Source organism: Pseudopipra pipra, chromosome 4, assembly GCF_036250125.1.
Source record: "Pseudopipra pipra isolate bDixPip1 chromosome 4, bDixPip1.hap1, whole genome shotgun sequence".
Taxonomy (NCBI): Eukaryota; Metazoa; Chordata; class Aves; order Passeriformes; family Pipridae; genus Pseudopipra; species Pseudopipra pipra.
In genome coordinates, this window is record NC_087552.1 from 68,459,786 (window position 1) to 68,529,802 (window position 70,017).

Sequence of the window (70,017 nt, forward strand, 5' to 3'; positions counted from 1 at the left end):
TCACCCAGCAGAAAAGTCTGACAGCAAAAGAGGGCTCAAAAAAAGCTTCTTGTTTCCATACCAGTGGCTTCAATAAGGAGATTAGGGAGTAAATCAAATTGCTGCTTTGTTTCTCCCTCTCACTCAGCAAGTTTGTGTCTGAGAGAGCCTCTAAGAACTCATTCAAGAAGCTTGAACATTCCAAGTGAAAGTAAAATTCATTTTCAAGAATTTCTTGGTCTCAGGAAGCATCTGAATTCCCACCTGTAACAGAAAGAAGGAGCTGAGATGTTTACTTTCTGTGCTAGAACACCTTCCCCACCTTTACTCCACCCTGGCTCAGCAGGTCCAGCTGCACCAGGGCTTGTGTTACCTGCGGGCAGCAGACACACCAGCCTGCCTGGGCTGGGAGCCTCCTGCCAGAAACTGCCTTTGCCCATGGATAAAACTGGGCTTTGGGCAGACACAGGGACATGGAGACATGGGTTGGAAACCACAGCACCCAGATCCTTACTGCTGCAATTCAGCTTCCTCCACTCCTGGAGACAAAGATACCACAGCACCCGCAGTGTCTCTGCAAGGGACATGCCCCAGGACACATGTTCTGTGCCTCATAAAGATGCTGTTGTCTTATTCTAGCAAGAGGGGTTTAATTCTGCTTATTTCTGTGCAAGGAGGTGTTGGCTCTGTTGATTTTGTCAGGATGGGTGTGACTTGGAATAGGATAGAAGGAAAGAATTAAGACTTTGTCCCATTGAGCTCGTGGCTTATGTGTCAGACCCTCAGTCAGGTAAGACCATTTAGAGTGAAAAATCCTGGCTGTTTTCTGCAGACCTCTAACATGGCCCCAACCTGCTAGTCTTTAAAAGCTGCAGTCCTTAAAACTTCCCAATTCCTTCCTGCAGTTCATTCTCTGCTCCTGCGGTGACCCATCAGTGGGTTTAATCCAGGAGGATTTGCTCTATCACCTCCCTAGTTCTCTTTGTAAACGAGAGATCATCTCTCCACTGCTCTAAAAAGCAAGCTGAGAGTTGGAAGTGGTCTATTGATCCATTTCCAGAACTGTGATGAGGGAAATAAAAAGGAAAGGCAGTTTTCTATGACACACTAGAGAAGTGCATTTTGTGCTGGGGGAAAGGCTGGGATGCAGGTTAGCTCTCAGCCAGAGAAAACATTTGATTTCAGTGGAGTGACACCAGCTTGCTTCAGCTATATATTTTTAAGGATATCTTTAGAATCATAAGTTATATTAAAACATATTTCAGCAAACAGGAATTGCAGCAGAGTGCAGCTTGGTGGCAGAGGGCCATCTCAATTCTGCCATCTCAGCACAGTGTGTAAAGGAGGAATAAGGCTCAGGTCTTCATCACAAGTAGGTGCCTCATTCCAATCAAAATCCACAAGAATAAAATGTTTAAACTCCTTTGAGGATCTGACCATACAGCACCAGGATATTTCCAGCTTCCCATGCATGAGTCATGCTGAAACATGCCTTGGTTCTAGTTATCATTATTATTGAGAACATGTTGGTTTATATTGGTGCTAACCCAGTCCTCCTAAGTTTTGTGGTGGGAATAAAGCAAGTTGAGAGCACACAGTTTTATGCTCAAGGCTAACTCTACCTCCTAACTCTATCTCTAAACCCTGACTCCTTCCCACACCTGGCTCAAGGTGGTGTGGAAATGCTCTCTGGTAGTTTGATCTGTCTCATCTTGATTGTCTCAAGGGAGGAGGAAGAAGCAATCTTGGTTTCACCTTTTCTTATTTGCAGACCTCCACCAGCACACCAAAGAAGGTGTGAACTAGTATTTGGAGGATTCAAACCCACTTACAGCATGTACTTACCTTTCATGGAGCCCCAACCTTTTGCAAACCACAGGTTGAAACTCAGCCTGGCTCATTCTACCCTGTGTCCAAGAGCCAGCATGCTGCCAGTGGCATTCCCTGAGCTCTGGGGTCTGTCACCATCGGCTACCATGAATTCACAGCTCAGATCCCTCTCAGCACACTTGTATGGACCTGGAGACACTTCTGCTGCTAACCCAGGGACCCACAGCTGTGTCTGAGCCACATCAGAATACCTGGAACTCAAATTGGCCCATCCAGTTAATTTCTCCTGTGATCTCTGGGTTACAGCCCTTTCCTTTCTATTTTACTGATTGTTAATCAAACACAAACACAAGCCGCAGTTTGTTTTACTTGCAAGAATGTAATTGAAAATCCCTTCTATCCATTTCTTTAACATCCTCTGGATTTCACAGCCACAAATCACAGCAAAATGCAATTGAAAATTGCAGTCTGAAGTAATTATTTTGTTGGTAGCCAGGAGGATAATATTCCTACAAATAATATTCTTTACGATGCTGATTAAGTGAATATTACTGTAAGCAAAGCAAGTAATTAAGCAAGTGCACAGCAGTGTCACACCTGGACAGGCAGTACAGCCAGCCTAGTTCCTTGTCTACAGCAATCAACCCGCTTTGCTCCCTGTCCATCCATGCAAATCAGCTGAAAAACACCTGGCAGCCATTCAAAGTGCTTTCCTGTTGGTGGATCAGGACTCCTGTTCTGCTGTGTGTTTCAGTTTTGGTTGGGATAGAGTTAGTTTTTTTCATGGAATCTGCTATCAGGCTGTGTTTTGTGCTGGAACCAGTGCTGATAACCCAGATGTTTTTGTTATTGCTGAGCAGATTGCACAGAGTCAAGGCCTTTTCTGCTCCTTACCCCACCCCACCAACAAGGAGGCTGAGGATGCACAGGGAGTTGGGAGGGGACACAGCCAGGACAGCTGACCTGAACTGACCCAAAGGATACTCCATATCATATGGTGTCATGCTTAGCATGTAAAGCTGAGGGAAGAAGGAGGAAGAGGAAGGGGAATGATGGTGTTTGTCTTCCCAAGTCACCATTACCTGTGATGGAGCCCTGCTGTGCTGGGGATGGCTGAACACCTGCCTGCACATGGAAAGGGGTGGAAGAATTCCTTCTTCTGCTTTGCTTGTATGTGAGGCTTTTGCTTAACCCATTGAACTGTCTTTATCTCAGCCCATGAGTTTTCTCACTTTTACTCTTCTGATTCTCTCCCCCATCCCACCAAGGAGGAGGTAAGTGAGCAGCTGTGCGGGCCTGAGTTGCCAGATGGGGTTAAACCATGAGACTACAGAAGGATTTCTCTGAGCTGGTGAGCCCCAGGGGGGCTGTAAGGGGCACTCCACGACCCTGGCAGTGTAGGGGATGGGTAGCTGAGACCACTGCTGTTTTGTAATAGGACCCCTGAGATAAACTTATCATTGCTTGCCTGTGAACAACTCTCCTCTTCACAGCACAAGGCTAGTGGCTTTCAACACACAAAGATTTTGGGATATCACTTGTAGAGTCAAAAACCTTGGCCATCTGTTCTCGGGAGACAGGTAGACCCCGACTAATTGCAAAGCACTAAAAGTTGCACAACTATTTCTCACATAGGGCTTTGAAAATCTCTTCTTGAGTGATTCAAGCTTCTTGTGTAAGGGGGAATAGTCAATTCTCTGTAGCCAGACTCATCCTCAGAGACCCTCAGACGAAGGCACCAGAGACCAGCAGCTCCAGCTCTGCATAACTCTTGCCACAACAAGCGACAGCTTCCCCAGCCAGTGCTGGGGTAAGAAGGAATAGATGGATATTAAAACAACCCTTAGCTGTGCTTCCCAACAGACAGATGCACATATCTGCTGCTGATGTCCTAGGAAGCTTTGATCACACAGCAAGGAGTGAAACTTGTAGATGTGTGTCTACATACAGACACGTATATCTAGCTATATACATCATATACACAAGTGAACAGAAAAAAACAAATAAGCTGCCAACATTTCCAATTGCAGTTCTTTTCCTGATCATGGAGCATAGATGAGCAGATTAGATCTAATCCTGGAAATTAAGATTAGGTATTCCTAAATCCAAAGGACACTGACATTTCTTTCCAGACGGGACTCTTCCTCTCTCAGGAGCCAGCCAAACACAACCAAAGTTTATTCTCAAGTGTACACAGATACTTCCTAATTTGTCTGTGTGTGTGGTCTGAATTGACATAATATTCTCAGACCATACCAAGGCTATTTCATGGTACATTCACACCAGGTCCAGCTATTTATCAGTTGCACATATTTCTCAGTCATCTTGTTCCACATCAGCAGCTGGTGTCACCATCAGCATCCTGCTTCAGCCTCTGAGCTCTGTCATTTTCCAGGTGCTTTGCCAGGCCTCCTCAGATGGGCTTTATGGTAAAACATGAGAGCAGTGCTTGGGGGAATGAATTACAGATCCCTGCCAGATAAACAATCTCCAGGCTCCACTTTGCACAATTGTCACTGCAAGGACCTCAGGCTCCAAAATGGGGTTAATGACACTCACTGCTTGTGTTGAGTCACTCCAAGCACTGAAATGTCACAGGTTGGAAAAATGGATTTGTCAGTGCCAGCTAAATAGTGTGCAATGACACTCCAGCTGCTGTGGGCTCTGCAAAGGCTGGTCCTCCAGGATGCCCCTGAGGTACTTCTGCCTCACTCAGGGTCCTAACAACAGCCACCACTGACAGCCTCCTTAAAAGCCCTCATTTTACAGAGAACTGTTTCCATTTTTATTTAAAAACATCACATTTTTCTCATTATAAATATGTGTTGTTTACCAAATGCACTACCTGGGTTAGAGGTACCACTGCACTACAAACAGAGCCAGCTCCCACACTGCATGTCACAGGTAATGCAAAAAGCACCCAACCAATTTAAATTGGGTTTCTATTTCGAAGAGGGAGTTCTTGTATATCACCTACATGGAAGAGTTAAATCCACAGCAAATCCACCAGTCCTGATATCCCAGTGAAACTAGATGTAGCTGGAGACTTCAGATTTGGGACCCAGATATAGCTCTATTGTTTGGAAACTACTGCTGATCAAGACACTGTTTTGGAAAGGATTTTATTTATTTACAGAAATCTCCATAGAAACTACGGCAGAGATTCTTCAACCAGATGTGATGCTTCATTGTTAATTAGTTCATCTACTGGAACAACAGCTTTCCTATCATGAGATCTGGGCAGCTAAAATTTGAAGTGCACAGTCCAGGTTGCCCATCAGATGGAAAATATTAGCAACACACAGAGCTTTTGGAACTGAAAACCTCCAAATGTGTGGCGTAAAAGCAGCAGACATTGTTAATCTCCAGCCACCACTGTGGAAAAAGGTGCAGGGCTCTTCTTCAGGAGCATGTTACTACTCAGAACTCAGATCCCTGCAATCACATTCAGCTCCCATCACCTAGATCATGACACCCTGCAGTGAACTAGACCTCATCCTTACTGCAACATCCAATAAACAACATTATTAATTGGCATCATGGATTATATCCAATGACTTCCTGCATCTAGGCTCTGGGGGCCATGCTGGGCAGCAGCAGATGATGCTGGGATTGGGAAAATAAAGCAGTTGTCGCATCCCTGTCTCCTCAGCTTTGTTGAGTGCAGTTTAGGAGATAGGCTGGATCTATTTTTAGACTGACACTTACCTCTCTTCCAACCCAAACATAGTTCTCCCTTGTAATACCAATGATGTTTTCAAATGGAACAGTGAATCGTTGTGCCAGGATCAGAAATAAAATTACCAGCTGTCAGGCACAGGCTCTCACACAACTCCTTGGTGCAAGCCAGGGTAACACTTGTCACTTGCCTCCCAAACACAGCCAGTTGGCTTTGCTGATGGAAAGAAAGGAAGAGGATGGTGTTTTAAATGCCAAGAGACAGACAACTGGTGGAACGTTCTGTGTGATGAAACACTGCAAAACTAAGTTTCCCAAAAATGTTCAGTTCCTGGGCCTACCACACATTGCTGGGTTTTGGGGTTTTTTTTGATTGTGGTTTTTGTCGTTGTTGTCATTGGTGTTGGTTTTGTTTGGGTTTGTTGCTTGTTAGGGGTGTTTTTGTGTTTGGTCTTTTATTTTATTTCTTTTTCTTTAATGGTACCTGCCCATCAAACTGGGAACAAATCCCATACATGAAGTTCATAGGAAATATTTGGATTTCCTCACTACCTGAGCCTGACTGGCACCCTCCCACACACCAGGAAGCATAGCCCATTCACACTGAGTAATATGTGCTGCTTGGTCCCCAAAGCCAGTATTACCTTTTGTTTAGCTTTGTTCTCTTTTTGGCTGGTGCATTTCACAGAGGAGATAATGGAGAACTGGCTTGAAGAACTTGTACAATAGGAAATGGGTTCATTGAATTCGACACTCAAAAACATTCACTTGTGCTGGGAGGGAGTGATATAGGCCCTTGATTTGGGGGAAAAAAAAAATTACATGGCTGAGAATGAAGTTAAATTGGACAATATAAAGCAAGCTTATTTTTAAGGTATTAGAAATGACAAAGTAAAAAGTAAAGTAGTTAACTGGGCCCCAGGACACAATATTGCTCAGCAAGCTTGGAAAACAGAGAGAAAGGAAAGAGTTTAAATGACCCCTTAGCCAGTTCAGAGCCATCCTGCTCCATTTCCTCCAGAAGAGTCTGAAGTCAACCCCAACACTATACGAAGGACACCAAGTTTGGGACTAAGGAGATACAGAAGTTAGTAGGTTTGAAGATCTTCAACTCATAGTCTTGATCTTCAACTCCTAGAGTTGCTGCAAGTCTAAGTGCATTTAAAAAGATGGAGGGAGGAATATTCACCACATTTGTGTCCCCAGTGGCTCTTTCCTCCAGCCAACAAGCCATATGACACCAGTGAGCACACAACATGTGTCAGCCCCATTAAATGGCCACAGCTGCTTCTGGGCCACTGAGACCTATCACACAAACACAGTCAGGCAAGATGGTCCCCAGCTCCATCAGCTCCTGTAGTGCTCTGACAGGTGACACTGGCCAAGGGACTGTCCTCTCACACTGAGAGCCAGGAGAGACTCCATGGAGATGGATAAAGTTACAACACAAACCTCTTACGCACAGCAGAACTTCACCACTGGGAAACTCTCTCCCAAGAGGGAGGAAAAAAATCAGGGTCTGATGCAGGTTCTGTCTGCAAACAGCAAGACAATATTGGCAAAAACCTGGCAGCAAGCACTGAAAAGCAAATAGCTGATGTAAACTGCCATTAATTTTACTGGCACTGTCATCAAAAATAGGAAAAAACTCACAGGGAATTTCCTTCCCCTTCACTCCCACAGAGGATTTAGTTTGTCTGCAGGTGAGGCAGAGAGGAAAAGAAATCTGTAAGAAAGTAGATGCTGTGACTAATCCATTTCTCAGAGTCAAACCACACAGATCTTTCAAAACCAGAAAAAGATTAGTCATGTCAAGATCTGGTGACTTCTGAAAAGACAGAGAGCTCCTCATACAGCCAAAGACAGCATGCTGAAATTAAATGCTTTCTAAGTTTGTTTTTTAATGGAAAAATAGTATGTATTTCCCTTTTCTGCTTTAAAATATTCTGTTGTTTTCTCATTTAGGTAATAAATCCATCCTCCAAACGAGGAAAAGTAGGAGATGGTTAATTATTTCTCTCAGTTTCTTCTGTGCAATTTTAATTTTTACAACAGAGAAGGGGAAAATACCTGCTTTGGAGGCATAACTTGCAGCCTTAGAAGTGAAACTGTGTGTTTGGAAGTCCAGCTGAAGTCAGAGAGTTTGATTCAGCCTTTGCCTGGTTCCAGTTTCACACTGAGGTGACTGCTGAAATCCCCTCATGTCAAATTAGGACATTTCTTCACTTACTCTGTGCTGTCAGAGCTGCACAAAAAGACTGGAAGGTTGGTCAGAGTACAACCCACTGACTCTAGGATCAATGTGGAGATATTTCCTGACTCCAGCAAGGTTTATACCACAGTTTCTGAACCAAAGGCTTTAACTATGCCAGAGTCTAAAGTCTATGCTTGGAACATGATGAATGTTCTGCTGAAAGTTGGAAACAGGAGTGGAAATGGCTGGAAAGAAGGTGACTTTGGGCCATGCAGGCCAGGCTACAGTTAGGTTTGTTCTGGAAGCCTAAGAGAATTAAAAAACCCCTCACAAAAGAGATTGACCAACATCAGTGTAGGTATATGGCACAGTTTGCCTGCATGGTAGTACAGTTCAAGGTCAGATGTGTATCCTCAAGAGTTCCTGAAGAACACCAGAAATACCATGAAAAAGTGTTAAAGGCACAGATTTGTGGAAGCCCTTTATATAAACACACCAACGATGTTAGATCATGCAAGCAGGCTCAGCACCTTTGATCCACCTTAGTCAGCTCTGAAATAAAATACACCCTCCCATACGCTTGAACCAAGAACAGGCTGTCTGGGGTGTGAACTGTCATCCTGTTTGTACAGCACTGAGCAATTTTTCATATAAATAATAAATAAAACTCAGAGAGTAGAGGCACCGAGCAGTATCACTTTTCCCTCCTAGTACCTGCTTGCAGAGAGGCGAATTCACAACAGATGAGGCTCAGTAAGTAAATGAAAATAAGGCAAAAAATTCCCAGACAGATTGATTCTTTTCTCGGTAAGCAAACACTAATCTCACTGAAACACACATGTACTTTCCACACAACAGCTCACACAAGTTCATTAAATGTGCATTTAGGTACCTCCATTGTATGCTGTAAGGCTGAATTCTTCTGAAGAGGACTGTTCAGCATAAGAAAGTAACCAGAACAGTTCTTTAAAATAAGGAAGGTAATATTTAAACATACTTTTCAGGTAGGAATTACAAAATACTAAAATCTTACAGGTGGTGTGAGTGTTAAGTCAGAGGTACATATTGCACCTGCGAAGAAAAAGAAACCATCCCTTCTGAGCTGTTTAAAATGCAGAGGCCCCTTCAGGCCCACAACCTTTGGTGAGGGAAATAGTTATCCAAGCTCAAGGATAGGCAATGTCTTGAAGTTAAGCCTTAGGGACTCACAGATAGAAAACCTGTTCACTCATCCTCTTCAGGAAGGTAAGGAAGACCCCAGTGTTCCCTGATATAGCAGTTTCCTAAAGGTGCAGAGTGGTGTAGCACAAAAACTCCAGATAGCATTGTCACTGTTTACAGTAAATCATTCACTGCTGTGCAGCTCTTCATCCTTTCCAAGAGAAAACCATGAAAACAATTATTTCGTTAGCATTAAGCACAACTAGAGAAGAGCGACAACCTCCAGCTCCACCCAGCCGAGTCCCTGTTTCAAAGAGCAGCAGCTACATCTTGTGGAAAGACTTAGGATTGCAGGCTTATCCCTAATAAAGCCCCCAGACCTGGCAGTCGGGCTCATCAGACCACAGAGATGATCCAACACCAGGAAAGGAAAGCACAAGTCTAACTTCTGTGGCTCTGTGCTCAACCTGTGCTAAGTGTGGCCTAACATGAGCTTGAGAAAGGCTCCAACTGCAGTTAAGAGCACACTCAGCAGCAACAGCCCTTCTGAGCAAGATGCATCCATGAGCCAGGCAAGTGAGAGAATAACCTCCCAAGTAATATTAGAAGTAAAAAGCTGTAAGCTTGCAATGAGTCAATCCTGTTAATGTCTGTTAGGTAATAACATCTCCTCTGAGATGTCTGCTATTGCCTAGAGCTGACTTCATCACAACCTGTGACCTGCAGCCTACAGCTCTCAAGGCTTTCCTCTACAAGCAGGATGAGGGAGCTCTTGACTAGGGACTTTAAAATCAATAGCATCAGACAGACTAATGACATGGAAAAACCCCACAGAGAGTAGCAGGCAATCAGTCCTGCTATTCAACCCTCTGCTTAGCTTGTCTGCAAAAACAAAATCACTCCAGCTCCTCTTAAAGCACAAAATCAAACTGAAGTTCCAATTTTTTTTTTTTACATCAGTAAACACTTTATAGCACTTGTGACAGGTCCAGTTTTATTAGTCTTGTAACTCTGGAGTTCTTTAATTGAGAGCAGAAAGTGCAGAATAGAGACATAGGGCCCATGAGGAGCCCCCACAGCAAAGCCAGATCAGGACTACAGAGGGAACAGACTGAAAGTATGACAATTAAAATTTTTCCTTTGAGCTACATGTAAAAATGTTATGCAAGACATTGTTACTTAAGTTTACAGATGTTTCCACAAAAGATGCAGCCAATAATATGCCAGACAAGTGTGAATCAAAAATTTTATTTTTTTCCCACATACATAAAAAAGTGAGTAAACACACAAGACAGCAAGGCAGAGAAACTAAACATATTTACAAGACAGTAGAGATATCAATTTTTTTCTATCTTCGAGATCAAGTCATCACAGATTTTCGTTAGTTCATCATTTTCTTTAGTCTGTGGAAGAGAGAAAAGAGTGAGTTTCAGGTATGTCCAAACTATGCTACCACCTTGTATTGAGTTCCAAGAAGACATGTTTGTCAGCAAATAGAACAGAAAGTGCATTTACATGATAGTGAGTGACTTATGCAAATTTAAGGACAGTCTACTATGTCAAAGGGCACATGGCATCCTTGAGAGCCTCAGGAAATGAGCCAGAATCCACTAAACTGTTTCTACTTCTTCCAGACTTTCCCATAATACATGGAGAACAACTGATCCAGGGAAATGAGACTTTTCAGACTCAAAGTCTTCGTTTAGGTACATGGAAATGCAAGACAACAACAGTTTAGATTTTAATCTTCATAAGACACTTCAAAATAATGCTTTTATACTTTCACTGAAAAAAATTACAATTTCCAGTTTGTAGAATTCCTTATATGGTCAAACCCTCTTAATAAGAATTAACATAAAGCATTACTGTATTTATGACAAGACCAAAACCAGTTCTGTGTTAAATGGCTTGTCTCATCTCTCCAGTTACAGGCCTACTGTTTCCTCAGCTATGCAAACCTTAGCCGTAAGCCTGAAGATGAAAAAAAATATGGGATTTTTCCATAATAGGAGTGTGTCAGCATTATCCATTTTTGAGTCTTCAGTGCTGGCAGAGACAACCATGACACAGTAAAACTGCATGCATTTCCAGCTGTGACTTTTAACCCTCAAAAAGCTTCTTCCTTTGAAGGGTTCCAACAAAGGAAACTGATGGCCCTTTACAAGACATTGTAAGACTTTACCTATGCAAAATGGAACAAAGTACAAGAATTAATGGCCTGAACAATATTGAAGACTTCAGTCATATACAGTCAATCCGTATCAGTGCTAACAGCTTACAAGCCATGTTCATGAACAAGCTGAACCAGAGTTATTCAAGATTTATTTCCAAATTCTGCTCTGTTTCATGTTTACTTGTTAGATCACCACCTCTTTCAGTAGTTCAGGTAACCTCCTGACACCTCCTCACTTCTACAATCCACCTATGGGAACAAACTTTGTGCTCCAAAAAAATCTACAGATACAGACAAGTCCTGACATAATACAGTTGTGTCTTTGTTTTTAATGCCTATTTCCCTCACCCTGCTAGGACAGCAGCCACCAAAACCAGCACAGTTAGCACAATTACTCCTAGCACTGGTACAGGGGAGTTCTTGACCTAGTCTAAGGCAATAGCTTGAAGAGGCTCACCCATGGCATTTTGACTAACCTTTTGTTCAAGGCTCCTCTCCAGAGACTGGTTCCTCATCTGTTCCTTGCGCAGAGTCGCCTGTAGCGCCGCAGCCTCTGACTCAGCCTTGTTTCGAATGTGGGCAATTTCTTCGTTTGCTCTGAAATGGTTGCAAGGTGGTGTTAATGCCCCCTTCAGCCAGCACAGCAAATCACACATGATGCTTGTACTTTTGATTAATCTCAAAATTAAACATATTTAAGATAAGTTCTGGTATTATTGAAACACATTCTGCAGCAACTGTGAGAAGTATATACCTCACTCCTAGTACTTGCCTTCTTGACACGGTACTTACCGCTGCAGCTTTTCCTCTGCATGTGCCTTTAGTGCCTGATACCGCTGCTCTTCTTTTTTAATTCTAGCCAAGTAGTCCTCAGCACATTTTTTCAAAAGTTCTTCATTCTGTCCCAAAAACCAAGAACCTTAGTTAGCTTTTTACGTGCCAGTAGATGAAGAGTCTCTCCACCTGACAAATGGGCTGTTTGAATACACCCAAGTGGCAGTATTTGCTCACCAGGGTAGCAGGAACAGCTGTGAAGTCCCACAGACCTACACAGACTAAAATGGCTCCTTTCAACTACCTGAACTTTGCAAACTAAGATTTATTCACCCTGTGTCCCTCCCAATACATTATTTAGTAGCAAAACTGTAGTAAAGGCGAAGGTCACTAAAACTACAGTCACTGGTTGGCTTCGTTGTTTTCTTTTTTTTTTAAATCATCTTTGTCTTAAGCTGCAATTGTCCAAAGAATAGCTACAAATCCAACTTCTTCAGAGAACCCATGGAAAGATTCAGGCTTTGGACCCCAATGTAAATTAATACAATATTAACAGCAAAAAAGTTACATTGCTAGGCACACTATGAAGATATTTTATTAGCTATTATAGAAAGTTGGAACTGTTTGAAACAAGTGCTAAGACTCCCTACTAATTGCAGCTCTTGAATTTAGCAACTCTGTTTCTAGGTGTGTTTCTGTGCCAAGGAAAGGGCTTCTGAATTTAGGGTAGAAATGGAAGGGACACAAGATGAAGGAAGTCTAAGAAGAAACTAAAGTTTTAACACAGCCATCCTGCCTGTTTCTCAAACCTAGACTATGATGAAACTTGTAATAGGCTAGTTTTAAGCTTGAGTTTAAGGATAACTGAATGAAAAAATCTGAAGGCGCTTTTTTTAAATGTCAACTGAATCAATTCTCATGCATTTTATGCAGTAAGAAGCCATAGCTTATGTTCCTCATTAGCTTCCTTCCTCCAGCCTCTGAAGAAGCTGCAGAATGAAGGCCTGATTTTAGCTTCAACAAAAAACACAACTTAGTAAAGAGCATCCAATGAACTACTATCAATCTGACTTGTAATAGCAAACCTTCTTCAACATCCATTCAATAGGATGTAAGGGAAACAAGCTGCTCCTGTGCAGTAGTTGCTACATGAGAGTGACTCTATGATAAACAAAAATGACATGTGTGCAGCAAGAACCAGCTCACTTCTGTTTGAAGAAACTTTGGCTTCTAACAGAAGTCATTATTATACTTTAAAAGTCATTACTAAATACAACAAGCTAGTAATTTTTTATCATCTTTAAAGAAACAACTTAGCACCCGGTTTTCCAGGTAGTGCCTATACTCGCTAATAAATGGCTGCTTCCAAAATTCCACTATTTCCTCTCCACTGAATCTCATTTATCTTGAAGGATATTATTTGCATTATAGCATCCTTACTCTGTGGTAACCCTCTAGTGCCTCTTTCTGCTTTTCAAGTCGTTTGAAGAGTTCAGAGAAAGACTTTTCCATGGAGTTGAGATCTGATAAAGCTTGCTGCTTCTCCTCCATCAGCTTCTGCATTTCTTTCCTTGAGATTTCCTTCTGCTTCTGAGAATCCTCTAGAGAAAGTGGAGTTAACCCGTTACAGTTGTTGCATTAGCATAAAACTAGTTCCATAGAATAGACAGATAGCAGCCCCCATGCCTTCAATTCTTGCTCTTAAAGCACAAGAGGGTTTCACAATGTAGCCTCTCATCTGGAAAGATCCATGTGTGCTTTTAAGAAAGAAGTCCTTGTCTATTTGCTACATGCTACCTCACACCGAAATTAAGGCCATTAAACCCTGATGACAAGGTGCTGGCCTAAAGCACTGTCTCTCCTCCAATGTAGTCAAAACACTTCACCTGAGTTTACCATAACAGGCACCTCAAACGTTGTGATAGAAGCAAAGAATTCAAAAATATTTGTTTTCATTAAACATACACAATAGCTGGAAGATCTGAAGAAGACTGGGTTAACAAGTCAAACTAGCATAGCAAACCTTAGCAGACCTGAGCTACATTTCCCACAGGCTTAAAGAAGCACAAAAAAGCTAGCACAATATTCAGTCTTCTTAAAGAACTAAATTTAAGCAAGGCATAGATGTGCCTATTCAGCTTTGAACTAAGAAAATGCACCTATACGAGAGTTTCACTATGTCTTTCCTAGTTTTGAAGCCACAAACTTGACTGAAGCAAAGGCCAGGTCTGTCCAGCAAGTACTCCTAGTTATATCTTGCCACTTAAATGATGTCAGATAATAAGCAGTTAACACAAAGTGCTGACAACCAGATCTGCCAGCTTTAACGAAGCAACAACTCACACTCCACTGAAGAATAAGAAAAAGTCAGATGTGTTCATGCCTGATTCAGGAACTCATTGCTACCTACCAAGTGATATCATGTCTGTATGAATGTGCATAAAATTGTTAGTCTAACTATCTTGTCAGAAACCTTACACTAACCCTGGAAGCACTTGAAATATTAATGTCATCAGAGGTGAAAGAGTACTAACCTCACTTAGTCAGCCTAGGCTAAGCAGGCCCCAGCCCCTCAAGGCATTCAAAGTGTAAATTAGAAACTTACCCATAACTTGTGTTATTGTCTGTTCAAACTCAGCAACTATTTTTCTAAAAACCATGAAAATAAAAAATGTTGAACATATGTTAGAAAAAGCATCTGGAGTAAATAAGTAGATATAAAAGTCAGGACAGGTTCATACCCCATTTCCTGGTATTCCATATAAAGCTTATTATACTTGTTTTTCCATTTCTCAGTCTCCATCTCTTTCTCTTGAACCTGTGAGGGTGAAAAAGTAAACCTTCATTTCTTGCACAGGAAGAGATAAAAATATTTGATACTAAAAACAGTCTGAAGGGCAGCTTAGGTATACTTATAACCCAACATGGAGAGAGATAAGTTCTAATTGATTAGCAGAATCAAAATTGTTTCATTACAAACTTGACTCAAATAAGCTTTAGATTGATACATATTATTTTGCATACATGATAACCACCATGTCTTCATCATACCTAATAGGTCTTCAAAAGGCAAGATTAACCTCTTGGCTACTCTTACTCACTGTATATGCAGATCATTAAAATTTCTGAGAGAACAAAACTGGCTAAGGAACATTCTCTCAAATAAGAGACATATTTCTCTCCTCTTTACAAGGTAGGCAAAAAAAAAAAAAAGCATGACACAAACCTGCTAATCTTAACACATGAGAGAAAAAAATACCAGAAGCCTATTCAAGATCAAGTTGCTATTTGGAGTAATTTATGTTCAACACCAAATTTGGAAACATGGTAGGGGGAGGATTAAAAGATTCCTCAACTCATTTAAGAATAATCATACCCATTTCACATCAGCTGAATTAAAGCAGAGCTCACAGTAAAAATATTAAGCAGCATAAGCACTCTTTGCCAAATGCCAAGACTGCTAATTTTGCCCCAAAACTGCACAGTACACTGTAGTACACTCATTTCCAGTATTTATTTTGGAGCAAACTAATTTTAAATTTATTGCAATATTTCAGATGACAGGAAGAGGGGCACAAGTGAAAATAGAATGTACAAAAAATAAAGAGGAAGGAGTAGTGATAGTTATGCTAGAAACAAATGTTACTAAAGCAAAAATATGTGAAGATGGAAACATGCTAGAAACTTTCACTTGTAAGCTCAGAAATGGTTCAGTAGACCCCAAGAAAGCACTTTCCTAAGTGCTGTATTTGCTTGGAAGGAAAATAGATTTTCCCTTTTCTCCTACTCTCGACTTGTTTCAGACAAAAAAAAAAAATCTTAAAATTTATTTTATCTTCCTTTAAAGTTAATATAGTAAATTCCAAGCCTTTTTACTTGTTTAAGTTACACAGCTGGAGCCATCCAGTTGCACCTACAATTATGTTTGCATGTGTAAAACAGTTCTTTCAAACAAGAAATTAGAGCAGCAATTTTAAGATATTACAAGCTTTCCCCCTTCCTACCGTATATAAATTCTTTATTTTAGATCAATGTCCCCTGCTGCCTGCAGTACAGCAAGCAGGAATTTTGATGCTCCATTTTTTGCTCAAGTTAATTTTGAAGTGACATGATTAGCTTTAAGGGCATTTATGCTTAGATACTCCTCTTACATTATTTAGTGTTTGTAAAGTTACATAACCCAGAAGCCATAATGAATCAAGCACTCAATTTTTTTAAGTGAGTGGGCACACATCTTCTTGCATCAGTAAGCAAATGAGGGTTTAAAGACAACTTCTGTAGTTCCAGAATATGCTTGAAATCCTATCAACTTCTTATTTCCCTTCCCCATTAATATCTTTCTCCTCCAGAGTGAGCTCCAGATCTCACCTTCATTTTGTTAGCTGGACATACTGTTGTGCCTTCAGGTCCCACAAAAAAAAGACTCGATCACAGCACTGAACAGAAAATATTCAGATCACTGATGTTAAGCCTGACCATCCCATCTGATAACATGTGCTGACCAGTTCTAAGGCAGAACCTAACTAGAAATGAAGTTTAACCTATTTCATTAGGTATTAGCTCTCAGGAGTTTTATTCCTACAGCTCCCATCAAGTGCACAGCTTTTCAGAGTGAGATGCCTATGTCAAGTATGATGAGAAGACCTACAAAGTAGAGATTTATCCCAGATAATCTAAACAAAAGGAATTTCCAAGCTATGCCAAGTTCAGCTTTGCAAGGGCCACCATACCATTGCATCCATGTCTTTTTGGCTGTATTTCAGCACATCTATAATAGCATCCACAGCAGTGTCTGTAGAAGCAGCAAAAGGGACTGGAGGAACATCACCACTCAGGGAGTCTGGAATTAGGGGACCTGTGTCCTGTAAGGAGAAAAAAAAAAGGAAAGTTTCAAGAGTCCTACAGTCCTACTGTCATGCCATTGATTAGATCTATGTACATAATTCAATGCTAAGTCAACACAGATTACTTTAACACACAAAATACTTCCGTAACTTTCTTACTTTAAAGGTAACTACATGGTTCTAAAAGACATCTACACGGTGCAACCAGAACTTCTATCCACCAATTACAGCTATCAAAAGATGCTACAAAGCAGATGACACCACACTGTTCTCCACAAGCAAAAAAAAGACCATTTCAGGATGAACTGCTGTGCGCAGATCTGTCCGTAAAAGGCTGTTCAAGCTATAAACCATAGACTATAAAGCACTGAGTTTAATCAAAGTGCAACTAAAAAGCAAGTTTCTCTTTTGTGGCTTCACTTGCATTAAAAAAAAAAAAATATTGCCTTACTAAAGCATTCTTAAAAACAGCTCAAGTTCTCCTAGACCATATGCAATGGCACCAGTTTTCACAAAAAAAAATTTAATACTTAAGAAAATGAAGTCCATCAAAAAGTTCAACTTTGATATAAGTGAGTATCCAACCTGGTTTAAGACAAGAGTTTAAATAAACATTTATCACATTCTGTGATCTTTAAAGTATCTGCATAAGTCTCGAGAACCTAGGCTATCCCTTTCCCAAAACACCAACATGAAACCTGATAGCACTGTAGGCACCCTTACAGAAGTTGTAAATGTCCCCAGAAGATCTAGTCCTTTTGGTTTTTCTTCATTTTGAAGACTCACTAGAGGCTTTTCAGGTTCCTCAAGCAATTTACTTAAATCAGGAACAGGACTAAAAATAAACAAACATACACCATTAAATTCAAGTGCTGCCTTTCCTTGTAAAGCTCCTGTATCAGCAACAGTGTGCCCAGCAGGACCAGGGCAGTGATTGTTCCCCTGTACTGGGCACTGAAGAGGCCACACAAATCCTGTGTTCAGTTTTGGGCCCCTCACTACAAGACACTGAGGTACTGGAGCAAGTCCAGAGAAGGGCACAGAGCTGGAGAAGGGTCTGAAACAAAAGTCTGATGAGGAGAGGCTGAGGGAGTTGGGGGTGTTCAGCCTGAAGACGAGGAGGCTCAGGGGAGACCATCTCACTCTTTACAACAACCTGAAAGGAGGTTGTAGCCAGGGGGGTGTTGGTCTCTTCCCCCAAGGAACAAGACTAGATGAAACAGCCCCAAGTTGCACCAGGGGAGGTTTAGATTGGACATTAGGTGAAATTTCTTCACTGAAAAGGTGATCAAGCATTGGAACAGGCTGCCCAGGGAAGTGAGTCACTATCCCTGGAGAAATTTAAAAGACATGTAGATGTGACACTTGGAGACACATTTTAGTGGTAGACTCACGAATGCTGGATTAACTGTTGGACTTGATCTGGAAGTTCTTTTCCAATCTAAACAACTCTGATCTCATGTACTACAGCCTAGACTAAGTCAATACCTACCTCTGCTGAGGTGGAGCTGTGATGACACTTTCATTTGTTTCAATCAATTTCTGGTACTGTTTTCTCGGACTGTCTCTCAGTAGAGGGTCAAACTTCAAATACAGTGACTGTTTTCGTAAGGCTGACTCTTTGAACTGAAGGGAAAGAGGCATAAACTGGCTGATATGCTGTTTCAAAGCATAACACACACATCCCACCCACACACAAACAATCCTCTGAAGAGTGGGTGAGCCTGTTCTTCAGTGGCCAGAGCATTGTTCTCAGGAGAAAAATTACATAAGAGAACTCTGTGCCCACATGCTGAAGTCCTTATGTAATATCAAGTGAACTCGATCTGCTCACAGACAGACTCAAAAGGGCAAAGATTTATGAACTACTCAAAACCAGCAGAAGACACTGAAAGGGGAGGATAGTATTGCAAGCTGAAGGAACAGTGTATGTCATTCACAGAAAATAATAAGGACAAACACAGCACGACCAAAACCAACTCCAATTCAGTGTATTCACTGTACATTCAGAGCTACTCTTACTCTGGACCCAAGCAGGAGAAAGAATAATAAAGTTGAACTGATTAAAACATGACATGCCCAATTTAGAGACAAATTTCCTGAAACTGGCCATAAAGCAAAAGAGTTTAAAAATATTTTTGAAAAAATGATCTTGCACTTTCAATGCATGATGTTGTTCTTGCAACCACCAGAAGTGAAACATCATCCACACTGGTTTCACTGCTATTAAAGGAAAAACAGCACCTTTGCAAATTGAAAGCAAGAGATCTCTAATTTTCAGTTCAATTGCTTATAAATACATTTCCTTTCCACCACCACCCCCTGCCCAGCCTTGTCACCACAATTCCCTTGGAACAGAACCTGTATTTCTGCAGACAATTCAAAGTGAAGTTATTTCACAAAAACATTTAAGGTTTCACAGTTTCACCTTTGCTTTCCCTCCCCACCCTGCCAGGGAAGCAAACAAAACATTTCAATGTCATACTTACTGATGAAGTCCCAAATTGTTCCAGATAGTCTATTTCTATGCCTGTTCCTAGGACTAGAAAAAAACAGAAAAGGTACAATGAAGATATCATATGGTCTTACCACAGACAGAAACAAATAGATATGTGTATAAAGCAAATACTGCTTTCATTCTCATGAGTTCTAGTTCTTCACTTCTGTAAGTATATGCAGAATTTAACACAGCTGAAGAACTTCTGTTGTTCTGTGGTTAAAGTGACAAGCACACTCAGATATTCTACTATTTTTCATAATGCCCCATGAAAGACTACAGCTGTCAGTCTCACTATTAAAACTGGCACACAGCTCAGACTTGAACAATGAAGTTATAGCCATTTCCCAACATACTGATTCCACTCCACTCTGAAGGTCAATGACAGACTGCACTGCAGTGAAATAATTTCCTCATCCTTCCACACAATGCTTCTACAAGGAATAACCCCACCAAGTGGTCAAGTCACAGCTGTGTAGGAAGCATTCAAGACAAGCATGCCAGTGCAGAAAGACCATCTACATAGTAATATGAAACCAGTATTCAAGTAGTGCTAAGACTGCAGTAATCTACAAGACTCACAACTACAGACAGTTACATTGCTTTCAGTTTACAAAGGCTTTAATACTAGAAATTATTTTAAAGGAGTGCTTTTTCAGTGCAGAAAACTGCCACAGAAACTCTAAACAGATTGTTTCTGTACCAGCTTAAATTTTATCCTCCCTGATACACTCAGCTGAACACATCCTCCTTCAGCTGAACACTAATACCCAGCGTTGTGAACTTAGCTTAAAGCAGAGAAAGTTAGAAATAGGCTTAGGTACTTTTCCCAGCACTGCTAGTTACTGTAGGCTTTGCAGTCCTTTCAGAAGTGTAGAATAAGAGACAAAACTAAAATCCATGCCAAAACTGAGCTAGAAAAATATATACACACAGGTTATTGTAACATTATATTTTCAGTCTGTTTTAAAGAAATGCCCTTACCCTCAGATGATGGTCTGAAGAATTCTTCAGGTTCAGCATCAGGTGTCTCCTCAACTGCTGTTATTTCAGTTCTGTGGGAAAGAGGCTTAACTTCTGCAGACACTGACTTTTTTCCACTGTCAGAGGAAACCAAATTGTCTTGAGAGGGGACATTATGAGCTGAAGACAGTTTAGATGTGTCCATTTGCTCCTCCTGATGAGAAAAAGCACAATCTTTTACTGTTAAAATAATTACTTAAATGTAATGAAAATCATTATAATGATCAAATTGGTTTGTCATAAATTAGCTGGGTAGCCAACATAATGAAACAAGGGTTCACAGGCATAGAAATTAAACTCCCAACACTGAGCTCATATTATACAGGAGTCACTTTTTTTTTATAGTCCACACCCTTATGTTTGTCCTTATATGTGACTGCTGATCAAAAAAGATACTAAATATCAAGGTACCAATTTGGCTGTCTCTGATGTTACCTTCAAAAGACAAGTCCACACAGTTGATATTCCTTTTAGAGTTGCTAAAGATGCATAAACCCACTAATTCTTAGACAAAATATCAAAAATAGGTTTCATAAGATTAAGTCACTAAGTCGACTCTTCAATGAAACAACCTGGTAAGAACTGGCTATCTTTGTTATACCTTACCATGTCTCTCTCTCCTGGAAATTTAGCTTCTGCTTGAACTCCTGGCTTCTCTTCTGGAGCTCTTGGCATGTCTTCTACCACACTCTGCTTAACAATTTCCCTAAAGAAAGAAAAAAAAGAAAATCAAAATTTAAGTCACACAGGTCTGAATTCTATATTACCAAATACACTGAACAAAATTACCCTCTTTGAGAGTTTTCACAACCCAGGAAGCTTTAGAGAGGTCAGGAATGTAAATTCACTGTCTTGCCTGCTGACAACTTCAGTGACAGAAAGCTCTCCCTCCATCAGAAGCAGTGTTATGTAGGAAGCAGAAAGTCAAAGTGCTATCACTTATTTCTGTTCACTTAGCACTGTTCTCAAGAACAGAATTATAAGAGCCTGCTCCTCTTCCCAAAGCAATGCTATGCTGTATTAGCGTAAAGCACAGAACTTCACTAGGGAAATCCAACACTTCAGTTTGTGCTGTCAGCAGTAAGTAAAACTTCTCACCTTGATAAACAGTAACTGATCACATCACACAGGGAGCAAGAGAGCAAACATTTCTGTCAAATGACCAACTTGTGCCAGTTCTGACTGTCTATAGCAACACTGACACTTTAATAACTAGATTTTCTAGGAAAGGCAACACATAACATATTCCATTCCCAAATAAAAAGTTTGTGGTGCCAAAAAAAAAAACCCCGCAGGTTCAGAGACAGGGCTTTCTATTGGAGATAGCATTTAGATACCACGAACACACAGGGCAGAAACAGCACCTCAGACCAGCAGAAAACAGAACTGCCTACTCCCTGGGCATTTGATTTAAAGACAGTAGCAGTCACCTGGTTCTCCACATTTTACTCTAATCTTGGAGGAGTGGGGAAAGAACCTTATGACCCAATGATCCGTCCACCTAAGCCTGTTCCCTCCCATTCTTCTAGATTTAACAACAACTTTTCCCTAGAGCTAGTCATCTCAGGATAGTCTCCCCAGTGAGATCTTTGCTGTTGCAACATAATTATGTCAAAGATTACAACAACAGACTCAGTCAATGTTGGAGGGGAAAAGTCAAAGTAGGAATCAACTACCTAGATACTTATCTACCTTTCCTCACATGGGTTTGAGGTGCTTCTGCATTTAGCTACACATTTACTTACAGATTTTTGGGTTCTGATTTTTCAGGAGTTTCAAAGGTACTTGAACAGTTATCTTGTTCCACTGGAAGAGGGTCCCTTCTTGAAGTGGTACTATCCTGTTCCTCTTGCAGGTGAACTTTCTGAGGGCTGGGCTTAGAATGAGGCGAGGTGGAAATTTTGGAGCCTCCTCCAAATGGATTGAAGTTTGGATCATCAAGTTTGTCCCAGTCAAACTTATAAGATGCTTTAGGAAGAGGGATTTCATCTTCCACATTACTTTTATTTTGCACTTCAATATTCTCTGGTTTTGTTTTGGTAACAGGAATTCTTTTGGAAGGTGGCTTAATTCCAGGTCTTTTACCTAGTTTCCTAGGAGGTGGTTTTTTAGCAGTGGCATTGTCAAAGTCAAATTCCAGTTTTACTGGTCCAGCCCTGGGGACATCAGGCTTTTCTGCAGGCTTCCCTTTGGAGATGGCCAGACCTTCATCAGGCTTTGATTCTTCTGTGGAAGCTTTTTCTGCTACCAAAACATCCTGACGCTTCGATTCCCCAGTTTTAAGAGAACCAGTTACATCAGAACTACTGGGACCTAAACTGCCAGGTAACTGTCCAGGAGGTGTAGGTGCCTCTACTAATCCCACTGAAATATCAGTTTGGCTCACGTCTGTGGAAGCAGGCTTCACACCCTGCTCAGAGTCACTGAGAGCTTGCTTAGGGGACAGTGTGGATTTATTAGACTCCAGTTCACTCAGTGCTGGTTTTCTTGCAGAGGATAAAGGCTTCTCTTCACTTAAACACTCTGTATTCACTGTGGTTGAAGCAGAAGGACCTGTATCTTCTGTCAGAAGAGAATCATTACTTTTTTCAGTAGTTTTCTTGGGGCTGCTAGTTACTTTTACAGGAGACTTCTGCAGATTTCCAGGAGAATAAGGCAACTGTGCTGAACTTTGAAAAGGATTGATGTCATCTAAGTTATCAAAGTCAATACTGTAGGATCCTCGGCTCTTCACTGGCATCTCATCATCTGGGTAAGAAGCCACACTGACCTTCTCTGGCATTTGTGTACTGTCTGCTTCAGGCTCAATCTTTTGTTGACATGTGCTGCATTAAAAAAAAAGACCACACATACCATAGTTATTTTTCAGGCATCTCTTGAAGTTATCTTTAGAAAGATATTTGCACAAATAGCTTTGCACTCTCAGAATAATTTGATTTTTTTTTGCAATAAGTCAGCTGACAGCAAAATTATATTGTAACAGCAAGAATTCAGTTGCCACCTGAACAGTCAGAAGTTACAAGCTCAGGTATACAAGAACTACAGGGAGATCTATCCTAGAAGTTATCCAGTGTTCTTAAGCTACCTGTTCTACACAGCTTTGTTATCTTATGACAGCCATTCCTGGAGACTGCTCTGCTCACCAGAGCATACAGACATTGCTCTTTTACTGGACAGAGAAACACGCATTGCTTAGGAGAAGTTACTGACAGTAAGCAGCTCAAACACAAGCACAGCTCCTGGTTCATCTTCATGCAGATTCATCTCTGAGTCATGACAGACTCAAGTCTGGGACCAAACCAAGTCATGATTCAGGTTTTCCCATTCTAGTCATTCCTTTGTCTGGTCATTCTGGCAAGCATTTTCCTCCCAAAAGTATGCACCAGCATTTCATCTACGAGAGCCTACATACCAAAAGAGAACCTGGACTTCAAAAACTCCAAGCTCCCTAAAACAGTAGATCTGAAGAGCAGTGATATACAAGAAAATACTTCTTCAGCAAGAAAGTAAGACTCTCTAACAAAAGAAACAGGTTAAAGAGTTTATGTACTCACTATTGCTAATAATTCTACAAGTTATTGCTCTCCACTTTATTTCTCTAAACTCTACACAACTTCTGAAGTTTAGCCTCAGACTACAGAGAGTTAATCCATTACTTCCTGAAACAGGATTTCCTCCCATTGTTTTGTCCCTTCGTAAAGTTCTTATTTCTATGTGCCATCCTTATCTGCTGCAGAACAGAACACGATTAAAAGCCACTCACTAAAAACTCCACTTTGATAAACTCGAAAGCAAAGGCGGGAGATAAGAGCTGAAGTTGTTCTCACCCGGTTTGAGCGCCTCTTCCCTGCAATAGCTCAGCCCCAGGCTGCTCTGACTACTCAGGTCCCTCCCACTCTACTCTCCTTCAGTGTTTAACCTAATAAATGCCAGTCAAGAGCGAGACACCTGAAATGCCCATCACTTGTCAAAAGTGACACCCTTCAGCAACACAGAGCCCTGCAGATTATCTGCTACAAACAAATCCTCACATTTTAAAATTAGAAAGGACAGTACAAGCAATGTGTTGACACATAATTATGCTCTAACTGAAACCAATTCAGTGCTGACCCTTTTAACTCACTTGAACTTTATAAGTACTAAATCTTTGTTTATTTGTGCAAGCAATGAGTTTGGGGCATAAATGACTAAGTCATTTAATTGTGGTGGTTAGCTCAGAAGTACTTTTCTAAACTAGACTACACATGGAAACAAACAGTTGAAGCAAATTTTTACATTTAAAGAACATTTAAGCGTTCCCACCCTTCTCCTTTCCCTCCCTTACAAACAACAAAAATAGGGGTCAAATGAAAGTACTTTGTCGTTAAAAACAAACAAAAGGGTCTATTTGCTTGCCATCAGAAATTACAAGCCTCACATGTTTATACAAGTTTAAAGGAGGGGCAAAAAAAGTCAGTAACAAAAATATGCATTGAGGTGTCTTAAACATTGTCATGATACCCTCAAACTGAAACATGGTAGATTTTATGCTCCTCTCTAGACACCTTTCATGAGCCACTTTGAGACTCAGGCTGCTAGACTATAAAGGCACATAAACTTGTTTATACTCGTGATTGATGTTATATTCACTTTGTGTTGCTAGGGTTTCTTTAATCTTAATATTCACTGAGTATTCAATTCAAGCTAATCCTTCAGAAGATTTATCTCTTCAGATTTTTCTCCTTAAGACACAACAGTACTTAACATACAACAGAAGATATTTTAAGGCTGAGTTTTAAAAATTAGCTTCAGAATAGTTGCATTCTCACATGAAAACTTTAAGAAACGGTTTTGTATTCTCTACCTAATGTATCTTTTCTCTTAAGCTATTTATCCATACCTTAAGTCATCTCTATGAAATCAGTTATAGAGGAATTAGAGTTCAGTATTCAACATTATAACTGAGATGAACTTTTCTTAAAAGTATTGACAGTTACCTTTGTAAAAGTTCATGCATCAGTCAGCATTAATTTTGGTCCTTTCATGTAGTTTACATCTTGTCATAAAACACAAAATTACATTTTAACTATACAGTTCTGTAATGCAGAAAAGTTCGCTTGAGCACATCCCACGTGGCTAATACAACTAGCAATTAATTCATTACTCACTCAGCATCAGAGAGTGCATAAAAAACATGATCCACCGAGTCTTCACAGCAATCATCAAGTGTAAAAGCAGTCTCAAGTTTGTCTGTCATAGTAGGACTTAGGATTTTTCGAGTCTGGGGATCTCTTTGAGGAGTCTGAAAGGTTACCTTGAAGAAAGGGGGGGCAGGAGGAAGAAAAAGGAAAAACATGAGCACAATATTTTTCAAGCTCCAAATAGCTTATGCATTCGGTAGCAAAGACTACAGAAGGAGAAAGAATATAAGCAATACAAAAGCAAAAGTTTACCTTCATTGCTTTTGCCACACTTCTTGGTGGCAAGTTTTCTTTCTGGGACAGGCGTAGAATGGAAGGTCTCCCTGTAGGTTCTGGCGGCACCAAGAAAAAGCCACAGTCGTCTGCTGTTAGATCATCCTTAATGTTTCCTCCATTTTCTCCATTTTCTGCGTTTAAAATCTGCAGACTCATTCTAGAACATCAACAAACACAGCACCACAGCATGAATGAGAGGGTGTGGTCAGCCAGATGCACTTTCAGATAATGGAAGAAGTTGGCAGCCTGGCACCAGCCAACAAACACTAACAGCTTCAAAGGAGTTCTGGAAGTATGGAAAGTCTTCATATGGAGAAGTGTATCTCAGAAGACTCAAAGTATCTAAATGCAGCACTGCACAGCCTTTTTGGTAGGGGTCTGAGAGGTTAATTGTTGATAGTATGCCCTCCACAGTTCACATTATACCCTTACTAATTAAGCCTCCATCCTTCAAAGGGAGCTCTGTCATCTACAACATTTCCTCATTCCCAAGCCCTTAAGCCAGCAGTGACGTACAGCCCTGTCTCCTGGAACAGGGTATCCAGCTAAGCAGAAGTACTGCTTCTACAAGGGCCACGTGACAATCACTTCTCTATTTTACTCACATGGTCTCATTACTGCATTGTACAGCAACAGCAAAAACAAATTTCGTTAGTTAGGGCCTGTTTAGGATCAGAGTCCTGAATCAAATTATTTAGCTTTTTCCTGCACACTCTGAGCACGTGCTGCTTTTGTAAAACACATAGTACTTAAAAACCCTTTGCAGCATAGACATTATTGCTATCAAATCTGGAAAAAAATGTCATTAAAAAGGTATTTCTTAAATATTGTTCTTATATTTGACAGGCACAAGCTTCAGTAGATCATATATGCTGATCTAATCTTACTAGTGTGAAGGATTTGAAACTAAAGCCTTTGCTGCAACTAAGATTAAGGATGAAAAATTAGAAATAGAGAAAGAACACATTTCAAATATGGCAGGCAAGTTATAGGTACTTGAACTTTGTCTACCTTTTATTCCAGTCTCTGCTGTTCTTAAAGGTTTGACACTAACCCTCAGTGGCACTACAGCTGCTTTTTAAAAAAAGGAAGACAGAAAGCATGGTAAGGAAGATCTGAGTGTAATCACTGTCCACAAAGGATGACACCTGAGAAGTGCAGGTACTTATCTGAAAGACTGCTATCAAAGCAATTTATTTCATAAGAACTGATGTGTTATCTTGTAGCACCTATGCAAGATAATTGGTATCATCAAGTAGACAAGATGTTGGCTTCCTACAACTGATAACCATTCCAAGTGATCTCAAATGCTTGATTTGACCAAATACGTAATCCTTATCTTCTTTTTCCAGATGAATCCAGAAAATCAGCTCAGGAAGACTAAAAGTGATTGTTTTCACTTGCATAAAGAGGTAACAAGAATACTCCAACTGAAAATCTTAAGTCACATTTTCAATCACATTGCCTTTATGTATTTAAATTTCTGTATTTCGGCATCTGTACACATTTCCTCACTCTTACATTAATCCTTACAGGAAAATTTGATTCATACTCTCCACAGAACTCAGCTACTTTGTCTGCAAGCCTGACAACAGAACTTTTAATCAGCAATGGAATGCAAACAATGGCTACAGAAGCAATGGCATGCAAAGCACGCCTGTATTAGCTATTTCTTCATTCTTTCTTTATTCATCATATTAATGCTTTAGCTCAAGTTATTCTGTATATAAAGTACTTTTACATTAACCACTTGTAGAACTTGAAGTGAACTTTATTACTTTCTTTCACTCCAAATTAAAATCGAGACAACAGATCAAGTGAAACTTTACAAACTAGTTTTTTGCTGTGATTACTTTAGAAACAACCGTAGGACATGATAAAGTTGTCAACACCTTCTAAAAGCCCGATAAGTAGAGGAGGTTTACTTGCAGAATTTTTCAGCTTTCTCATTGAGATACTTGTAAACCATTGCTAAACCAAATTCAGATCATTAAAATACCCAATAAATTGACACTATATACATACACCATATGTACTGAGTGTTTTAGATATTAAATCTAAAAATTAAGTTTCTTTCCAGGATTAAGTCATTAAAAGCAATTCAGCATTTATTTAAAAAATTTGCGCTCAACATTTGGTCTAAATTGTACTTCACAACTTCATTAACTAGTAGCTATGAGAAAGCAAAAGGAGAAGGAAGGCTTTATTCATATCTTTGTTTAAAGTGGTCAGTGTCCAAGGCAAGTATTGTGAAAGGCAGCAGGTTTTCCCACTAGAGCAAAACAGAGTTCAGGGCCAGGTTGGACGGGGCCTTTAGCAACCTGATCTAGTGGAAGGTGTCCCTGCCCCGGCAGGGGGTTTGGAACTAGATGATCTTCAAGGTCCCTTTTAATGCAAACAATTCCATGATTCTTTTAAAGTTCACAAAAACAAAACTGCTCCGAGCTTCAGAAAGATATTTATCCGGGCACAAGCAGTAACCTGTCATTCTGTATTTGAGAATAAGCATAAATTCAGTGACATCAGGTACCTATAATTTGTAAAGTGGGGGCTTTCACGCCAAGAACCTGTTATTTAACAAATACAGGGCAAAACATCCAAAACACCAACATGGTCTCCAATGCCTGAAAAAGCCACTAAACAAGCAGGGCAAGGATGGAATTTTTCTACTCAATTATCCTTCTGAACTCCTCCAGCAGCAGAAATGCAGAGCTCTCACTCATGGCAAAGTAACTTAGCACGTGCTGTGAATATTTCCATACAAATTGACACAGAGCTGACTGTTATATATACACATATATGTTTAGCGCAAACATATTCAGAACAAATAAACACTCTCCTGGTTAACCGACTCGCTCTATCACCTTCCCCTGACTGCAGGGGAGGAGCAGCAAGGCCGGGGAAGGCTGTGCCGGCTCTCCGGGCAGCACCATCCCTGCCCACCGAGCCGTGCTTTAAGTAAAAAAAAAAAGAAACTCAAACAAACAAACAAAAAAACCCCCACAACCCTCCCCTAGCCCCCCTTTACTCCTGAATCACCCCAGTCCCCGATCAGCCCCACATCATCCTCAGAACACAGAGAGATGCTCCCCAAGGTCCTCGCCTCCTCCCCGAATTCACGGTGGGAGGCACCCGAGCTCCACCCGCGCCGCCCTCCTCCCGTTATCCCCAAGCTCCCGCCTCTGCTTCATCCCTAAACTGACAGAAATTCCCACAAATCTCTTAGTCCCTAAGACCCCTCGACCAGAGGTGCCCCCAGTCCCACCCCACCCCAAGCCCACAGAGGGGTTCCCGAGCACGACCCCCAACCTCACAAAGTCATCCTTGAGCTCCCCCACAAGCCCCACAGCACCCCAAGCTCACAGAGGGGTCCTCAAGACGCTTTCCCCAAGTCCCACTCCACCCCAAGCTCAAAAAGAGGTCCCTGAGCTCCCTTCAGACCTCCCCCCAACGCCAGCCCCAAACCATCTCAGGCTCAGAGGGTTCCCCAAGTCTCCACACCTCCCCAAGCTTCCCTCCCCAGCCCTTCCCCACCCCACAGCACCCCAAGCTTACATCCTCAAGCCACTCCCCCGTCCCACCCCACGCTCACTGAAGGATCCTCGAGCCTGTCCCCCCACCCCAAACTTACAAAGGGGTCCCTAAGCCCACCCCCACAGCATCCAGACTCACAGAGGTGTCCTCGAGTCCCCCTCAGCTCACAGAGAAACCCCTGAGTCTCCCTCAGCTCCTCAAACTCGTAGAAGGGTCCCTGAGTCCCCGCAAACTCACAGGCGGGTCCCGGAGTCCTCCCTAGACCCCCTAACTCACAGAGGGGTCCCCGAGTCCCCCCTCCCAGCCCCTCGAACACACAAAGGAGTCCCCGAGCCACCTCCTCCCGTACCTGCCGGCGGTTCCCGGGACCCTCCGGCGCTGGGCTGAGGCGGCGCGCGCACTGGGGCCGCAACACCCCCGCCCGGCAGCGCCCCTTCCGCCCCCGCCGCGCGATTTCAAACCGCAACGGCAGCCCCGGCCCGCCAATGAGCGAGCGGCGCTCGGGACGCGCCCGCCAATCAGAACAAGGGCCACGCGGGAAAGGGGGGCGGGGGGGGGGAAAGGGGGCGGAGCGGGGACAGCCCGACGCGTGGCCGTTGCGCCCCTCGCGGAGCGCCCCCACGCGGGGCAGGGCGGGCACTGCAGGGCCGGGGGGGTAAATCTGAGAGGGGATAAACTTGAGGAGGGATAAACCTGAGGGGGGATTAACCTGAGGCGGGATAAACCTGAGGGGGGATTAACCTGAGGGGGGATGGATAGACCCTAGAGGGGGATCCGCCCCGGGGGGGGGGATGCACCACCACACCTGATCTAGTGCGAAGTGTCCCTGCCCATGGCGGGGGAGGTTGGAACTGGATGATCTTTAAGGCCCCTCCCAACCGGTTCTGTGGTTCTGCTTTTCAATAATCTCTTGCATAAAATCACAGAAAGAAAACTTGCTGCTTCGCAGCCTGCTTTTTATTGTTGAGCTTCGTGGCCCATTCAGTGAAATAAAACAGTCCTTACTGTTGAGTCGTCAGACTGGTTGCTAAAACAATAAACTTGCTAACAAGGACGCCTTTTAGAATGAAGTAAGATGCCCAGAATCCAAGCGTGATTTTACTGATGTAACCATCTCCAAGAGTCACTAAACCGCTATGAATTCCCGATCTCCATCACAACAGTAACACATCAACCACCTGCCAGCGTTAAGATGTCATGTCACGTTCTGGGGGGGTGGCATTTCCTATGGACTTGGTTCCCCATCAGTGGAAGTGTACAACGTCACATGATGCTTTCTCTGCTGTGCCTTTCCAGTTACACAATCTCTCCTTTCTCCAAAACAGACAAATATGGAAATTCATGAAAATTACAGGGTTCATGCAAGGGGTTTGTTACATTCCATGAGAAACAGCAAATCTTGTGGCTATTAGTTATTCTTTGTGCTTCAGTAGTAACCAGAGATCCCAGTTATGGGATCCTTTTACTATGTGTGTGTGCGGGGGGGGGTGTGTGTACAAAGACATCTTAAAATCTGTCTCCCTTTAAGGCCTTTTAAGATCTTACGTGCCTGTCTTGAAATAGTAGAAAATATTAGAAAAATGTTAGAAAAATTAAAAAAAATTAGAAAAACATTAGAAAATGTTAGAAAGTATTAGAAAAATATTAGAAAATATTAAAAAAAGAAAATATTAAAAAATATTAGAAAAATATTGGAAAATATTAAAAAAGAAAATATTAGAAAATGTTAGAAAAATATTAGAAAATGTGACATGAAGTAGACAAAGAAAAATAAAGGGAAGTTTTTTTCGGACCCTTAAGTAAAACAGTCCATTTCCCTGCTTCGGAGGGACGCTGCCCTCATCCCACAGGAGAGCTCTTTCACTTTTGTAAGGAACTGGAATCGGCTCCTTCTGCCACGCCTGTGGAGCATGACCTCGTACAAAGCCTGCAGGCCACGGCGAGGGGCTGCGTGTCCCGGCCAGGCCGGGCAGGCGCGGGACGAGGGCGATGTCCGGATCCCGATGTCCGGTTCCCGATGTCCGGATCCCGCGGCCTGGCAGGCGCAGAGGGATGGAAGGGCGGGAACGGATGGATGGAAGGGAGGGAGCCGATGGAGCGCCGGTCCCCGCCTCCCCTCGCACTGCCGGTCCCCGCCCCGGCATCCGGGGCTGCGGCGGGAAGTGCCGCCGGAGCGGTAGGAATTGGCGCTCGCCCCTGGAGCACCCGGGGGCGCGGCGGGATCTCCCGGGGCCCGCCGTGCCCGGGAGGGGCGCAGCATGGAGAGCCCCGCGGTGACCTTCACTCTGGCCTACGTGGTGTTCGCCGTGTGCTTCGTGTTCCCGCCGGACGAGGTGCGCTCGGCGGGGCTGACGGTGCAGAGCCTGCTCTCGGCCTGGCTGGGCAGCGAGGACGCGGCCTTCGTGCAGTACCACCTGCGGCGCAGCACCGGCACGCTGCTGGCGCACTCCCTGCTGCCCCTGGGTGAGTCCGTCCTTCCTTCCCGTGCACACCCCGGGCTCGGCAGCCGGCTGGCTGCACCCGGAGCACACGCAGTCACCGAGGAGTTGCGTTTCGCTCGACCAGGGAGTTCAGCTTGGCGTCCTTTAGCCATATAGTTCTGCGAAAAATTAAGTGGCGCCTTGCAGGTAATGCTGTTCAGCAAATTCAAAGCATCTTCTTTAAGGTGTGTCATTCTGGCGTCTCACAGGTAGTTTTATTCAACCAACAGATGCAAGTCATCTTCCTTTAGGTATATGGTTCAGGCAAAAGTGGCGTCTCGCAGGTTATTTTATTCAAATTCGGATCACCTTCCTTTAGATATATCATTCTGGTAAAAGTGTTATCTCGCAGGTAATTTTATTCAGCAATTTCGGATCACCTTCCTTCAGGTGTATCATTCTGGTAAAAGTGGCATCTTGTAGGTAATTTTATTCAACCAGCAAATTCAAATTGCCTTCTTTTGGGTATATAATTCTGACAAAAGTGGCATCTCACAGGTAATTGTACTGAACAAATTCGGATCACCTTCAGGTAAATCATTCTGGCAAAAGTGGCACCTCACAGGTAATTTTATTCAGCAAATTCAGATCACCTTCGTTCAGGTATATCATTCTAGTAAAAGTGGTATCTTGCAGGTAATTTCATTCAACCAACAAATTCAAATTGCCCTCCTTTAGCTATATAATTCTGGTAAAAGTATTATCTCTCAGGTACTTTTATTTAACAAATTCAAGTCACCTTCCTTTAGCTATATAATTCTGGTAAAATTGGTATCTTACAAGTTATTCAATCTGCAAATTCAAATCAGCTTCATTTAGCTATGCAATTCTGGTAAAAATCAGGGATGCGTAAGCATTTTCCTAAGATTGATTAAGACAAGGGGCTTGAATTTGAAGTCATCCAGAAGTACAGTAGCTCTCCTGGAGGTGAGCTCACTGGTTAGATACCATATGTTTTAGGGGTGTGTGTTTATTCGTGTACTTGACTGGTTTCTGTAAGCAAGTTGTTTGGTTTTTTTCCCCTTGCAGGTTATTACCTTGGAATGTGCTTTGCTGCACCTGAAAAACATCTTTGCTTTTTCTACCTGGCTTCAAAAGAATGGAAAACTTTCCTCTTCTTCGCAGTTCTCCTTCCAGCAGTCACCAGTGCCCTGGCGTATTACTGGTCACGGAAAGGTTGGAATAATCACCCGTTAGCCCGAACACTTGCTGTCCATGCTCTCCCACAGTCAGGTTGGAGGGCAGTAGCTTCCTCCATCAATACAGAATTCAGGAGAATTGACAAATTTGCCACAGGAGCCCCAGGAGCAAGGGTGATTGTTACAGACACATGGGTGATTAAAGTGACCACCTACTGTTTACACGTTGCCCAGCAGCAGGACATTCATTTGACAGTGACAGACTCCAGACAGCATGAACTTACCCCAGACTCAAACGTGCCTGTGCAGTTCCTCACCATCCGAGTTTCCAGTATCAATCCCTACGTGAAGGCGTTTGATATCCGGTAAAACAACTGTGTTAACCCTGTTTTGTTACATATATACTGTTTGATGGTGCTGATGGAGTGCTTCTGTGTCCGGTCTGAAGACTCCCTGATCTTGTCCCTTCCCTTCTGCTCCCTGCCTGGTGTTCAGAGATGCTGTGTGTGCAGTTCTGCCTTGCAGTGAAATAAAGAACGGTTGTTTAGAAAGATTCACACACCTGCAGCGTTGAATGCATAGTGGTTAAACAGAGAGACTGTCCTGTTTGATCCATTCTTAGGGAGAGGATTTTATTGGAGAAGTAACTGGAGAAATTTAGGTCAAAGATGGAGAACAGGAATGAAAAGGACAATCTTTGGTCTTCCAAATTTTGGGTGATGAGAAAGTTATTTCTCCAAAACTGGCTGTTGTTCACCCATGACTTCGTTTTTTTCCTTCTGCTTAAGACTCGTAATTCTGTCACTGCTCAGAAGAGTTCTCACTGAGCTACTGTAAAGCAAGGAAGTAGTTTTGGTCTGTTTCTGATTTATGTGTTCTCACAGCAGTAAATCTTAGCACACATGAACTGTTAGGGCTTGTTTTGCAAGGGCCCGTGCTGGGTGTTTTCAGCAGTCTGTCCGTGTAGCTGGGCAAAAGTACAAGTTCTGCAGAAACATCTAACACTGAGTAGAAAGGTGCCAAGGTCTTTGGTTTTGTTGTGTCATTGAGAGGAGTACTGAAAGCCATGTTAGGGCTCTTAAAACTATATATTTGAAAAGGCATGCGAGTGTCTTTTTGCTGTCAATGTGTATGTCAGCAGCATTTATTTACTAGGTAATTACTAGGTAGTTAAAAGCAGACAGATCACCAGACTTGTAGATGTGCTGTAGAGCAAGCATGAGGAAGGCATAGAGGTGATTGTGTTAGAGATCCAGGTGAACAGAGCTCAGAACAAGAGGTTAGTTAAGGTAAGAGTGACAGTCCTAAGAGACTTGTGTAGACCTGTGAGAGTGGAAACCAAATGAGTATTAAACAATTAATGATTTTCTTCTGTAAGTGCGTCAGTGCCAGAGTGATAAAACTACACCCCCAGCTGGGCAATCATGACTTTGACAATTCTTTTTAGGGGAAAAAAAAAATCCAACTCCCCCCCCCTTTTATTTTGTGGCTAAACAGCACAGCATCAAGAACAGTGTTTAAAAGCTCCTCTAATAAGATGTCAGAAATAGTAAATCCCCACTAGAATGCAGCAAAATCATATAGGATCATAGTATATATCCAGATTCAGATACACTGTGATGTTTCTGGAAGAAAAATGTTTTTGTGCAGGTGGGCCACTTTTCCTCTGGATAGAAAGGTCTTTGTTATTTGCATGGGTAGTGTCTGTTAACAAACAGATAAATAATCTGTCAAATATCCTTTAGTAGTTAAAACAATGGAGACCACTGGGAGCTAAAGCTGAGCCAGCATTGCATTGTGCTGTGCTCTGGGAATTCAGTGGTAGGAAGAACGAGGGCAACAGTTCCAGACACTGCTCCATGAAAGCTGTTTAATGAGTGGAAGCACTGAGCTGGGGAGTTCTGCTGCTACAGTTCTGAACTGTTACAGTAAAAAGGGGTAACAACAGGGATGTGTCACTGCAGGATCTGTGCGAGGCCTCAAGTGCCACTTGAGGTCTGTGGGCATCATTTACATTTACTTTAGCAGGAGCAGCTGGTGTGAAATGCATCTTGTTACAGCCTTAAATCAGCAGCGGTTTGTAACCTCTGAAATTTCTGGGTTTGTCTAAAATTGGATCATAAAATCACAGAACCTGATAAATTGACATTCTTCTGCTACTTACGTGTACTATATCACCTTGTGATACGTGCTACAGGATATAACTGATTTCTGTCCTCAGGAGTTTATGAACAAGAATTTATATATGATCTAAGTAAATAGGCATTAAAAAGATGGGCAAAAATTGTGTATGCAGTACTTTACAGTTAATGCATGATTTACATACCTGTATTGCTTTTGTTCATGCTGATCACTTCCAAAGCCTTCCTTTATTTTGTGTGATGTTTTAGCTGTTCTCCAGCATATCCTGCTCGCTCCTATGAAGTAGGACAGTGTGTTCTGTTGGCTGTGTCAAAACCAATCATTAAAGAGCAAAAGAAAATAAAATGCTCACTGTTTATTTATTCTGGCTCATGAACCAGCCTAAATAGCTTTTCTGTGGATTCACTTCTCTGATGTCAACCTCTGCAATGTACTGTCAAGGTATTGAAGCAGATAATCATGGTAATGTTTTGTTCCATCTTTTCTTTTTCAGGTTGAACTCCACAGAGTATGGGGAGCTCCGAGAAAAGCTCCGTGCTCCTATCAGCAATGCAGCTAATGTTGTGATCCATCAAAGCCTTAGTGATTTATTTTTAGAAACCTTTACATCTCTGGTGGAAATTAACCAGCCATATCACGTTCCAAGCACTCAGGTGAGACTTTCTATCCATGTGACACTGTAATAATTATACTTTCAATGTATGTGAGCCTGTGATTACTGTGTAATTGGTAAATGTTTACTTAGGGCTGTCTCAGGTGAATTATTAAGAGAATTCATTGTTGTGAGGTTAACAAAATGGTTTTATTAAAAATCTGAATTAAACTCTGAATGATGATTAAATTATAATTATTAATTGAGGGTTATTAAGCAGTAATCACATGGTAATTAAACAGTAATCAATCAGTAATTAAATGGTATTTAACAGCAGTCACTGGTACTGGCTACTTCTAATAATTGTATACAATATGTTTTAGATCTAATAAAAACAGTTGTTTACCTTGCTATGGATAATAGTTAGAGGGTAAGGGATTTCTCAGCCTTGAGAGGTAACCTCGAGAGGTGTCCTGCCTGCCTGAGACAGCCTGCTGCCCTACAGGAGAGTTCAATGGGCTTGGGGGGCTGCAGTAACTTGCTTAGAGTGAGTGACTGGTGGTCAAACTGCCCCTTGGTGTGGGTGTGCAGCTGTAGGACTTACAATGTCATCTAGTTACCTCCTGATAAGACATGGCCTAGATTCCTTAACTTCCTGAGAAGATACAGCCTAGCACAATTCCTTCCAGTCTGCACAGACACACTGACTCCAGTCAGGCCTCCTTGTGGGTGATGCCAGAGCCAAAGTGCTGTTTGCTCAGTCGGGGTGGGTGCATCCCTCACAAGGGCTCACCTGCCATCTCAGTAAACACATCATAAATGTAGTTCAGGCTGCTGCTTCCGTTCCTTCTACGAGGAGATGAACTGTATTGTGAGCAGTTTTGAGACATGAGAAATAAAACAGTGAAATAAAGTCCCCTGTAATAATTCCCATAAAAATATAACGTGAAAACATTTGGAAATTATGATGTTGCGCTTCCAGAAAATTTATGGGGAGTCACAGCTGCTGTTGGTGTTCTTTAGGCAGGTTGCTCCATTACAGCTTGCTTTTCTAGACAGCCAGGTTTTGCTGGATCTTCTGCTGAAATAAACTAATGAATCGTAATTGGGGCTTACTTTGGTTGTAAATAACACCATAGAGTCCTACCTGCAGCTATACTCATAGACCTGGTCATTATTACACTTGTACACCAATCAGAAGTGTGACTATACCACTGTCCAATGTACCAGAGGAAACTAATTAAACCAGTTCTGGTGACCCTGCAGGGAGTCAGTGTCTTATGTTTCAGCTAATGCAGGGAGTAGTTGGTATCTGTGGTAGTGTCATGGTGTGTTCACTCTAGGGTTCCTTAAACTAGCTAAAATAAAACTGGATCAGATTTGCCTGCACATGATGTTGTACGTTCTGGTTGCAGTGCCAGCTTATAGTGAAATGAGATGTTCAAAATAAAGACAAGATAGAACCTGATAATTTTTCATTTTAATTAAAATAAATTAATTTGTGACACATTTAAGTGTCAGCTGAGCTACAGGTCTTTGGTTTGATATTGAGTGATAAATGTCATCACAAATTATGATAAGGACATAAAAAATACAACACTGAATTTTTTCCTATTCTGAATCTCCATGAGTAAGTTGAAAAAGTTAGTTAATCTTTCTGTGCTAGAGGTCTTCCTGCCTAAAAACTAAGATAAGCCTTAATTTCACAAGTTAAAGCTGATGCAGCTTCTGAAAGAAGCACTCCTGCTTCCTGCACACTCCTGGTCCCCATGTTGACACAAGACTTTGTCTGTGGTGAACCTGGTTGTGTGAAACCAGGGCAGAAAGAGGCGAAGCCAATTGGTTTGTGTTCATCTGGATCTGCTCCACAGCCAAGCTGCCAGTGTGGCTGAGCAGGCACTTGAGCTGACAGGGAAGAGACACTGGAGTTGGGAACTAGAGACCGCAGAGCAGAGCTGCTTTTTGGTACACCAGTAGCAGTATGAACAGGATTCAGGTCTCTGTGCCTGTTCACTGTGCTGTCATTTGAACTTTGTCAAGTTCTTGGACAGCTGGAAGACACAGGGGAAACGCTAATTATTGTTTATTAATTGTAAAACACTTCACAGCAAGATGATGTCCCTATATGCAACCGCAAGTTCATGTGGCATAATTAACTGTGGGGAAATATTAATTATTACAGTATTATCCAAGAAAACGTTTCTGGTCCTTCAAGATGAGTGTCCTTGTGTTCAGTACAGCCCCGGTTTCCCCTTTTATATCTCTTACCTATAAAGATGGAAGATAGGAACAGCCATTTGCTGTAGCAAGTGGTAAGAACTGTTTGCTTTATTGTTTTTCTTACTTTATATTGGTATGTTTTTTGAAAAATATCTTGTGTGAATGATAAAGCTGGCTGTGTGCTTACCTTGCTGTGGCTACTGTGCTCTGGAAATAGGTGGAGCTCTTTGGAGACAGAAAGAATGTTTATTTTCAGTCGTTTTTGTTTAATCACTAGTCTCACGCAGCAGTTCTGGGTTTTCTGTTTGAAGAGAAACTTTGCTCTCATTCATTAGAAAGTGTTGTAATAAAACCATTTGATATCTTCTGGTGGGGCAGTTCTGCCTTGATTATTCTGCCACAGATAATTTTCTAAAAGCCTTTGAAGAGCAGTCACAGAAACCATTTTGTGCAGTTCACAATCTGGGCATTTTTCTCCTTTAGGAGCTGGAGCCATGCATAGGGTGTATGCAGACTATTGCTAACATCAAGCTCATCAAGAACTGCCAGGAGCCAAATGAAGGGGAGTGCCAGCAGTGCTACTGCCGCCCCATGTGGTGCCTCACCTGCATGGGCAAGTGGTTTGCCAGCCGACAGGATCAGCAGCACCCAGAGACCTGGCTGTCAAGCCAAGTGCCTTGTCCGACTTGCAGAGCCAAATTTTGCATTTTAGATGTTTGCCTAATACGATGAGTAGTACTTGGGTACGTTTTAACTTTTTTAATTTGAATGTATTTCACAGTGGGTTTGGTCAAAGGCCTCCTAGATTTATTTCTGAGACTTCGTGTTCTACAAGGGTGCAAACTCTGAAGGTTTCTTCTACAGTGTTGAAAACAGATGCAAATCTTTTCAGTTACTTCCCACTCTTACCTGTATCTTTGGTATTTACTCACCTGATATCAATTCCTGGATTTTATTTTTTTTTTAACCATGTTTTCCTTTCTTATGTCTTGGAAGGTTATCCTTCTATATTTGCAGTACTATTCTCTTTTCAAGTTTTAACGTAGGTTAAATTCTTTACATTTTTAAAATTAACTTGGGTTTTGATTCTTTAATAAAGGGCTAACTGAGAAAAATACTTTGATTAGACTTCATTGATGCTTTGTTTTTCTTTACTCCACTTGTCAAGTTCTTAGTAATCTTTGCAGTTGTTCACCAAACAAGTGTACCAGTTGTGGTCCTTCTGCTGGTCCTAAGGGTTTCAGTAGGCTAAGAAATCTAATCCCTGAAGATTTCCAACTCCCATAGGGACTTTTTATTCCATCAGTTTGCCTCTAGCTTACATTTTGATGGATGTCTTTATTTCAAACAACAGAAGGATTCAGAAATACAGCCCATTTACCTACACTGCTAATGCTATGCATCCTGAAATCTGTTGGTTTCTAGGAGCTACATTGCTTAGGGTTTTGATGCGCTGTAGATGATGGGACATTTTTTATTACATTTGAAGGGAGTGCAGCAAACTTCTGAGCTTTAATTTGTGAATTAAAATAACAGAGGGAAAAAACGATAAAAGAGAGAAAGGAACACTTTAATGCTTTGTTCTAGGTGAATAAAAGTCAGGATATCTCCCGCGTGAATAATAAGAAGGATATTGCCAGTAAATCATTAGCAGAGATGACATGCCAGTGATTCCATGAAAACCTCTTGATTATCCTGACAGGCGAGTGCTTTGAGCAGGAATAGGTGGCAGGATGCAAAAATGGTACAAGTACTGGAAGCACAACCATGAAACATTTCATGAGTCTCAGCCGAGCTACAGATGGTGAATTGCACCAAGCTACACTTTAAGCCAGGCAGGAAATGGTTATGAATGTGACTGCAATCCACAATTTAGAGAGGGATAAGGAATTGAAAACAGATTAGACAGCATCGCTTAAAAACTAACATTTATGTTATACTGTTGGTGTTGGTTTTTACCTTTGGATTTTTCAAATAATACTGACTTATAAAAGTCCAAACTGGGTTTAAGGACATTAATTGTTTCAGCATATCTCAGTTGCTATATGTACAACATCTGCTATGCAATTATCTAAACTACCTATTAATAATGGTGGTTTATCTGTTTTTCATTACCCGTTGTTTTGCATTGTATGGAGTGAAAATTTGACGCTGAGACAGCTAGTATGGATTTGTCTCTCCCAAAGAGACCTTAAGTGGCATGTCCCTCTTCAGCTGAATAGGATTAAGTTCCAGAGCTTCAGACAGATTTGTTGACAAGTATGAAAATTAATAAAAAAATCAAGGAGCTGATCAGTGATTGAATTTGAAATATTTCCCACTACTTCTGTCGTAAAGTTATTTGCAAGTTTAAAATGGTCTCTGCAGGCTTTTTTAACCTTTGGAACATTCTCACAGGGCCATGTAGTGTCATCTGACAATGCACCTATTGCTACACAGCAGCCTTTACAAATAAGCATTTTGCAACATTTACTTCTGGAAAGTTTACAGGATGTGGCACAGACACGTGGGATGTGATCCTTGAAATAGTTGCAGAAGAGAGGGTAGGATTTTGGACCTGTGGTTTTGCCACTGACAGTCATTCAGTTCATACAGCTCTTTGCCTGTTTGGAAATAAAATATTTATTGTAAAGATGTGTGAAGTTAAAATCATAAAGGCCTTGAGAAACTTAGATAGTAGATACATGTAGCTGCAGATGGTTTTATAGAAGAAAAACATGTCAGTTGCCAATAGTATCTCATGTAATAGAGCTTTAGACTCCTAATTGCTTGTCCAATTGGAGCTGTTCCATACAGAAATCTACCCTGAATTAACTGGAAGTTTTCATTTCAGTGGAACTTTAATTTTATTCATCTTACCTCTTTTGCCAGTATAACAGTACGATGGAGTAACCATCAAAAATGTAAGATATCCTTGCATCTTTTAATGCTCTATCCACAGAAGTGCCTCTTAGGAAACTTAGTAATAATTATCAAAATAAAATTATGATTTATGTTAATAATAGTGCCTGGCTTAAATTCCTTAAAACAACTATTATTTCCCAAGTTTAAATTCTCAAAGTAGTCTGGCATGCCTCCAAAGTTTGTAAGCTTAAAGGCTGTGTAAGAGAAACAAGTTGTTAAAAATCCATATGACATTTCCTTCTTAGAGGCAGTAGAAGGAGGAACTGTGACTTCTCCCTGCACATTCATATGAGATGTGAATAAACCACTGAACAAGAAAATAATGGAATACAAAAATAGGCATTTGTCTTTGTCATAGCTTCAGGTCATCAGCCAAAGAACCACCTGCACATATAGGGCCATTTGTGGAGAAGATCCTCTCTGTTTGCAGCAGAGAAAACAACACTGCCTCCCACACAATCTTGATACATTTCTTAAAAATGAGGATAGAGTTTACAATTGGTCTTTTTACAGCATTTTATTAAAAAACAAAGCAAACAACAAACAAACAAAACCAAAAAAAATCAAAACAAGTAATGTGATAGGCTAAAATATTTACTAAATAATTTTCTTTTATTATTGTGTGTAAATCACTATTAGTGATTTAGTGTTGCATTTTTCAGCAGTGTGTATGCTTTTCCACATCACTGACTTGTGGGTGGGTGATGTGAGTAATCCAAAGCACCTTATATAAATGTGATGTCACTGAACTAAGACAACGTATCTGTGGGTTCACACTGTCAGTATAAATATGCCATATGTGTGTGTACATATATAGCCCAAATTTCACTCTGTGCTGCAGCTCAGTAGGTGGCTATATTTATTTACACAGTTGTGTTAGTTCTGTAATTTGAGCATTCCAGAAAATACTAGGAAAATATGTTATCTGTTGATTTTTTAGGTTAACATAGTTAACAAAAAAAAGACATTTTTTTTTCCAAGCAGGATATAATTTGAATCAATTATATGAATGAAGATGGGTTTTTTTACCATGAGGCTTGGTGTAGCTTGAACCCCAAAATACCAGGTTATTACATGATCTCTTCAATATGAGTATTTTTGTTGTATCAAAACTGGACCAGGTTGCCCAGAGAAGCTGTGGCTGTCCCATCCCTGGAAGTCTTCAGAGGCAGGTTGGATGGGGCTCTGAGCAACCTGGTCTAGTGGAAGGTGTCCCTGCCCATGGCAGGGGTTTGGAACTACGTGATCTTTAAGGTCCTTTCCAACCCAAACCGTTCTGTGATTTTACTTGTTAGACTGCAGCTAAATACCATTCCAGTCAGGATAAACCTCAATAAGAATAAAGGTCTGAGTGCCATTTCTTAAGAAATATTTGTTGACTTTGAGCTGTTTAAGGAGGTAAGATATAAATATTCAAGCTTTTACATACATTACAAGACATTTTCTTCAAAAGACTTACTGCAGGGTTTCTTATTTGTGATTTTGGGTTTTTGGTTTCCTAGATAGCTTACCTCTTTTAAAATGGACAGTATTATTTAGGTAGCCTTTAAGGAAAAGGTTTAATGAATACATGCAGTTAATCTTAAAACTCTCTGAAGAACTGAATAAAAATACAATTGATTTTATGTAAGACTTCTGGTTTTAATTTTAAAGTTATGTTGGATGGGGCTTTGAGCAACCTGGCCTAGTGGAAGGTGTCCATTCCCACGGCAGGGGGCTTGGAACAATGTGATTTTTAAGGTCCTTTCCAACCCAAACTGTTCTGTGATTCCGTTAATGGTGTGAAATGTGGGACACGTTTCTCTGGAGCGTACCTTGTGGTGCCCACCTTTGGTGAGATGATTTAGCTCACGACATCTAGCAGAAGGCTAACTTGACCCAAACCCAACCCTTGACTCATGCGTGAGGTAACGCTGTGATGTGGGAGCCGGGGTTTTCCCGGGATTAGCGAGCCCAGTGGGCCGGGGGCTCCAGCCGCCCCCACGCTGGGTGAGGGCACAGGAGAGGCTGTGAGGGCCATGGCGCCCTCGCCGTGAGGGAGCCGCGCCCTGTCCCTCACAGGAGCGCGGCCTGCAGTACCCTTCGCCTCCCCCTGTAACTCCCGATCGGCTCCCCGGCAGGAACAGCACATTTCTGCCTTGCCCACACTCGGCTCTCTCCCGGCTGTGGCACAACGCGGAGGGCGCCTGCGCTACCCTCCCGTTCCAGGAGGCCGGGCCGCGCCTGCGCTGGCGGCGGAGCCGGAGCCATGTTCGGCCGCGGAGCCGCCGCTCGCCTCAGCCATGTCCGGCGGGCAGCGGCGCCCGGGCGGCGGGGATCCGGCCGGGCTGCGCAGGTGGGAGCGGACGCGGGGGTCGGGGGGACCCGGGGCGGGCAGGCATCGCTCCCTCGGGGCGCCTCTGGAGCTACCGCGGCTCCGCTGTGGGTGCGGGCGGGGGGGGGGGGGGGGGTGATGGTGCTGCTCGTCCCAGGGCGCCTGTTCTGAGGCGACTCCGGGAGGAGCTGCTGGAGGGTTGGGATCCTCTGCCAAACATCCCCTTTTCTCCTGCGCCCTCGCCTCCCGTGCAGAGGCTGCCTTGGTGTCCCTGTCGGCGAGGAGTGAGGGACCAGCAGCCCGGGCAGGGCGTGGGCTCGGACTCGGTGCCCCAGCCCGGTGGGGGCACTGGGATTGTCCTCAGGCTGGCGTGGGCGGGCAGTGCGAGGCAAACACTGCAGTGTTTGTAAAAGGTCAGCATTTTCGCTTAGCATTTCCTCCTGCATTTTCAAACAGTGGGATGTGTTGTCTTGTTGTACTTACGTAAGCTGGAGTGCATTTTTTCCCCGCTGTTTCTTTCAAGTCCTTAAATCGAGTAATTGCTGTTGAAGGCTGTTAGAGGAGGGTTTTATCTATCTACTGCCTTTGCAAAAACCGAGCGCGTTGGCAGTGTCCTTTTGCCTGGATCCGCGATTCGGAGCGAGCTGTCTGTGCTATGTCTTGGTGGTAACTCTGAGCCCTCTGGGAGTGGGAAACTCCCAGAGCCAGTCGGGGTGGAGGAGGAAGGGAAGGAAAACATCGGTGGTTAATGCAGGATTAAAATATCAAAAACCTTCTTTTCCTCTCACTTGTTGACTTAAGCCACGGAGACGTGGCACACAAAGAGCCCTGTGTTTGCTGTTACTCACAGGCACACAGGTACAGTGTGTTTGCTGTGCAGAGCCTGCAGTACCAGGTCGTTCTCCCAGGCAGGTGGTGAGGGTGGATCTGCAGGTGTGGTCCTTGGCCCAGGAGCCAGGTCTGGTGTCAGCAGACGCTATGGGGGTGTTTTGTTTAGCAGCCTGTCATTTAAGAGGTCCAAGCCCCCAGAACTGAGAAGGAAAATGTAGAGAACTCTTAACCCTTAAGCAATCTCTGGCTGTCCCGCCGGTGTGTTGCAAAGTGGTAGAGTCAGGTCCTTGTTCCTTATGAGGGCTCTGCAGTGTCTGGTAAAGGATTTCCTGGGTAAAAGTGTTTCCACGTGAACATTTGACCTACTTCTGCTTAGCCATTTTGTTTCCATGTGTTGAAGTGATGTTTCTGCATTTGCCTTTTCCACTAGTTTACTACTGAATGGGACAGTAAGTGTCAAATAATGCACTGCTGACAGAGGACAGTCTGAACTTTGGCACAGGTCCATAAACCTGGGGACACTCCTCAATTAGGGTTTTTTTTCCCCACCTTTTTGTTTGCAAATAGAAAATATTTTTGTTATCTAAATATTAATGGTTTATTTGAAAATTCTTATGTCCTAATTGCATTAGTCAAAGGCCTTTTCTCAGCAATTGCATTGTCTAACACCTTTGTTAAGTTAGTGTTGCCTGAATAAGTTCTTGCAAATCACATACCTGTTTGCCAAATCAGATATTTGTCTGATATTGTCCATATTTGTTTTGTATAGGCAGTGTTCAGTGACTACCAGGGACTTGATTTCAGATGAAAATTCTTGTTTTCTAGTTCTGTGCAACATCCACACTGCTGGCACCAAGAACAGGAATGTAGAAGCTGGAATGATTCAGATTCTTTGGTGTTTGAGGAATATCAATGTGAGCATTCAGACCAATGGCTGGAGAGGTAAGGAAAAAATGTATTCTTTAAATGTGTCCTTAAATCTTCACTTTCTTGCATTCTTCTTTAGGACTCAAGAAAAGCTTGGCCATGATTAGATTAAATGTTTTCTAATAATACAGTAGCATGGAGCTAGGAAATAATACCTGCATCCTGCCAAGAGACGACCATCCATTTTGTCTGATTGAAATACAAGCCATAATATTAGCAAGTATTCCACATGAAAGGGAGAAATGGTATATACTGAGGCAGTAGTCTAAGCTCTTTATTGCTGTAGTCTTCAGTATTAGTATAAAATTCCCATTGAAGCCATATGCTGTTACTCTCATGCTTTGCCTATGCATTTATGCATGTAAATGTGGGCAAACCATCTTTGTCTCTTCACTTGACAGTGCACTTGGTATGTTCAGCTGAACTGCAGTTTTTAGTAAACACTTTTTCTTTTTTTTTTTTCGTAGTCCACTACTAAGAACAATTTGAGATGAGATAAAAGTTTATACGTAGGTAATTCTAGGAAGATTTTGCTTTGCTTTTGGATATTCCAGACTAAAGACCTAAGGTAGAGGCAGTGGTGTCTTAATGTGGAGGAAGTGGTTGAGATTGACACCAAGGTGAAAAGTGGTGAGTGCTTGGATATTTGCATAAAACTGAGCAGAATGTAAGTTAGAAGAGAGGAAATATTTTACTGAGGGTACATGAAATATTTTTTTTTTTACATAATTCATGCATCTCTGAGTATTACATTGTATGGATGTGATTGTAATTTCTGATGGCATGTTTAATATTGCTTTGTTAATAAATTAATTCTTTGAAGAGCTTAGGAAAGCCCTTCTATTCAGGAATGTTTTCTATGTCTTTGATGCTGCCATGAAAAATACTAACTATGTTTTGAGTGTGGGTCTAAGTGGATGTGCCAGCAGTGTTTTGTGTTTCTCTTTTGCTGAGTAGATATGTTCCTTTTTAGTGTGAAATCTTTACTTCCTGTGTTAAAATGACACTGTCAGCATGGATGATAGTTTCATCTGTTGATGTGAAACTATTTATGGAAAGTAAGACTATAAGCTCAATCTACTTCTGTATTACTTACATTAAATGTTGAGGCAGTAATGTTGGCAAAAGAGGGCGGACTGAAAGGAGAAGTTTTCAACACTTACATAAATGGGAACTGTATAATGCCGTAATTTTTTAAGTTAATGAGGAAGTTGGTAAGTGTTCCATCTCTTGCTGAACATCAGTTGATGATTTAAGAGCTTCCTGACTGCTTTTTTGGCTTTGCACAGCAAAGTTTGCATTTTGAAATTATGATATTGGGATATGATATCATCGGACAAAATACTAGTTCTGCTCACATGATGGATGTTTTTCTATTTCTTAAGCATCTCCCTGGTCCTTTAAAAAGACCTTAGCTGACAATGGAGAGCAGCAACTAGACTAATTTTAACCTCAAGTAATTCCATGACTTGGGATATCTGATGGAATTGATATGTCCAGAAGGTCTTCAAGTAGTAGAGAGAGCTGAGATGAAAGTATTTTAAGAGATCGTGAGGTGCTGTGGCAGGAGATTCACTTCAAGACCATTTTCTTTCCTTGCAAAGTAAAACTGATAATCTTACATCACTGCTGAAGGTGACTTTGAACTGAAATAGAGTAGGGGCATGCCCGTGGTTTTATGGTTGTGGAGCTGGTTTTGTCCACTGTTGAAGTTGCTGTTCATTAAATATGTTACGAGAAGCAGACATTCATATTGAATTTCCTTTATTTTCTAGCTCTACAGCACCAGAACATTCTAGGTCTCTTTCTAGCTGCCCCAGCTGGGAAGGTAGAATTGAAGAAGGCAAAACAATGAGGACATCAAATAAAAAAATGACAAAGTAAGTACTGAACAATTACTAAGTATTGTTGTGTTGGTTTTTGCAATAGCCATCTGATGATCTCTGACTATTTTACATGCATTAAAGAAGATTTGAAACACAGCCAGGCTCTTTCATATTGAGCCTGAAGGAAGCCTAAAGGAGAGAGTAGCACTGAGAAGTTTTATCTTAAAAGCTACCTCTGTAATCATTTCAGATTCAGGTTTGGTTAGCACAACTTTCTCTTCTGTAAACTAGTGAGGTAAGGGTTGTTCTTACTGCCTGTCAGAGTAAAATACAGGAAGTTCTAGAGTTTTTGTTTATATAACTTCTTGTAAAGCTCTTAAGGTTCCTTTCAACCTAAGTGTAATTTTTGTTTTCAAGCGATTCTCCTAATCCAGCTGAAAGGGAAACAGATGAAGTGGTTCTGAGGAGAAGACAAAAACAGATCAATTTTGGAAAGAATACCCTTGCATATGATAGATACATTAAAGAAGTTCCAAAGTAAGTTGCCTTGTGTTGCAGATTTCCAAATAAATTCCTTTTTGTTCCTGATGTGTGCATAGATCAGCACAGAGCTTTAGTTCTCTTTAAATTCTGTGAACAGCAAGTGAAGGAAACTTAAACCAATTGATGTTTTCAAGAGAAGTCAGCTATTTTCTGCATTTGAGCAAATGTAGATAGGGAACATTTAGAGCTAAATGTTCCCTTTGTGGATTGCTGTTGTTAGAAGCAAGTATTCTTTAAATAAATTCTGTATTAATCAGCTCCCTGTGATTCTGGGGAGTGTTGCTAGGCTAGTGTGAAGTTAATTGGTACCAGGAAATGTCGTCTTTGGATGAGGACTGTAGCACAGTAGCATGGTCACATCTTCAGTAATGTCTTTTTCTTCAAAGAGTCTTGGGTTGCTTTGTGACAGCATTGTTACAGTGTCTCCCCAATGTAGGTTCTGTCTCAGTGGCTTCCCGTCTCAACTTGGTGTTCTCCCTCAGCTTAATGGCTGTGGGATGGGGCAGGGCTGAGTGGAGAGAAGAGGAGGCCTTGAAGTGCAAGCACTGGTCAGCAACAGCCAGAAAATAGTGTGTTATTGGCACTGTTTTAGACATAAATCCAAAACACAGCACTACAGGGGTTGCTGTGAAGGAAGTTAACTCCATCGCAGCCAGACTCAGTACAACACTGAATACAAAGAAACTGCACCTGATTCAGGAAAACTGAGTACAAGTAGCAGGAGGTTAGGCTGCTAATGAAGGGGTATGAGTTATGCTTCTTCAGTTTCATACTTGTCCATGAACAATAGGAATCTGCTTTTAGCAGCTGTCAGAGTACTGGACTGGATGAACCTCAAATCTGACTCAGCGTGTTATTGTTAGTTGTTGCTTTTGTGATCTATTTTTGACAATGTTTTAGAATAGACACGTTTCAGTTAGATATTTTAAAATAGGAATGTTTTATTTATTAGACTACTGATGCCAGTGGGGTCTGATGGACTGAGAATTTTTTTTTTTTAAGAATGAAAATAATGGTCTGAAATAATAAATGTTACTATGTACTTACAGGAATCAGCGAATACCAGGAGTTCATCCTAGAACTCCCAACAAATTTAAGAAGTACAGCCGTAGATCCTGGGACCAGCAGATCAGGCTGTGGAAGATAGCACTGCATGCCTGGGATCCTCCTGCTGAAGAGACCTGGGATCTGCAGCCAGTGTGTGTAAATGGGTGAATTAAGCCAGGCATTAAGGAATTAAGGAGGGCTCTGTATGTCCTTTAGAGCATTCCTGACTGGGAGCAAGGGAGGAGATCAGGCTCAGAAGTGGGAGTCTCCTTGAATGCCTTGTTTTCCTTTTGAATTCTGTTAGTCTTTAAGAAATTCCCATTACTTAGTCTGAGTTGATCTTTAATCAGGTGTTCTGGAGAGGGAGGCATTTGGTCTGCCTGCAGTAGTACATTCCCTTCCCCTGTGTATTTACACTGGTGAGCACAAGGTCACATTATTTTTCTAGAAAGAGATAGGCAAAAGCAGAAATTTAATTACTGTTCCTTGACTTTGATAACCTTTCCATCTTTGATGCCAGCTCATACTTTACAAGATTTAGAATAGTAAATTAGGGAGGAAAAGAGTGAATGGAATTCTATTGGCTCTGTTACTGCACTGTGTAAATAGTTTTACTCTGTTGTAATTTGACCTATGGTGGAAGTTGCAGTTTTTACACCATTTGGATGTCATATGGGATGAACTGTTAATTGTTACCACAGCTTAACTGCTGTCTGCTTGGAGCAGTAAGCCAGATGGGCTGTTTTTTAAACCTTTTTTTTTCCATCCTGTTTTTAGTAGTACAGAACCCTCAGGCAGTTCCCAGGAATGGTTCTACAAAGATCAGGATGTTTCTGCCTCCTTTGTGTTTGACGAAAAGCAGAAGAGAAATGAATGTGAAGACGAATTCAGGCAGACTGACTACACACCTGAGAGGTATGAGATGAAACTTTCCTGGTTAACTTGGGGAAATAATTCAGTGCATGTCAATGCTGTCAGGTTTTTGTAGGAAATGTTTTCTGTGGAAGAGCAGTTAAAATGCAGCTGTGGAGTTTGACACTTGATGTTGAATGTAATCCATCAGTGGTACAGAGCACTGAATGTGGACAAATTACCAGCACTGCAGAATTGCATGACTAACAGGAGGAAAAGCCAGTGTTTTTTCAGCTTCTCTGTTTATACAGTGGGGTACTCAGGTTTCTTTGACCACCATTGGCATGTGCTGAAAGTAGGAGAACTTTTTCAGAAGCAGGAGTCACCATCCTTAATAGTATTATGCCTGTTTGCAGAACAGCAGGGAGACTGACAGTGAAGCACCCTATGCACTTCCCTGTTTACTAAGATATCTTGTCCTGGGGGGGGGATGTGTGTGAAGCTCAAAATGGTTCTGCTTCCAAGCTGCTTCTGCAGTTGTGTTCACATTCCATAATACAATGGCATGGTTACCAAAAATTGAGCCATTTTTTCTGTGTTCCTCTGTGTGCCTCAAGAATCATACCTCAAAAAGAATCATCCTGTGTAGCATGTGCCATTATTTAGCAGAACTCTGATAAGCATTTCAGCACAGATATAAAATGCTATGTGTGTAAAATCTGTGTCTTATTTTTGTAGTCCCTGTTCATCCGATTCTTCTCCAGTATGGAAACGCAGAAAAAGAAATAATTCTGAGTCCTCTGTGGTTTCAGAGAGCAAAGCCCCTTATGTGCAGATGTACCACACACTGGAAAGGTATGAAATGACTCTGATTTCCAAATATGGAAATTCATTGATTATATGAACTGACTTTTGGAATATTACTGGTATTTTTCCCTCCATTTGTTAATAGCTTTAATTTTATGTAAATGTGTGTGCAATTTAATGAGGAAGGGAAATCATGCCAGAACAATTGTGTTGTATGATAGCAAATATTTACAGAGGTCCGTTGCAAAGATGAAGAAAATTTCAGTGTCACAAGTCACAGCACAGAGGGGAGGGGTTTTTTGTGTGTAGATTTAGGCAACACTAATATGTTGCTCTTAATTTCTCTTGGACTGCTGAAACTTGCTGCCTGTTTAATTATTACTAAGTTACATTTTCTCTGTACTATGTGTATTAAATGTACCCCTTAAGGGATGTGAAAAGAAGCTTTGTGTATTTTGATTAAGCCTTTTCCTGCCTTGTGAAAGATGGTGTGGAAGAAAATGCTGGTTGGAACAACAAGGAATTGGGTCACACAGCCTGGGACTGGGAGGTTAATGTTAAAAAATGAATAATACAAGGGTAGAGTTTTTCAGGCCAACACCTTTATTCTAAGTTGTTCAAGATTTAAGCTACTTCTGTAGCTATTGGAATCATATTTCCTTTTTTCTCCTTTCTTATCTGCTGCATAAGAAGTCTTCCTACAACTAAGAAATGATAACCTGTGTAGAGGAGAGCACGGTTTTAACTGTACAAAGTTTTGTCAGAACCACCAGAAAACTTGACCATTTTAAGTTTTTCAGGGGTTTACCAGACTTTCCACACTAACCTTAGTAAAAATCTTTATACAGGTTGGCTTTTTTTCTCTCTACTTATTCCCCCTTCAGAAAAATTAAGAGGAACTGTGTTACAAAGGTGCGTGGATTGAGACCTTTTCATTTTATTTCCAGCTTTACTGACTCAGGACATCAGGAGGCTTTTTCAAAATGCGCAGAGTGGGAAGCCTTTGATGAAGATGATGAAGTAATGACAGTACAGCAAGGTATAGAAATAACAAGGTAAATACCACAAAGATTATGACAGTATTTCTGTTTATTGCTTATGCTGTGAAGGTGCCCTTCGCTTTTCTTCTTAATCTTTTCCTTCATTGGTTAATGCTACTTTTTTTTCCTTCCTTACATTTCCTCCAACCTGTGATATGTTTCGTTGTTATTTTTGTTCTTTGAGTTTACTTGGCTTTTTCCAGTCTGACTCTCCATCTGTTGCTTTCTGCTGCGTCTGCCATTAAGTAATGCCAAAAGATGAGCCCCTTTCATGGTCTTTGTCTTATGAAAAGCGGTGGCAGTTGGCAGAGTTGGTCCCTGTGGTTGTTACTCACCTCTCACTTCCTCAGCCTGGGAGCTGGAAGCTTCCTCTCTGTCTCCTTAGAGGTTGTTTTGTAGCTGACATCAACGATAGTTATTTGTTTTTATGCAGTGACCCAATTCCAGCGGGTTGTTCTTCAGGGTTGAACAATCCGAAACAGAAAAAATCCAACTTCTTTCTGCCTGACAGCAAAACTTGCAGAGACACAGACTGCAGGCTGGAGAGGTATGAAACACAGCTCATCAATCAGGGTTTGGGGTTTTTTTTGCAGATTAATTTAGAAGCTTTGTTGAATAATGCTGTATTTCAATCCAAGCCTTTATTGTAAAGATAGATTTTTAATTTTTTTTTTTTTTTTACTGTTCTTCTTATGGATGTGTTGGCCAATATTTGTTGTGTGGTAAAATTCTGTCCTTATGTTCTCATGTTACAGTCTGTATTAGAATACATAGGTTGTAGCCCTATTTAATGTAAAAAGATTTAAAAGGTTACCATAATAAAGCCACTTGGTCTTTGGTTTGTTTTTTTTTATTTGTAGGCTTAAACTTTGTAGCAGTTTCTTGGAAGGACATCGGTCAGAATACCCTGAAGGAGGATGGGGAAGTGCAAATGCTGAAGATACAATAATGAGGAAAAAAATTTAAATACCAAGGTAAGTTTGTGCTGGCTGCTTATTTAACCTGTTCTGTTTTAGTAGCCCATCCACAGTATCATTCTACACAATCAAACTGTTCAGTTCTAGCAGATCTTATTTTATTCCTTTATTATATTACTATTTTATCCCATCCTCTTGTATTTAATGCAGCACCTGAATGAAAAGATTTAACGATTCACAGTTGCTAAATTGAAATATTTATCTGTCAGGCAGAAAATGTGGTTTATCACTCAAATGAAAAGTGCCAGTTTTTTTAATTATTGCAGTAGCACCTTTTCTATCTCTTCATATTTTTGTAATGAAGTCACAACTTTGAGTTTTGCAGCAGTAAATTTTAGTGAAAACTTCCTCTTGGACTGTAGATTCCTGTGGTACATTAATAGGATGGGTAGTAATCTTGTGTCAAATGGGTTTTATTAGCAGGGAATCTTTTGTGTAATTAGATTGTCTTTGATCTATGTTTGGTGCAGGCTTGGAAACGTGGACTAAGATTTAAATGTTAAACAGTGATCTTTGAATATTTTGCACAATAAAACTCATTAAGAATATGGCACAAAATCAGTTTTACATTCAGATTTTGCATTCTAGCAATAGGAGGAAAAGGCAGATAGAGCTTTTAAAAAAAGCTGATAGCATTTTTCTTTTGATTTTATTGATTTTTAATTTAAACTCTTTGAGCATGAATAAGATTTAATATGCATTCACTTTGCCAAAGTGCTAATTCAATATTTGAAAATATCTAGTCTCTCTTTGTATATAGAAGTATTGAAGAAGGAATTTCTCCTGTGACAGAAAAAGACTTGAAGAATAGGGATGTAGTCTGAGATCAGCTGATCAAGTCTTGGAAAACTGGTGCTGTCATGTAGGATCTGCACTGCAAGAGGAAGAGATTTACAGTCAGCAAACGTGCAATCAACACAAGGTGAAATTATTCAGGTAAAAGAAGCATTTCTGTCTACATCACACTTCAGAGCCTTTCTGGTTTCTAGATAGTTGATATTCAGCTGTTTTGCAGTGGTCTGCATTGTAAATAAGGCTCAGTTAAGGAGTGTATATTTTCAGGGGGTTTGTAATCACTCTTAATTGAAAAAATATCTGTGTTAGATGTAAAATGTACAAAGTGAATTAAAAAGCTTCTTTATGGAGCAGCACATTGGTTTCCTGGGATGCAAAGGTCAGTATTTAGAGCGACACGGCCTTTAACCGTGGCTTTTAGGTGTGATGAGCTCTAACTCTCAAATGGCAGGAACTTTGTCTGTGGAAGGTTAATCTTGCTTGAAAACCAGACAGTGGGTTACATGGTGGAATTCCACACCACCTACCTTTTTGTTAAAATAACATTTCTGTCTTAAACAGGAAAAATAAATGTGGCTGGTTTGGAGCGCAGTTAAATGTCCGTAAATATGAATGTACCTGGTTCCTTTCTAGGTGAAAACCTTAGTCAGCAGGACACCTAAGATATGTCAGTAATTCATTAATTAGAATTAAGAGAAAAATGTATTCTATGAATTAATAATGACATTTAGATGAACATTTTGCGATGGGTTGGGAATGGTAGGCTCAGGTGCTTCCTCTTCTCTTTCACAAATACTTCAGGAATATATGAGATATTTATAAAATGCTGTTATATGGTTTTTTTTGTTTAGGTTTCTCCAGATCTTTATAAGGATAGATTGTTTTCTACAAGCTGTGCCTCAAGTGTAAAACTTCAGATTTCATGAAGCCTGTGCTACAGTGACAATGGATGTTCCTTAAAGCTTTTGTGAGAAAGTTTCTGCTGTCCCTGCATTCGCAGGTGACATGTGCATCACATTGCAAAGGCTACTTCAGGTGATGGATCCTGCCATTCCATATGGAGATCTTGCTCCTAAATGCTACGCCAGGGAATTGGTTCAGTATTCAGTCAAACTGAGGAATGTCAGCCCTAAAACCAAGGAGTCCCTTTGCTTTACTGGACCAGAATTGTACATCCAGCCTGAAGAACTGCTTCAGAAGAATGTAGATAATTTCAACCTTTCTCCAGTTGTTAAAGACAAGCTGTTCAGAACTTTTGGAGTGGGTGGTCATCCATTTGGCCTGTTTATTGTTCTCTGAGATGTATTAAGATAGCATTTGCCTAAGCCAAGTGAGAGAAGAGAAAGGAAAAGGTGATAGTTTATCAGAATCAGATCCTTTTCTTGAAGGGGCTGAGCGACTGCTAGAACAGTAGCACAGCTTAAATACCCAGATTTTGCTTTTACGTGTTTTGCAGCCTGACCCAAAGAGCCAGTCTCCTGTTAAAGAGTGTAAGAGGATGATTTCAGTGCCTGCTGTTCCTACAGGAACTGGGGGTGAGAAGCAGTATTTGCAGATGTGGAGCTGCTCTTGTCCAGTCTGAGGGATATGATGGTGCTGGGATAGGTTCTCCTTTGTTTTACTCTTCCAGCAGTGTGCTCAGAAGATTGAAGTGAGAGCTGTGGCTACAGTGGTTTATACAAAATTCATGTGCCAGTTACAGGAACTTTATAGTCCTTGTGGCATTTTGTGTAGCATGTCCTGGGATACCAATGTCTGCTAGAGCTGGGAGTTGTCTCTCTGCAGGAGTTTGGTTTGGCTTTTTTGCCACAGTCTTGCCGTGGGGCTGGCAGTACCCAAGGGCTAAAATCCCACTGTGCTGCTGATTTGAAAGTAAGCTCCTTCCCCAGAAACTACTCCCAGTTCCAAAACGTTATTTCCAGGTGTGCTCAGGCATTTATCCCAGCACAAGGGTGGCTCAGTCACACACCACGGAGCACAGAGTGTGTGTATGCAAGGGACACATCTGTACAGCACTTTTTTTAAGAAGTAATATTTAGAACCTTGTTGTTCCAATGTGCATGCTTCCATGTGACTTATGATGATTGTAAATAAGGGAATGTGTTACTTTTTTGGCTTTTTGCCTTTATGCAGAAGAATTAAAGACTTTAAAAATCGTTGTTGGTCGGCTTTTGCTGTTATGTTTTTAGAGTTTGATTATAAAAGGAATATGTGGGTTCAGTAGTCCTTTTTCATTTGTTTTCATTCTGTTTATTTTGAGTGTTGTCTTTGGTTTATTAGCCCTTGCTAAAAGGGGGAAAGAGGAGTCTTCAGATATTAAATCAGACTCTTGAATGCAGTTTACAGCTCAGGTTGTGTCCAACCCCTCAGTTTGTATTTTGGCGTCTTACCTTGAACTTGTGTTTAGGATGTTGTAACCTAGTGGGAGGGAGCAGCTGAAGCCCCAGCACCTGTTATGCTGTGAGAAAGGTGTCTTCCTGGAGAAGATGGAACTGCCAGGTGAGAGTAATAGGCTGTCATGAAATACTTAAACTCTGCTTAAGTATTTAATGAGTATTAAGAGCCCTTAAGCTTTTGCCTAAAATGGACAGGGCTTGCAGTGAATTTATGGACACATATCCATAAGAATTGTACTTCAGCAGTCCTTAAAAGATCTTATATTTCTTGGTTGAAGATACCCAGACTAGAAATAGAGTAACTAACCTGCCTGTGGCAGTGAAATTTTGGGTAGATCTGTTCACTAATCCAGGTTCTGTATGCTTGGACAAGGAAAGGAATGCTGAGCAGGTGAGGTTTGGGGTCTGCTAAAATCATTTCGTGCAGTGCTGCCACTGGATGTAGGATCACCACGTGTTCTAATTATTAACAGTAACCTCATCAGTCCAGACAGAGCAGCCAAAATTGGAATGCAGCCTGTCCATGCACTTGTTTACCTACCCAAGGCTATTTTAGAGTCTACAACTGAGGTACGTGAAGCAGGAGTCTGACACTCCACCCCCAGTTTGTATTTGATACCCTTCCTTTAATTTTACCCAACTTAATTAAATCTCCTTTGTCTAAATCTGTGCTCGGTTTGTAATTAAGCCAAAATACACCCCGAACTTCACCAGCCAGGTTTAAATTTCTTCCTGGAAGTGGCAAGTATTTTGTGTTGGCATGATTCCAATTGAGAGGATCTCCTTACAGATGATACATTATCTGTGTCTGTGGAAACCTTCCTTCACTGGCAGTTCTGAAATGCCATAGCTCGTGTGTACCTTTTGTTTGTAAAACTCATGCTTTGAGATCACAGTTGAGGATATCTCCTCCCTAAATTTCCCACTGTGGTGTGAAACTGCTTTTCTGAAGGATTTTTATTGCTGACAAGGACAGAAAGATGCAAGGCAGCTGCAGTCCCTGAGCTGTGTCACAGCAGATAGTTCTACTGGATAAACTGAATTTAATTTGTACGTAGTGTTATGCTAAAAGCACTGTGTGGCTTCCAGGCTGGAGCTGTCCTGTCTGGCTTGCTTGGATGTGTTCAGGTAAACATGCTGTTCCAGTCAGCTTATCTCAGAGCCAGGCTGAAGGGAGTGGAGTTTGTTTTTACATATTTGGAACCTTTGCTGTACTTCAAGCATGTCCTTGGTTCAGGAACACAGTTCTGTTTTCCACAGTGGTGTGTGGGAAAGAAGAGGTGCTGGCTGAGCAGACTTTACTGCAGCAGTGAGGGTGTCCATGCAAATGCCACCCAGAAAGATGTGAGCTTGTACAATTACAGTAAGGCCAGGCAACAGGAAAGGAATTTTCAAGGTAAATCCCTTCATATTACTATTTTCAGATCTAAGTGGGAGCCACCCCAACTGTTACCACCAGAGCCAGGCGTTTTGGACACATCCTACAGCAGAGATGCTCTGAGGAGAAAAGTACAGGACCTGTGTACAACCTTCAGGGGAAAAATGAGTGGAAAGTAAACACAGTTCTTGCTTACCTGTTCTCAAAACAGTACTGATTTCAGTCAGGAGCACCAGGCACGTAGCTGTGTACGTGATGGCTGGAAACACCAGACACAGTACCAGGCCTCTTCCATTTCTGTGAATAATTACATGAGAAATTTGTAGTTTGTGAAACTCTGCTTCATTTCCACACTGGAGATGCAAATCCTCCTCTCACCATCCTTTGTGTATCTTTATTTTTAAAAAATCAAAACCAAACACCACCCTGTTGCTGTGCTCAGAAAGTCTCTCCAAAAGCATTGCTGCACTTCAGTAGTTGCTTTTGTGTTTTAAACTGATACTAAAAAAGAACCCCACACATTAAAAAAAAAACAACTCAGACAATTTCTGTTTGCTACTTCTGACATCTGTTTTACCAGATGTGGCACCTGGGGACATGGTTTGGTGGTGGCCTTGGCAGTGCTGGGTTAATGGATCGACTTGATGATCTTAAAGGTCTTTTCAAGCCTTAACGATCCTGTGATTGTAAGGAAGAAGAAAACTCAGTGTGCTGCATCTTTCTGAAGTGTCCACCAGCCTTCAGGCCACAGGGGCTGCAAAGGTATTTTTGTTTAAGGCTGTGTGTATTCAGTTGCAGGAGTTCTCCGGATTGTTTATAAATTACTATTGCAAAATGTTAGTGTGTGCCGGATTCTCAGGGTGAGCAGGATCTCACTGTGCATGCAAGTGCTGTTAAAAACACCTGAAAGCTCTGCTTACCAAGGCATAACAACCTCGTGGCATTACCCAACTTCCTTCACTATTGATATGAAATACTATTTAACGGCATGTCTTTTTAAACAACATAAATGTAACCGTCTGCCGTAGGGTTTGAACCGTCCCTTGAAATACCCTGAAGAAGTGCAGAAGAGCTGTGTCGGTGACCGGCCATCCTTCATATTTAAATCGCGGAGATCTGTGGGTTTTTTTCCTTTTGTTTCGGCTGGGGTTTTGTGGGGGTTTTTTGTTGGTTTTTTTTTTGGCTGTTGTTTCGGGCGCGCGCCAAAAACCGATTCTCCCGCCAACACGCCCCGGGGGCGGGGCCGGGCGGAGCGGGCTGAACCACCACACTATCGGAGGGGGGTGTGTGGGGTGTGTATCAGTGTGTAAAGGCGCGGGGCGGGGAGTTGCGCTTCCCCCTTCCCCCCCTCCCGTACCTGTCCCCTTGGAGGCGTCCCGCGGGGGGGCGGGGCGGGCGCTGTCGCTCAGCGCCGGCGGGAGATGTGAAGGGGCCGAGCGGGAAGGCGGCGGCGCTCCTTCTGTCCTTGTCTCCCCGCAGCGCCCGCTCCGCTCCCCCGTCACCGCCCGGCTCTCCCTCAGCGCCCGCTCCGCTCCCCCGTCACCGCCCGACTCTCCCTCAGCGCCCGCTCCGCTCCCCCCTCACCGCCCGGCCCTCCCTGCCGAGGACACCCCTCGCCATGTCCTTCCGCCAGCGGAGCCCTCACGGCAGCACGAAGAGCAGGTAGTGTCGCCGGGATGAGGCGGGGGGTGGCGGCGGCCCAGCTCTCGTTCCTCTCCCCGCAGCTCTCCGGCCCTCGCTCCCCTCCGGCCCTGAGGTGTGCTTGGTGGTGGTGGGGCGGCGGGGAGCCCACTCAGAGGGGGCGAGTGGAGCCGCCTCGCTGGGTTTGTGGGAGTGAAATGAGTAAATAAATACCTGCGATGTCTGAAGGAGGTTTTAATGCGCTAAAACCCTCCTGTTTTGTGCTCACCTTGTGTTTTTCCGTGTTTTTTTCCAGCCCGCAGCACCCCCCGCGCTGGGCCCAGGCGCGGAAACGCGGCGCCGATGGGAGGCGGCGGAGGCAGAACGAGCCCGAATCCTCGGTTTTTGAGGAAAACGAGCCCCGTCCTGCGGAGAGCCGGCAGGACAGGTGAGCGCTGCTGGCCACGGGAGCGGCTCCCGGCTCTTTTTGTTCGCCAGGAGCTGTGAACTGGCTGTTCTACTGAGTTTTCCAAGCCCTGCCTGTTTATCGGTCGCTCATCAGCCATAAATAGCTGGTCTTAAAGGAGGGAAAAGGATCTCGGGCAGTACTCCTACCTTGGAGTCACTTCTGAAGAGTGAATATTTAGTTCTTATCTCTTGAATTGTATTCTTGATAATTTTCTGCCCTATTTCCTGGCTGCTTATTGCCATTTATCGCAAAGAAATAGTTGTACAGGACAATTGTTTATCTGTAGATATAGACTGTACAAACCGCTGTGGTAAAATTAAAAAAGATGACAAAAATTCAGTTCTTAGAAGTCATCTGCCTTCATGTTTTTGGAGGCAGTACAGACTACACTGAGAAGTTGTGTCAGCACGTGTTGGGGTAGATCCACTTCTGAGGTCTCCCAGTGTGTTCACACTGCTGCTCTTCTGCCTTCCTTACCATTGCCCCACACAGCTGAACTTCATTTTAGTTTAAGTATCACATTTACAGTCCAAGATATTCATGCCACAAGTCCCTTTAGTGACTTTGATCAGCAGATGGGAGTTGTGGCCACAGCCCCAGAAGATTGAATTTAGGTTTCAAATCTAAAATGACGTGGGCTGTGCCCTGTAACTACCCATTTTCCTTTCCTGATAGTGAGCAGGGAAGATGTTGGTCAACGGCTCAACTTACAATATGCAAAGTAACTCAAATTGATTTCAGAAGGCATGTTTGAATAGGACTACAAGAATGAAACTACAGATAGTTTCATCAGCTTCAACCTAAATAAGCAGTGTTTCTGTGTGTCTTCCAGTATTAAATGGAGCAGGCATACTTTTTTCATTTCAGTTTGGATTCAGCTCTGACTGAAATCGTTCTCTTCCTGTGATAAATTTTTTTTTACTATTTTTTTTTTGTTTATGCCAATTCAACGTTGCCAAATTAAAATTCTAAAAAGCAAAGAGGAGCAGGATGGAGACTGGGTCATACATTAGACTCAGGTGGGGCCAGCTGTAGCCTTGTTTTTCTGTTCCTGTGGCAGTGTTTGAGCACCATTTACAGTCCTAGCACAGCAACAGAACCTCTCACCAGGTGTGAAATGGGGATGAGAGTCTTGAGTAAGATGGCTGAGCTCAGTATGTCTGGCACCAGAGCAAATTAATGAAAAGAAAAAGCTGTAGAGCCCTGCCAGTTGTCCCTAATTCTCTGTAATTGCAGCACAGGTGCAGAATCAAACAAGTACATAAAGGTGCATCAGTGTTGAGGAAGAAGCTCAGATGTTGGGACTGCTGGGTTTGTGCTGTTTGTTCTCTAGCACCAGAGAGCAATAATTGAACATGCCCTTTGCTCTCTGCAAAACTAGAAATCAATATCAGAAAATGCTAAGAATCCATATAGATTGAACAGATATTTTCAGAGGGACCTGTACTGTTTGCTCTGAATTTTTAATTTTGCTGAGTTGGTAACTGGGTATCATTTTAAAAGAATTTTAGACAACTTGGGAGCAGGGAGGGAGTTGAGGCTGGTTTTTGTGCAGATGGATCTAATTCCCTGACTTCAGGGGACATGTTTGCCCAGAATCCTCGTAAGTCTCCAGAGCATTTCAAGATCCTCTGAAAAAGCTCTGCTCTGGAGGATACAGTTTTCAGTTTGTACTTAAGGAAAATTGGTCATCAGGAGGACAGAAACTGGAAAACACTGAATAGTCTAAATGTAGGCAGCTACAGATGGCTGAGAAGGGATCTGAGCTTATTCCCCTGCAAGACTCTGAACCTGCTTGTGATGCTAATGGGCTGCAATAAAGTTGTTAAACCAGTTTGCAAAGTCACAGCAAATCTCAGTTTGCTGGTTAAAATATGACTTTTTTTGTGCCTTTGCTTTCTCTATGAGGCATATTTTCACATGGAGAAACTCCTGGTGCTGTGGTGTAATTTTAATTAATTAGCTTTACATCTTAATTCTGTGTTCTAACTTCTGTCTCTTACATAGCTAATGGGTCTGCAATCATGAAGGAATAAATAATTCTTAAGTCATTTGGTGGAGTGAAAATAAGTCAGTGAGTAAAGCTGGTATTTCATGTACTGTTTTCTGAAGGACACCAGCTGAAAGTTATTGAAAGGGTGAGCTGCATTACATGCTACAGTGCTATGTTTCTGTAGATACCTACATAAACTTTTTAAGACAAAATACCCAACAGAAACCACCCAACCTCAAGGTGGAACTCTGAACTGATGCTTAATTTTACAGTGATGACATTTTAATAGAACAGCACAAGATTTTCACAACCACTGTGAGTACTCTAAATAAACACATTAAATAGGGATCGAGCTGTGATTGAAGGAGATGCTGGGGGTGGGTAATACAATAAAACAAAATTTTAACATAGGGGTTCTATTTTTTTTTCCTTTTCATTCTAGTTTTACAACACCAGAAGGCCCTGGACCCCTTTCCCGATGTTCAGACTGGGGAACTGCAGTGGAAGAAGAGGAAATGAGGACCAATGTCAACAAAGAAATTGCAAGGTACCCCTGGGTGCTTAGGATCAAGTGGGGAAAAGAGGGGAAATGGTAGTTGTCTTGTAGAATCTGTGCTGACTTGTATTTTTAACTTCACCACTGTAGTAAAATCAGGCCCACCTTAGCCTCTTGGCTGCTGCTTTTAGGTCAACTTTGGCTTAAGTCCTGCAGGAATGTCATGGGATGCTCACTGGAGAGTGGATGTGTATCACTAAGTATCTCCCTTTTGGAAGAAGCTTTTCCTGAATCTCCTAGATTGAAACACGTCTAAGTATTGTCTCACTAATGGCTGGTTTTTTTCATATCATTGCTATAAGAATAGGGGAATTTTGTAGAAAAAGAAAGTCCTCAGTTGCTTTTTTTTTTAATTAGGGAAAACTGAAACATCCATTCCATAGTGGAAAGGTGTTTACACTGTCTGTGGTGCTGCTGCTTTGCTGAAAAGTAAAATCAACTGTGAGGCTGAGCCTTAATATTCTCTTTGTGTTACATATATTCTTAATCCTGATTTGAACTCTCACAGATACAGAAGAAAACTCCTGATAAATGAATTTTCAAGAGAAAGGAAGTCCTCCTCAGGAAGGTAGGTTAAATTTCTAGCTTAGCTGAGGAAATTTTGAAAACAAGTCTGAATTTTCACATGCACCATGTTGTTTCTTGAAACGCTCAGTTTAAAATAGTTCATTTTAAGTCTCCTCCTACAGTGTAATTTAGTAACATCCAGAGCATTTGTTTGAAAAGTTTTAAGGTGTTTGTTTGTAGCCTTTTACAAGTGGGTTTGTTTGGGTGTGGCTTGTTCTCCAGCAGTCCCAAATCTACTGTGTTTTTTCCCTTTAGTTCTGATTCAAAGGAGTCCACTGCGACAGTAGAACTTGAGACAGATGAAGTGGTTTTAATGAGAAGACAGAAACAGATAAATTACGGAAAAAACACAATTGCATATGATAGATACGTCAAAGAAGTTCCTAGGTAAGCTGCCTGACTTCCTGGAAAACTGAACTGTAAGTCATACCTGTTCTCTGTAAGCATGTTTAATATGCTAAACTTGGTATCCAACACACATTCAAATAGAAAGTATCTAAAAAAAAGTTTTAAGACATTTTTTAACTGTGAAGTCACATTAACACTCAAATTAGGTGTGGTTTTCTTTTAACTAGGCAGTCTGTGAGAAATACCTCATGCTGCAGAAATGGAAATGAAAGTTCTTTTAGTTGTGCTTGTCAACAAGAGGAAATGAAATTGCTTTTTGCAGTCGATGTTTCTCATGAGTTAACTACAAGACAAAATGGGCTACAGTCGCTCTTGAGTCTGGAATGAGGTTTCCACACCTGTGATTGATAACCTTTTTTTTTTGTTTTTCATTTGACTTGAAATCAGAGAAACTACAAAGTTCATATGGAGTGGGCAAACCTTTTCTTGAGTGCTGGAGTTGCCCAGTAGTCTCCTCTCAAATAATACAGGCTGTAAGACTTAGCATTTAAAACTATGTTATGTATGTGTGAAAACCACTAATTTTTCACTTCTAATATCTTAATAGGTGCCATCGTGTACCAGGAGTTCATCCCAGAACTCCCAATAAATTCAAGAAGTATAGCCGCAGGTCATGGGACCAGCAGATCAAACTGTGGAAAGTTGCACTGCATTCCTGGGATCCACCGACTGAAGGAGGATGTGATCTGCAAGAAATGTATGTACAGAGCATTCAAGATGCTTTTATAGAAACTAATATGTCAAGTCTCATGTCTAAAAAATAAACAGTTCGTTCTGCAGTGCTCTGCAAAAGAAAACACCACACCGTCGAGGTGAGCTGATTCTTTCAGAGCAGTTTGCAGATTGATCTGTGGTAGGAGCAGTGCTGGAGAGTTCTCACCAAGGGCAGATCCCCTGAATATTGAGCTTGTACAAGAACGTGCCTCACATCCTTCTCACTTGCTAGTTCAAGAACAGCGGTATAAAAATGTTGTTTCTTGAGCAGAGAGGAGGAGAGAAGAACTTGTGAAATCATCTTAAGGTACCATTAAACTCAAAGCATGTCTGCAAGTGTTCACAGTCCAAGCTGCAGAAACTCTAAAAGATGCAGAGTACTGCAACTGCTTATTTTCCTCTGTAGAAAGCAATACAGCTGGTCAGGGAACATCCAAAATAAAACCTGTGGTAATAAAGGAATGAAGGGGACACAGATTTAACTTAATTCCTCAGTAAGCAGTTCTGTGTTAATGAAGTGCTGTTTTCCCTAACAGTGCTGATTTTAAAACCAATGTGGAGCAACGGGATCTAAAAGCAAAGCTTTGGTGTGGAAATCCTAGTCTTATCTTTGGATGCTGGGTTCTAGGTCTATGTACAGTGGATATTAAACCTTCTTTGCAAAACAGATTGATGAAAACCTTGTCTGGGGAAAAAAAATTCTTCCCTCTTCCATAACACTTGTTATCATTTGTATTGAAGCATTTTTGTCTTTTACAAGTTGCAGTATTTAGTCTCAAGACTTTAATTCCTTTTGGCTGTGTGGAGCTGACCTGCTGTTCCATCTGCCTTCCCCAGTTTGCCACCACTGTCCCTCTGATCTCTGTGGGTCTCTTTGCTCTCCTTTGCTCACTGTTTTCAGAACTGCACCACAAAGTGCAACTGAATACTAAAAAATGAATTTGTTTTGTGTTGTATTCTTTTAAATGATTTTACAGCTGTCCTGTTGACCTTGGTGAGATGGAGACAGAATCTGTTGGAAGCAATTCTGAATCTCAAACAAGCTGTCAAGATAATGATGTAAGCATATGTCATTTGCATAAATATATTTGTTAACAATTTGTTAATAATTGTTTCCTTACTTAGAACTTTATCCCAAGTAGCCTGAATACCTGACAAATTCCATCATGTTATGTTTTAGGAATTGTTTATAAAGCTGAGTAATCTGTAAATTTGGATATTTTCCAGCTATAGCCAATATCTCTCTGTAGTCTTGGACTTAGAGAGTTAGAATTTTAAATCATATCAAATTACAAATATCTAATTTTTCATAGCCTACAAAAGAAAATTGTATCTGTTGAAAGCAAATCAGTTGTGAATTGTAACATAGAGTGGAAATAATGCTTTAGATTGCAATACCTAATGTTAGAATAGGGTATGATTTTCTTGGCACACAGAATTAGGCTTCTTTTATATCCACAGGGCACTTGGTACAGCTGAGCAGTAACCTTCAGTAAAGATCTAAGAATGCTTTTCTTACTGGATTTTTTTTTTTCTGATGAATATTAACTCTGTATATTTTCATGTATATAGATCCTTAAAACACTTGCAAGAAATCTTCAAATGTGGTTGAATGGGCAGAAGCCTGCATTTAAATCTCTGTAATCTTAAGACCAGCACTGGGGTTTTGTGTGGCCTTTAAAGTGTTTGTAAGCCTCTGTTATAGGGTGGTCTAACTGAATTACAGAAGTTAATTGGGTTATTGCCTAACTAAATCTGTATTTAACTGCTAATTATTAACTGCCTTGGTCTTCCAGGATACATGTTCTGGCACTCCCACGAAACTCAGACATGTTGAGTATCAAGCAGAAGGTGAATTTGACCTGGAAGTGTGTTTGAGTGAACCACTGAAAGAATTTGATACTGTGAGTTAAATAGTCTTATGCAAACTGTTTTAGAGAAAGTTTCCTTTAAATTTGAGAGGTTAGCTTGATTCATAACCTGTTAATAGTAAGAAAGCTTAAGCAAAGTTGAAGACTCTTTTTAAAGTCATGGTTGGTCTACATATTCTCCAGACCAGACTTATGTAAAATTGCGATTCAGTTGTGTGACTTCTTGTTAACTTTTAATTTATGTATATCAGATTTTTTTTATAAAACTCTTCAGTAGAAAAACTAGCCAAAGGCAGTGCTATCCTCAAGTAATTATGAATAGTACAGCAAGATCTCACCAGTTTCCCCAGCACCACCTCCCCCACTGTGTCCATAATTTCAGTTGCCCACCACCTGCAGATAAAGAGCGAAGTGGGGAGATATTTTTATATATTCCTTTGCTATTACATCTACAGAAGTCTGACTTGAAGTAATGCATGTGGCAGCTGAACCACGTAGCTGATTAGTAACTAGTAAACTCATCTACTGCAGTTACTTACTGTAAGATTAACTACCTACCCTAAAAAAACCCCTTTATTTGCAAAAACATTTCAGAAACAATTGGAAATTAAATTCTCTCGAGAAATTGGAGGTCAGTATGCTAAAGCCTGTGCAATAATGGCTTTTTTTTTTTTGAAGCATTAGCCTGAATTTGAAATTTGTAAATAGTTATCAGTCATTTGTTAATACAGTCAAGAAAACAATGTCTAGGGAAAGTTTTTGGTTCTTTTAATTTGCTGGTTTTAAATGTAAAACTGTTGTAAATGATAACAACTGTACAGATTTTTCTGCTGAGAGCAGTTAATGTTTCTATTGCTTTTACATTGGGATGTTGCTGGAAAATAAATGGAATTGCCTTTACTTTTACTTATGACTCTTCAGCTTCATTTCCTACTGGCAATGTTCTGTGGATAACAAAATGCAGGAGAAGACTGGAAGCTGTGCATCTGAGATATTGATGCTAGGCTGGGGTATACTTGTGTTAGCACCATCCTCTGACTTTGAGCAGGACCTTAAAAACTTTATTTTCTGTGCAGGGTGAATTTGAGTCTGACTTACAATGGTCCTGTTGTTGACCTTTTACAGACTCCTTAGAAGCAGTTTATGTAGTTAATAGATGTCCATTAGCTGGTTAACAAATTCTGTTCTCTAGGAAAAACTGCTGGAAGAGCTGGGTGGACACTTGAATCTTGTTTACTAACAGGACCTGTTTTACAGTCACCTCACTTGGGTTTATCTCTAAAATGAAGTTTTTAGGTGTTGATGTTACAACACTCAGGCTCAGTGGAGACACTTGAACTCTTCAACTCAAGTATCTTAGCTAGTAATACTGCTTACAGCTGTCTAATATGTTAGACACTCGTAAAATCTGGTAGCTTGACTTGATAGGGAAACCTTAAATAACCCTGGAGTAAATTGTAACTCATCCTTTAAGTGGAGACTTAAATAACACAGTAGAGAAAAAACTATTTAAGATTTTTAAGGGAGGCAGGAGCTGGTGGTGTGTCAGTCTATACCTGAGTATCAGAACAGCCAGTAGAATTGTTTTTTAAAAAATAAGTTTTTCTACCCCATTATAGCTGCCCAAACAGGTTGGATCAGTGGAATATTCAGGAGATTGTTTAGAGCCTTCATAAGGTTAAGGCTACTTAGACCTGGGCTTGAAATAAGAAAGCACGTGGGTGAGGGCAATCTCTCAAGCACAAATCCAGGCTGAGGGGTGAACAGCCAACTCTGTCCTGGGCTGCACCAAAATCAGCATGGCCAGCAGGGCAAGGGAGTGGATTCTGCCCCTCTGCTCTTGTGAGACCCCACCTGGAGTGCTGCATCCTGCTCTGGGAACCCCAGGACAGGGAGGACATGGACCATTTAGAGCATGAAGATACTCAGAAGGCTGGAGCATCTCTCCTATGGAGACAGGCTGGGAGAGCTGGGGGTGTTCAGCCTGGAGAAGAGAAGGCTCCAGAGAGACCTTACAGCACCTTCCAGTACCTGAAGGGGCTACAAGAGAGCTGGAGAGGGACCTTTGACAAAGGGCAATGGTTTTAAACTGAAAGAGGAGGGGTTTAGACTGGGTATTGGAAGTTAATTTTTTAGTGTGAGGATGGTGAGGCCCTGGCACAGGTTGCCCAGAGAGGCTGTGGCTGCCCCATCCCTGGAAGTGTTCAAGGACATGTTGGATGGGGCTTTGAGCAACCTGGTCTAGTAGACAGTGTCCCTGTGCATGGCAGGGAGGGTTACAACAAAATGATCTTTAAAGATCCCTTCCAACACAAACCATTCTATGATTCTGTATTGAACCAATAATTATCCACTAAGATAGCTAGAGGAGACACACATTTCAGAGCTTATTGTACAGAAATTTATTACTCTACTAATCTGAAAGATTCCATGTCTCTGAAAATCAATTTTTATTACTAAACCTTATCCATAGCTTCAGCAAAAATATTAATTCCAGAAATTATCTAGGAATGATATCTGAGACTGCTATTATGGTTCTTTGTGAGAAGGTAATACATGAACAAATACTATTAAAACAAACAAAACCCCGGTCTTTTTGAGTCATTTGAGTTCTCTGTGACAGTCCTTAGGATTTTGTGATGTGTGTTCTTTGGAATCTGTATTGGAGGAGGAAATATAGGAGTCTGACTAAAAGATTCTGCTTTTGGTATAGTGTGGGGAAATTGTTCAGCTCTTCAGGTCCATGCTATTCAGCACACACACTCCTCCAGGAACTAGGTATGTGTGAGCATTTTCCAGCCTGGAAATGTAACTGGTCCATGTCCAGTAGCTGTTTATGAAACAGTCTCAGATTTGTTAATTTTTCCTGAAGGAGCTGGCCATCCATAGTAGTGTATTTAATCCTACAAATTATTCCCCTTTGCCCTCAACTACTTAGAGACCTTAGTTTCTATGGTTGGCATTTGAAGAGAACAATCATGTTATCCGAGTTTGGATGTTTTTCCAAAGGTACTGAACGCTGAATTGGAAAACTTGTTTTTTGTGATAGGATAAAGCCCTCTAGTGGTTAAATGTGGGCTAACCCCATGCACTTAGGGCAGTGTCTGATGACAGATCTCATGGAAAAGTGACATCCATATGTTCAGCTGTGCATAGATGCATGCAATGGAGTTTGCTTCAGATGGAGAACGGGCAAGTGCTGCTGTCAAACTTTAGCCTTATTAGGTTAAATTCCTTTAAAGATAAAACTGAACAGGTTGTTCCGTGGGCAGCAGAACCTGTCAACCCTGCTTTTTATAGACCTGTGCCTTCTGGTTTATGTTTCTCTTTCTCCCTTCACACCAAACCTTATCCTCTTTCAACATCCTCATGCCAAGCCTGGCTAACTGACAGCAGTCATGGCTATGGATAATTTAAAGCTCCATCTGGTTTTGGGTGGGCTGTTGGTATGTGTGTGTGGATAGGGTGGCAAGGCAGAACACTGAAGAGCTGAGCTGTCCCAACTTTTCCTTCACTTGGACATTAATTGGGTCTTCCTTCGTGACTTAGCTGTTGTCACATAAAGCTTCAAGGAACATATGTAACTAACTTTCTGTTCAGTATCTGACAGACAATTCAAAAATTAGAGGGGGCAGGACAGATTTTGGGAGAGATTTGCCAGTACAACCCCTTAAGCCTCCAAGAAAGACAAGCTAAAACCATCTTTGTTCCATGAATCTGTTTTTGAGTCTAAAATACCATTCAAACAACCTTTTGTTCATGCACATATCTACTGGAGTTATTTTCAGGATTATCTGCGTTGTTGTGTTTCTAATGTAAATAAAAGCCCTGGCGTGGAGGCAAAGCACATGTAGAGCAACTACAGATTCCTGAGTGTGGATCTATGAGGAAAACTGGGGGATGAGGCACTTATTTTTCAAAAGTGGGCTAGTACAAGAGCCCATTTGAAAGAACTTTGACCTTACTGGACATTCTTACTCTTCTGTGTTGTTTTCTTCTATATGGTTTCTCAAAATGTGGGAAGAATATTTACTAGCTATTCAAAATTAAGTTTGAGTGCTTCCTGACAATTAGGAAAAATTTTGCCAAAATATTATATAGATAGTTAAGAGATTGAAGTTACTTCTGAAAGTGTCAAAAATCCATTTTATTTTCAACAAAAACAGCGTAGTTAGGATGTGGTATATATACTTTATTTAGGAGAGAAAGTGGTATTGCTGAGCAGAATTTATTCTACTTGTGTTGTATTTAATTTTGTGGTATCTGGGTAATACAAAACACACAAGGAACCAAGATGTAACATCTGCCACTTCTGGCCCCCACTGTATTTTTGGATTACCAGTCCTATTCATTCTTTGAGCTTGTCTCTTACCTCTTGGATTGTGCTTGAGCACAAGAGGAAACTAATTTATCCAAAAGGTTCTGATTCAAACGCTCGAGAAATAATTTCATTTTGAGTGGAAAAGTTGGAGCTTATATTTGTGAGTTAAAGTGGGGCCCAGCTGTCTGTGTTGGGGCCTTTCTGTCTGTCCAAGTTTCTATTGAGAAAGTTCCTGGGAGGTACAGGGATGGCTCTAATTATTAACAAAAACAACGTTCCCTTTTGTGTTTCTTTAGAAAGGGGCTGTTCCATTTCTGCTGAGAAATACTTTGTTTTCAGAAATATGAGTGCAATATAGAGATGAAGATTTGTGCCTGCTCTTTCATTCCACTTTCATGTGCTGGAATCAAAGATACTTTGGAGCACTGCAGAGGGCAGTAAAAGTGCATGTTTAATTACAGGCACACAAAAGGGAGCTCTGAGTTGCTTTACATTTGTTGTAAATGCCAGGAATCTAATTATACTTACTGATTCTGACCTCAGGAGCAAGCCATAGTCCCAATAAAGCCCCTTCAAGTCTGTCATCTTCCACTGTTCTTTCCATTTCCAGTTTCACTTGATCTTAAGCCCATTATTACAAGGAATGGAAGATAATAGTAACTTAACAGCAGAGAGAGGAAAAATGGACTTCAGGGGAAGAAAAAGTCCTCCTGACAGGATAGCATGGGCCTGCCTGTATTTAAAATCCTTAGTGCTCTACAGTGGAAATATCTGAAAATGTGTTTTTAAATTGTTTGAGAAAAAACTATTTTTTTCCTGAGGATTTGAGATTTCCAAGGGAGAATTAATTTCAGGATTTTATCCACAGCTAACTAGTTTCACAATATTCCTGAACATTGAATCCACATTATTTGACATGTGTTAAAATGTGTTTGTGCCCTACACCTACTAAACCCTCACTGCTCTAGTAACATTGCTGTCTGAATTAAAATTACACATTGTAGTTGGAGTGTTGGAAGTGAAAATCAAAGCGGGGAATTAGCAGCAAGTGAAAGGATTATGTTGGTGAGGTTACCATGTGTGGTGCACAGGGGAAGGAAAGTCAGAAAAAGGAATATAGAGAGAGCAAAATTACATTTTGTTGG

General features: G+C 41.4%; 4 protein-coding genes across 8 annotated transcripts; 3 read left to right on the forward strand and 1 right to left on the reverse strand.

The window, feature by feature from the left end:
* Positions 1-10,074: 10,074 nt before the first annotated feature.
* Positions 10,075-29,592, reverse strand: TACC3 (transforming acidic coiled-coil containing protein 3). Of its 5 annotated transcripts, none has more exons than XM_064653440.1 (16): positions 29,493-29,592; positions 25,586-25,766; positions 25,301-25,446; positions 21,899-22,978; positions 20,760-20,859; positions 20,115-20,304; positions 19,123-19,175; positions 18,126-18,259; positions 17,357-17,468; positions 16,520-16,651; positions 14,531-14,607; positions 14,395-14,438; positions 13,230-13,390; positions 11,808-11,914; positions 11,492-11,612; positions 10,075-10,245 (listed from the first exon to the last, which is right to left on the reverse strand). In XM_064653440.1, exons 2-16 carry the CDS (start codon positions 25,763-25,765, stop codon positions 10,180-10,182), a joined length of 2,703 nt encoding a protein of 900 aa, XP_064509510.1. In that variant the 5' UTR covers position 25,766; positions 29,493-29,592; the 3' UTR covers positions 10,075-10,179. The 5 variants fall into 5 exon arrangements, with proteins under 5 accessions (XP_064509510.1, XP_064509512.1, XP_064509509.1 ...); XM_064653442.1 differs by having other exon boundaries at positions 20,115-20,307; positions 29,493-29,567; XM_064653439.1 differs by lacking the exon at positions 29,493-29,592 and adding an exon at positions 29,381-29,399 and having other exon boundaries at positions 20,115-20,307.
* Positions 29,593-31,173: 1,581 nt separating this feature from the next.
* On the forward strand, positions 31,174-42,245 carry TMEM129 (transmembrane protein 129, E3 ubiquitin ligase). The gene is made up of 4 exons (XM_064653443.1): positions 31,174-31,606; positions 32,653-33,127; positions 35,398-35,557; positions 38,200-42,245. Exons 1-4 carry the CDS (start codon positions 31,402-31,404, stop codon positions 38,446-38,448), a joined length of 1,089 nt encoding a protein of 362 aa, XP_064509513.1. The 5' UTR covers positions 31,174-31,401; the 3' UTR covers positions 38,449-42,245.
* Positions 42,246-42,668: 423 nt separating this feature from the next.
* Positions 42,669-54,734, forward strand: LOC135413560 (histone RNA hairpin-binding protein-like). The gene is made up of 12 exons (XM_064653444.1): positions 42,669-42,955; positions 44,591-44,707; positions 46,468-46,572; positions 46,936-47,055; positions 48,111-48,260; positions 48,886-49,023; positions 49,699-49,815; positions 50,715-50,822; positions 51,241-51,354; positions 51,668-51,781; positions 52,528-52,720; positions 53,431-54,734. Exons 1-10 carry the CDS (start codon positions 42,903-42,905, stop codon positions 51,771-51,773), a joined length of 1,128 nt encoding a protein of 375 aa, XP_064509514.1. The 5' UTR covers positions 42,669-42,902; the 3' UTR covers positions 51,774-51,781; positions 52,528-52,720; positions 53,431-54,734.
* A 3,014-nt stretch (positions 54,735-57,748) lies between these two features.
* SLBP (stem-loop histone mRNA binding protein) lies at positions 57,749-65,457 on the forward strand. Its single transcript, XM_064653445.1, has 8 exons — positions 57,749-58,015; positions 58,290-58,421; positions 60,878-60,982; positions 61,500-61,559; positions 61,814-61,945; positions 62,514-62,663; positions 63,658-63,739; positions 64,477-65,457. Exons 1-8 carry the CDS (start codon positions 57,972-57,974, stop codon positions 64,591-64,593), a joined length of 822 nt encoding a protein of 273 aa, XP_064509515.1. The 5' UTR covers positions 57,749-57,971; the 3' UTR covers positions 64,594-65,457.
* Positions 65,458-70,017: the final 4,560 nt, after the last annotated feature.

Excerpts from the sequence above, each read along its gene's own strand:
- TACC3 (XM_064653442.1), bottom strand. The coding sequence starts at position 25,765 with ATGAGTCTGCAGATTTTAAACGCAGAAAATGGAGAAAATGGAGGAAAC. Across the intron at positions 22,979-25,300 it reads TATGCACTCTCTGATGCTGA|CACATGTCAACAAAAGATTG; the intron begins GTGAGTAATGAA and ends TTTTTAATGCAG. Across the intron at positions 20,860-21,898 it reads AAATCAGAACCCAAAAATCT|GGAAATTGTTAAGCAGAGTG; the intron begins GTAAGTAAATGT and ends TTCTTTCTTTAG.
- TMEM129 (XM_064653443.1), top strand. The coding sequence starts at position 31,402 with ATGGAGAGCCCCGCGGTGACCTTCACTCTGGCCTACGTGGTGTTCGCC. Across the intron at positions 33,128-35,397 it reads GTGAAGGCGTTTGATATCCG|GTTGAACTCCACAGAGTATG; the intron begins GTAAAACAACTG and ends TTTCTTTTTCAG. Across the intron at positions 35,558-38,199 it reads ATCACGTTCCAAGCACTCAG|GAGCTGGAGCCATGCATAGG; the intron begins GTGAGACTTTCT and ends TTTCTCCTTTAG.
- LOC135413560 (XM_064653444.1), top strand. The coding sequence starts at position 42,903 with ATGTCCGGCGGGCAGCGGCGCCCGGGCGGCGGGGATCCGGCCGGGCTG. Across the intron at positions 46,573-46,935 it reads TCAAATAAAAAAATGACAAA|CGATTCTCCTAATCCAGCTG; the intron begins GTAAGTACTGAA and ends TTTGTTTTCAAG. Across the intron at positions 49,816-50,714 it reads ATGTACCACACACTGGAAAG|CTTTACTGACTCAGGACATC; the intron begins GTATGAAATGAC and ends TTTTATTTCCAG.
- SLBP (XM_064653445.1), top strand. The coding sequence starts at position 57,972 with ATGTCCTTCCGCCAGCGGAGCCCTCACGGCAGCACGAAGAGCAG. Across the intron at positions 58,422-60,877 it reads GCGGAGAGCCGGCAGGACAG|TTTTACAACACCAGAAGGCC; the intron begins GTGAGCGCTGCT and ends TTTTCATTCTAG. Across the intron at positions 63,740-64,476 it reads CAAGCTGTCAAGATAATGAT|GATACATGTTCTGGCACTCC; the intron begins GTAAGCATATGT and ends TTGGTCTTCCAG.